Source organism: Magnolia sinica, chromosome 17 (assembly GCF_029962835.1).
Source record: "Magnolia sinica isolate HGM2019 chromosome 17, MsV1, whole genome shotgun sequence".
Classification (NCBI taxonomy): Eukaryota; Viridiplantae; Streptophyta; class Magnoliopsida; order Magnoliales; family Magnoliaceae; genus Magnolia; species Magnolia sinica.
The window spans coordinates 9542502-9614590 of NC_080589.1; the positions used below are offsets into that span (position 1 = coordinate 9542502).

Below are 72089 nucleotides of genomic sequence, written 5' to 3' on the forward strand. Positions count from 1 at the left end.
ATTCCCCCATTTGAAACCTTCCTATGCCAATGTTTATTTGTCATTTGAACTTTTCACAAGGTCACCTGGACCTAGATGAAGGGAAAAACAAATATCACATTGATGGAAAACTTCTGTGGCCCCGGGAAGTTTTCAATTGTAGATGTTCAATCCCCACTGCTTTCTTTGGTGTGGTCTACTTGAGATTCGGATCTGCCATATTTTTAGGCTCATGCTATAAAATGATCTCATAAAATGGATGGCCGGTGTGGATATAACATATACATCATGATAGGTCCAAAAAACTTGGTGACATTAACACACCATGGAGGTCGGTAGTGTGTGACACACCACGCAATCCGTTACCCACTATAGCCAATAGCCTGTATAGCCTCTTTGAATTTTGAAATGAATTCGTTTTAACTCTGTAGCGACTCAGAATCCAGCATGCGTCGCTGCCCACGAGCTGTGGGCTCTGATGATCTGAACCGTTCATGTTATTGACTCTGTGCTAGGGCCACGCACTGAGGGCTCTGATGATATGAACCGTTCATGTTATTGACTTGTGCTATCAGTCTAGTAGGATGATTGTGACCATCAGCATCAATTTCAGACAATGAAAATGGAAAGTGAATTTTATAACATACTACTTAAATTTAGACAATTTTGTAATGATGAAAATGTCGTTGTTCCAAGAATGCTTTTTCAACTAACGTTACAAATCAATTAATTTTATTTTGGAACTTTGGTTTTCCCAATTTAGTGGTTACTATTTGAGTCCATATATGCCATTTGTATAATTTAATATCATAATAGGGCGGCTAATGTAATAGAGAAATGCTCACCCGCGCACCTTCTTACACTAGCACCCATGAGTGCCTTTGCACACGTGTCATGCACACAGAATCTGAACGGTCCACGTGATGCGGCGCCCCTTGAAACTTTACGATCCCAATTTTTAGCCTGATCCAAAACTTTAGTGGGCCATAGGAAAGAGAAATACAAATCAAGGGAGGAAACTGTTTCTTTTTTTCTGACCCACCAGAGTTTTGTATTAAGCTGAAAGTTAAAATGTGAGTTTTCAAACGGTGCCACATCACATTGACGGTTCAGATTCTGTGCCCGTAACACGTGTGCAAAGGTGTGCATGGGTGCCATGTAAGAAGGTACGCAGGTGAGAATTTCCTCCATGTAACAATCATCATACTCTGACAAAGTATCTGGTAATAATAATCATAAACTCTCACACCTACCCTAAGCTGGCCCCACCATTTAGAGTACTTGGTAGAGGTATATTTGGTGTGCCTAATGCTAACCAAGCACCATGTGGATGACCCTTGATGAGATCTACACCGTCCAAATTATGGCTCATCGTGCAGATGCATCATGAGCAAAAATTTATTATCATTTGCCTATAATCAATGTGGATTGTGTCCTACCCTTCTCATTTCCAGCTGCGAATGGGCAGCAACCCTGAATGGCCACTGTGATGTATGGGTTCTATCCACACCGTCCATTCATTTTGCCGTGGCATTTTATATAATAGGCCAAAAGTTAGGTAGATCCAAGGCGCAATTGGACCACACTACAGGAAGCAAAACACTGATAATGATGCTTACCATTGAAACTTTTTTAGGCACTACCGTGATATTTATTTTCCATCCAACCTATTAATGAAGTTACATAATCCGTCTTAATAAAGGTAAGATACAAATTTTAGCATGATACAAAACTTATATGGTCCCCAAGAGTTTAAAGTTAATCCCCATGTCCTGCATCTGCTTCATTTTCAGGCCTATATCCTAAAATGATACAAAAAACTGGATGAACCGTGTGTATAAAACCCATATGTTACGGTGGCCACTTAGGCCTACAATCCGGGTTCATCTAATTAATGGATTGGTGAACATTTATTAGATAGAAGTAAAGATATCCAATGTGCCTAATTCAACAAAACAACTGTCCAAAAATAAAGCATAGGATACATCAACCATCATAACTTGAGGAGTCTGGCTTCATGGCGTTGTGGCGGGCAGACCCGGAGATCATGGAATCGAGTGCCCATAAAATGTATGTGTGTAATAAAAAATAAAGATAAAACTAATATAATTTAGAGTGCTTGTGTAACAAGCATCATATGCAGCCCCATAGTATCAAATACAGCCTGCACTGTTGAAATCTGCATGACATAAACATCCTATAAAATAAGAGATTTTGCTAATAAAATGTGCTAGCGTACCTGCACTAGGTACAAGATTCACGTGTATGGAACTGTAATCAGATCCAGCCTGCCCATATGCTATTTAGCCTCATTGTAACTGTTGCACCCGTCATGAAAAATCCAAAACTCAGTAGGTTGCAACGTAGGAAATTATTAGGATGGAACACCCATTTATTATTTTGTGAAGGGCTAATTAGGGCCTGTTTATATGTAAAATAATCCATTCATCTAATGAGCCTCATCAAGATGAAAGAATTACCTAAAAATTATTATATTTTAAAAGTCTGGTCGGCATATGATGTGAATTTAGGAGTTTAGGGGTTTTTTTTTTTTTTTTTTTTTTTTAATGGTGGTCTACTTGAGAGTTGAATTAGCCAGAGTTTTGGGATCAAGGTCAAATGATGGTGGGTGTACTTGATGGAAGGTGTGGATTTCATTCATGTTTAATCAATTCTCCCATGTTAGAGAAAATAATCCTGGTAGTACCTAGGGAGTAGAGCTGGGCATCCACTTGAGTCAAACTGAGTTAGGGGTGATCTGACTCGATCCGGTTTTGAAATAAGCCTCATCCGACTCGGTAAACATGCTTGACCCGATCTAAGTCTGGGTCTAGCTTGGACTAATCCAGACCAAGTCCAACTCGGTCAAAAGTACCAAGTCAGGTCGAGTTGATACCAAATCATAGAGAGAGAGAGAGAGAGAGAGAGAGAGAGAGAGAGAGGGCTAGAAATACTTACAAATTATAGTTTTTTATTATATATATACTCGAATCCGAGCCGAGTCAAGTTTCATATCGAGTCGAGTATGAGTAGATCGAGTTTCAGATCGAGTTACTAAATAACTCGGACTTAACTCAATTTGAGTTTGGATTGGGCGAACTCTACTCAGTTTGGATGAACTAACCCATTCGGTTTGGATGGAGTTGAGTCTGAACGAGTCAGACGAATCAAGTTAGGCAAGCTGAGTAGTCCTATGCCTTCCAAGTGTTTTTCTTTGAAAACAAGTAATGGATTAATTGTAATTTGTAGGAAGACTGCACCAATGAAAGTTAGAGTTGGTGAAGTATGTTTGATATCAACTTTGTCCATCATTTTTGCCCGCTTATGTTACAAAGGGAGCCCAAAAATAAATCTGAGCCATTACTCAAGTGGGCCACATCAGATAGAACGAGAATAAGATGCCTACCATTGAAATCTTTTTGCTGCACATAAAAGGTTCCATTAAGTTAATATTTTGGATTTCCCATGATCTTGGTGGGCAACTTGCTAACGGATTAAATGTGATATATACATCACGGTAGACCTCAAGATGTTTTCAATGGTGGGCATCCCCATCCTCACTTTTCCTATGTTGTGGCCCATTTGAGTTTTGCCTTGGCCTGATTTTTCCTCTCATATGCTAGCATGACCTTTCCCAAATGATGGATGGATTGGATGTCACACACATATTAAAGTGGGCCTCCTTTTACATTAGTCGTCTTTGCCTTTGGTTAATGGCTACCCAGGTAACTATCATATGTAGCATCTCCTGCCAATAACTTGAAATGACAAGACTATCCCTGTGGAGCAGCTAAAAAGCGAACCTTCCAAAGACATCTGATGGTCAATGGTGGCTTTGTATATTGTTTCGTGAATACAAAGCTTTGTAGTGAATCCTGCTCTTTTGTAATTGTTTTCTATAAGAGGGAAGGCACTTTAATGAAAACATTAAAAAAAGGGTGCAGAAACATTGATTCTATAAACTTTAGGTAGTATTTTATAAAATTTCAAATTAAAACTTTTGATGGCCCACCTTCACCTCTAAAAATCAAATATCATATCATATCGTCTTGGTTGGTATTTGAAATATAGCTTACTTTCCACCTCTCTCTTTATTAACATCATGTAAGCTTCCCATGAGGTTGAGCTGTGTGGCCCCCACCATGATGTGCATCGGACATCCACAGTCTATTTGGTGGGTCCCTCTAGGTTATGAGATATTCTCAGAATCATGCTTAAAATATCTAAAAATATTTGCTGGGCTCACATGAGTTTTGGATATGGCTAAAACTTGGCGCGACCCCTCATTCAAGTGGGACACATATAATAGATGGGCTGGATTTATAAATCACATCTCAATGAGTCCTATAAATGATCATAAAGATTTCAATGGGTGGATATCTACTCTCGATTGTTGTCTATGGTGTGGCCCACCTAAGTCATGGATTGGCCTGATTTTTAGGCTCATGGCCCACCATAAAAGGGTGCATTTTATTAATGGGTTGAATGTTCTTCACACATCAAGGTGGGCCCCACATAGCACAACCTCATGGAAGCTTCCTATCACTTTGACCTCCTAACACCTTTTAAGAGATCACCTCATGAGAGCTTCCCATGAGGTCAAGCTCTAAGCCCCCCACATTGCATGTTGGACTTCCATACCGGGTATTTGATGGGTCCCCTTTAGGTTATGGTATGTTCCAGCCGTATTTGAAACTTAGTGGGCCACAAATTTAAAATCATGTAGAGTAATACTTAAAACATTCAAAAGCTTAGTTGGGCCACCTGAGTTTTGGAATGGCCTGAAATTTGTGTGGCCATCTTAGAACATATATATCATACCATCTTAACATGTGGGGCTTGTGGTTCAATAATCTATAAGGGTGGCATTTCTTTCAACCGTTGATGGAGCATGTAAAAGAGCATCACAGGTTGGGATATCTCTATCTACAGGTTGGGAGATCTCTATCTTCGGATATCTCTATCTTCAGGTTGGGAGATCTCTATCTTCTGTGAAGGATGAACTCATTTTTAAGCATTGCAACTATTAGGATTCAACTACTTGAAAGCAATTCTCTGGATCAAGATGGAAGTTTGAATGTTGGATATTTCCAAATGCATCTGATATCGTAAGAAGAATGTTACACCGCTTTCATTGACATAAAAAGAGATCTAAAGAAACTATGTTTGTTATGACAAATTGTGAGGCAGTGATGGAACCTGACTTCTCTTCCTTTGCATTTGATCTCTTTGCACTTAACAAATTAGTACTTAAAATATATTTGATTGGATTCCTTAATCATGAGTCCTAAGCACATTTTACAAAAAATGTAGCTAAGGCAGTGATGCAGATGAACGTGATGAGGTTGATCACCGTCTTCCTCAAGGGGATAACTACTCTGAATTCATAGAGCTTCTCTAGGCTCCTCACAGAGACTTCTTAAATCCATAAGGAAAAAAGGACGGAAAATATAAACAAATTCTATAAAATTCATAATTTGATTAATGAATGAAATAAACAAATTCACAACCTTTTAAATAGGGATACTAAGCTATGACAAAAGTTTCAGAATCAAACTACAACTAAAACTCATAGAATTTGCAATTTACTATAAACAGTAAATTTTTATTTATAGTAAGTGTCCTATGTGACTTGGCCACATTATTTTCCTAATTTTTTTAAACACTTTTCATGTTGGACGCAACTCCTAAAGCTCAACGGATGAAGAGTTATAATCAAACTAAAAATTACTAAAATAATAAAAGTGAAAATAAACATAGAATTTGACCATCGATATGATGGAATCTCGCAAATTTAGCATGGGCAATTACTAGATATACCTGTTTTTAAAGTTATGATGGTCTTGATGACTTTTGCATCAGGCCTTCTCTGATCCATCTTAGACATGCGAACTGCTCTACATCAGGCAGTTATCAAACCGCAAGAGAAATTATGAAAGTTACGGATACTCAGTTGCCTTGAAACCGCCACGACCCATCTCTCCATCTCCCAGTGAATAAGGCCCACTTAGACACCACATGTTGCAGTTAAACATGCAAAGATAGTCTTATCAACTACACATTTGAGACATTCCACTCATGGTGGGCCACAACCCACAACTTTATCCAGACCATCAAACCATGGGCCCCACTTGTCAATATTAAAAATCCATATATTGTGTGCAAAGATCCATACCAGGTACGGCTAGGAGTGTAAATGTGTTGGTGGGCCCAACATCTAAGACCTGAGGCCTGAGACAATGGTTGGGTCTAGGCTCAATCTGACCCAGTCCGGTCAGGTGAGCTACCCTGCCCATTACCACACTTGCGTTGGTATAATTCCTGAAGAGAATATGGAACCCAGGCACCTGCGTGGGGTCCACATAACCGCACGACAGCATCTGACCATGTCCTGTACCAGACCATGGACCACATTGCACCTAGACGTCTTTATGGCTAGGTTCGGTTAAGCTTCTTTCCGGACGAGTTGTAGGTACAAGGATGGTATGATAGAACTGGAAGAACGGTAAAAATGGTATGGCCATCTGGATGCAATACACGTGGCAGGATTATGTATCAATTTGGACTGTTCATCTAGTGGGACCTGTCATGGATGGCAAGATGTCTAAGTGACACATGGATTGGATGATCCTAGCCTTTGAATGTCGGTATTCAAATCAACGGTAGTGAGAAAAACAGTTATCATTGACAATATAGCGTGAGAGTAACGCGTCCTATATGCAATTGTAAAAAATATGTACAAGATCACCACCGTTCATTTAGTGTGTCTAGTAGTAAATGGTTCGATGCAAATGGGTCAAGCTGGGTAAGCTGGAGGGAGGAATGGACCGGACCCATTTAATAATTGAGTTTGTATTTTTATCTGCACGCAACCCATTAAGACCTGATTGAAATATGGAAAAATGGTCAGGCAATAACTGTGTTGTGACAGAATTCTGGTATTCTGCTGAACAGTATGTAGAAATTTATATATAAAATCTCAATGGGAGGAAAGGTTTAGAGAATTGTATGAAACCCATATATATCATCTCAACGGGAGTAATGGTATAAGAATTGTATGAAATCCTTTCAAAATACCTGACCTAAGACTGAAATTGACTTAATGAGACTAGTCTAAGGTGAATGGTATTTAGGAGCTCCAGTCAAAAAACGAGTTTAGTATGAGTAGTGGGTCACTTGACTCGGCTTGCCTCGAAACTCAACCTCAACTCAACTTGCTGTTATAAATAGTTATAAAATAAAATAAAATCTCTAATTTATCTGGACGATTGCGTCCCTTTTCTCCATTTCTTGATGCTTTTCAAAATCCTAACCTTGCCCGATCCTCATTCCTTATCCCTTCTCTTCCCCTTTCTTTCCTAAGCAAAAATCATAACCCATCTCTCTCTCTCTCTCTCTCTCTCTCTCTCTCTCAATACCATCCTGAGCAACGATTGGCATCTGTGAGCGATAGAGAACCTGAGAACTCTAGAGAGCGTGAGTCTCCTCTCCCAATCCCTCTCATTCTTTATCTTTGCGGGCAACAAGTGACAAAGCAACTCACAGGACTGTTGAGGCTAGCTATGTCCCTAGTGGGGGTGGCTAACAGTGAAGTGTGAACTGACAGTGGGTGTACTAACAAGCTAACACAAAAAAAAAAAAAAGCTACGTCAAAAAGATAAAAACCCTCTCATCGCTGAGGTTCTCTCTCTCTATCTATATGCATATATGTATGTATTTTATTTTAAAATTATCCGTTGTCCAGTGTTTTTTTTTTTTTTTTTTTTTTTTTTAAAAATTTTTTTTTCTATTGAGTTCGATTATTCACAGCTTCAAACCATGGCTCATGTAAGTTGTGAACTTTTAATTTATATTTTGTAGAAAAAATATAATAAATTGAGGTGAGAGTAGGCTTGCCTCGACTCGAGGTAAGCTCGCCTTAACTCAATCCACTAACTTACCTCGAAAGTTTTAACAAACAAGGCAAGCTTTAATGGTGAGCTTGAGGTGAGCATGGACGAGTTAAGGCAAGCTTGGCCAACCTCAACTCAGCACCATCTGCTCGATGTACGGCCCTACTTGGCATAATGTGCAGGGATTTAATTTTTAATTTTGATAAGTGGGACCATAATTCTTTAATCCTAGACAGTTGGTTTGTCAATTGAATTACATTGCGGATGACAACTTCCCCCAAAGTCTCTATAAATCACACCTGTGAGAATTTAAAAGTCGTGCGTGCACCTTTGCTTAGCCTAACAGGTGTGCAAGATGGATTATGTACATGCCACATGTGCTAGCATGACAAATAGGTGTGAGATCCAACCCATCCATCAGGTTGGTCTGGCTTTGTACGTGCACTCCCAAAAATAATTCAGCCCATTGATAATAGGTGAATGGGTTAGAAAACCTCAGCCAAGTTTTTCATAATTATACATTTCTTTGCAAATGGTGGCCCACTTGACTGGTGGATCTACTTAAAAATTAAGTTAGGACACATGTGGGCTGTGTACACAAGTTGTATTGATTGCATAAGCTGAGTGGACTTACCCGAGCTTGTAAGGCCAAAGAGTTTATTTCATCTCCTACTGCAGCTAGAATGCTTCTCCCAAACCTCAGTGGGATGGGGCTGGTGAGTTAATTAAGAAGGTATCGAATAGAGGGTGTTGTTGGTTTTTCATGAAGATGTTAGATTTTTTATTTGCAGAATCACCGAAGAACCTTGCTGTGCATAGAATATGGTGATCAAAGGAGGAAGATAACGTACCTATTTGAGACGCCATTGCTGAAGAATTAGAATGCCGGGATCTTCCTTTCCATACACCTTTGATAGAAATTTTCCTTCTGTCGGGTTAATGTAGGATTGGGGACCCAGCCCTGTTATATACACAGATGTGCATCGGACATCAAAACTCTTTTCCCCAAGGCTCCACATGCATCCAAATCCTAGTTGTGCTAAAACAGCTGTGTGCGTATCACAACTATAGCATTCCACCCGTTACCCAGATATTCTAGAAGCATCACAATGTAGTGGGGCCCACTGGTTTACCCGATCACATTATCCAACCTTTAGGACAATCCAGATCGTTTGATCAATAAGGCCCACCTTATAGAGATCTTACATTAAGATTGTATTGAGTATGAGTTGAATAGAATTGAAAAGGAATGGAATGGTGGAACTCTCTCTCTCTCTCTATCTATACAAACACACATGGTGCGGGAAAAGGTACTATGAGGTCGACTTCATGGGAAGCTTCCAAGACCTATGGGCCCATTGTGATGTTTCAGTGACATCCATCTTACTAATCAGATGTAAGCTTCCATGATGACCAATGGGCCTAAAAATCAGGTTGAACCATTACTTAGATGAGTTACACGACATACAACAATTGAAAGTGCATGTACACCCATTGGGACTTTTCTGATTGTACATAGGGCCTAATGAGATGTGTTTTAGACATCCAGCTCATCCATTGTGTGGGTTCCTTGGATGAGGGGTCATTCCAAATTTCAGGCCATTTCAAAACTCAGGTGGCCCCACCAAATGCTTTTAGATGTTTTAGACATGATTTCTATACTTTCATAGTTTTACATGGTATGGCTCACTTGAGTTTAGGATACAGTTGATTTTTGGCACATCCCACAATCTATAAGAGACCTATCAAATGCACGACATGAATGTCCATCACACATCATGACACATCCCATGCGGGATCGCTGGGGGAAGTACTATCGATTACAAATGTTTTCACTGCAATTATAATGCAAATGGCTGTGGGCTTTGCCATGATGTGTTGATGACATCCACTCCGACAATCATGCATGCCACCTAGGGATGTCAATGGGCTAGGCTCGGGTCAAGCAAAATCAAAATTTTGAATAGAGCTGACCCGTCAGGCCCAAATCCACACCCAAGATAACCCAGGCCCAGCCCGCCCCTAACACTACCTTTCTGGATCAATCAATCAGACCAATCCAAAACTTAGGTGGGCTAAAACAACAAAAATAGTAGGGAAGGAGTTGCCCACCATTGATTCATGAAGGTTCCACTGTGTTGTGTATGTGCCATTCTATGCATTCATGTGAAACACTTAAATGCCCAAATGTTTGAATTGAATGCATTGGATGGCTTATACACAACACAATGAGCCATCCAAAAAATCAATGGTAGGTGTCTCCCTCTCGACTATTCCTGTTGTTGTGGCCCACCTGCATTTCAGATTAGCCTGATTTTTAGGCCTATGCAACATGGATGATAGTCCAAGTGGATGTCATTAACACATGACGGTGGGCCCACAACAACTATTTATACTATAATTATGGTGAAAACATTTGCATTAGATACTATACTTGTATAAATGCATTCAATGTATTGAATAATTCTTCGCAAATAGAAATAATAAACTACAGCATAAACCATACCCAATGGTATTTTTATTGTGTACCATCAAACAATGCTTTCATGAATCAACAACACTAGCCATAAAACACCAACATTTTGGATGAAATGATCAAAACACCAACATTTCCTTAATCACTCTCCAATAACCTTTGCCGACAGCTTGGGGTCCTGTCGTATAAACGAATGGGCCCACGGTGCATAGCTTCGTCTTCTTGTGATCAAGAAGACCGTAAGAACCTAGAAGCGCGCCGCTCATTCCGTTGTTGACATCGGTGGGAACGTTACAGGTCTCCGATGATGAGGATTCAAGGTACGCCTTGCACTCTGAAAGATGGTCCATCCCTGAGGGAGCCAATATTGCCATGAAGAAGTAGCCGTTTTCGTCGGTTGGTTCGCACAAGGTGGTGTAGGGAGCCAGGTCATAGCCATTTTCATCATGGCCCATGCAAGTCACTCTCACCACAGCTCCTACATTGGCACGAAGCATTTGGGTTTTTTTTTTTTTTTTTAAATACAAAATAAGAAAAAGAAATAATTTTGATTTATAAAAGAAAATTTGAAAAAACTCGAGTGGGCTAACCATGTTCTGTATATGCCATCTGATCCATTCAGTGTCTGCGTCCCAGCGGGATGAATGGACATCCGATGATTTCAATCCGTTTCATATTTCAGGTGGACCACACCATGTGATTTTAGGAATGATTTATGGTGTGGCTCACCTAAGTGTTGGATGGGCCTGATTATTGGGGACCACGGAGAACGTGAGGGAGATGGACGGATAGGATGTAATGCCCGAATCACGTTGGGCACCACGCAATGTAGTTTAAGACTGTACTTTATGGGTAATGCCGTGTGAAATGAATATTCTATCAATCTCATCTACTATGTGGCACGTGTAGAAGATCTGGATCGTTCATCCAGTGGACCTCATTGTGGATAAGCATAGCCCAAAGCCCAGATCATCCAAATGGAGGATTTCTGATGGAAGAAAAGATTGATCAATGGTCGAAATTGATCCTAAAGGCCACTAGCCGGATGTTGGGAATTGGGACCATTGGCATTATTTTATGGGCTATCATCCCCCAGAATGAGGCACATAAGATGAAGGGTCCGAATCTCAGACACGTGTGCAGATCTAGGGACAGTGGTGAAAATAATAGAAAAGAGATCTTAAACCAATCTTAGACCATCCAAATCTTTGGCCCATTTGTGATTGAATCACAACACTGATCAGACAATCCTAGCAATTATTAGCGGTCAGTGTGATAGGGCCCGAAATTTGGGCAGTCTAGATCAATACGCACGTGTGCTACACATACAGGAGACGAGTTCCACCCTTCAGTAAATAGTGGCAAACTCACAACATAGGCACAAGCAAATCACCTTGAAGAGGACCGAGCTTGAGGCCTGATCGGCACTGCACGACTCCTCGTACGCCTACGCTCGTGAGATGCTTGTCTTCATCAGCCATTGGATACACAACGTCTGATTGTGGGCCATACCCATAAGAGGTGGGGCCCAGATGGGCACAAACGGCTAGTGATAGGGAGAGGAGAGAGCATGCTAGTAAGAGGTGGTTGAGTGCCATTGAGTATGGTTGGGAGTTGGGCGAGACAAATAGGGATGTGGAATGGAATGGGCTCTTCCTATGTCTTTTATAAAGGGTGTTTGGTAGGGAGCTTTGCAATTTATATTTATTGTGATTTTATGTGATTATGGAGCTAGTGGAGCTACATGCATGCACGATGGCATGGAATCTGTGATATATATGGGTGGCACGCTAGAGAGAGAGAGAGTATAATATTTAAGTAGGGTTGCAATGGGCTGGGCTAGGGGTAGGTCAAGGTTGGCCCAAGCCTGGCCCGGGGGCTGTAAGGCTTGACCCTGGTCTTGGCCATACCGGCCGGCTCTATTAGAAAAGAGTGAATTTTAGATTATTATTATTATTATTATTTTATTTTTTGAATTTTTAAGATATCCTCTACTATCGGCGAGTTCCATCATAAAAATAATTTCTACGGTAGAAATATAATCCCGGATGTAAAAGTGCACATATGTGGGTCCACTTGAGTTTACGTGCCAACCAACGCATTCATAAGGTGAGTTCCACCCGGATTGAGGGAAAAGTCAAATATCAGCAGGCTTATCTGAAACTTGATGTGGTACACTTGAGTTTTGGGGTAGAGTATCAAGCCCGAGGGTTAGGTTCGGGCTTAAAACACAAGCCTGTTTATGAAGTGGGCTGGCCGGGCTTGGACTTTGCTGTCCAGAAGCCCATCACCCCAGCCAGGTAGCATTTCTACTGTCCAAAAGCCCATCAGCCTGCCAGGTAGCATTTCTTATAAAATTTCAAAAATATTTCCTACCTTTCATTATTTCTCAAAAAGTTTTCCTTCCAAAAAATCTCTCATCTCTCTCTCTCTCTGATGTAAGACCTGGCATGGATACATTCCTAACATGACTAGACCAAAAGAAGGTCAAACAGAAGCGAAATTAGTTTGTCAGATCCAAGTCCAATCCTACGTAGTCATGATGTAATTGGGCCTCAGCATGTCCGGTATGAAGAAATTCAATCTAAATAGGGAGAAATTATCTTTTGAAGTGTGACCTGTAAATCGACAATAATTTTTGATTCGGGTATCATTACGGGATGCACAACCTATGAATCTTTATTGTAACATGCCATTCGAGGTCAACAGAAACATGACAGGGGTCGTGTTTGTCCGTTTCGTGAGAAAACATACACTTCTAGTTAAAAATGAAAAAAATTAGAAATTTTTTACTATTTTTAATAATTTTGATTTTTGTCGTATTTCCCTTATAGTTTTACATTTCTATCTTTTTATAGAAATTACTTGTAATTATGCTAAGACTCCAGCATGGTTATTGTAGGACTTTCTGTTTTTCAAAAAAATTTACTATTTCGGGTAAGTTTTATTATAGTTGAATTAAGACTTCTATTAGGGTTAAAATTTTGTTATTTTTAGTAATTACCAATTGGGGTTTTAATTTTTCTTTATTAGTGGTGTAATCAAGAAAAACACATTACACATTATTAAATAAAAATATTTAAGTTCTCTCTCTCTCTCTCTCTCTCTCTCTCTCTCTCTCTCTCTCTCTCTCTTTTCCCTTGTAGATTCAAGAAATTATCTTGTGTATTCAAGGTTTTGGTTGTTTCAACGCCATCTAACAATTGTTCGAACAACAATCCCATAGACAATGCTTTAGGGAGCAATCCAATCATAGTGGCGATGTTTGTAACTTTCCAATGAGAGAATTTGCAAGCTATGCAAGGACTGTAAGCGGTGATTGACCGTTTGATGAAAGCTTTAAGAAATACCTATATTCGTAATGATAGGCAACATGAATTTGACGATAGAGCTTGTGATCATCATGTTCATGATATGACACCGACGATGAATTGGAGGTCACCATCTGATAATGGTGAATTACATGCCTTTAATTGTGAGAAAATTGTTGTACACACCAAAGGAGGTAGATCTATAACAGCATAACATCTTTCAAATAAGGTGCACCGTAAACCAAAGGGTATGTGATCTTATCATCAATAGTGGGAGTAGTGAGAATCTTGTGTTGAAAATTATGCTGAAAAAGCTGTAACTGAAGACAAAAAGACACTCCTCTCCATACACGATTAGATGGATTAAGAGGGTCAGTGAAATAAAGGTAACTGAACGATGTCATATACCCTTTTCCATTGGTAAATATTATAAAGATGAAGTAATGTATGACGTGGTTGATATGGAGATTTGCCACATTCTACTTGGTTGACCATGACAGTAGATGTCGATGCTATGCATAGAGAGACTGGGATAATATTTTTTATTTTTTATTGTTAAAGATGGTAGAAAGATTATCTTCGCCCTTATGAGAACGGAGAACAACCCTCGATACTTGTTCTTTAAGAAACTGGATCTTTGCAAAAAATGCCAAAATTTACCACCTCAAGTTGGTGTTAGGAAAAACTTTTGACCAAGATATCCTTTATAATATGAACATTGGGGGCAATTCAACATTGGGACCGAATAGCCTAGGGAGCAACCTCTTGTGCTCCTCCATTAGTGAACCCCATGACTCAAGAACTACAAGTAGAGTGGTCATGGGGAATTGCCACGTAAAGCTACTAGCATGATTTTTCATCAAAAGAAACAATGTCTTTTCACATTTTTTGAATATGAAGAGATGTGGGGGGCATTGTCTATACTTGATCCGACATAGTCAGATTGTGCAGCTTAGAAGATGTAACATGACAATAATACCTTACTGCATCTTTACGACCAATTTTGGCTATTAACAGCTGACAACCAACCATGGCAAAAATTGTTGGAGTAACAAGAGAAATAGTCGAAATAACAACAAAAATTACCAACGACTAGCAATCGACACGGTTGGTGGAAGAATAATCGTTGGAAATCAGATAAAGATCGAGTTGAAATGGCTGTGGTTATGGAACATGTGTCACAAGATCAAAGTGATAAGACAAAATAACCACCATCTACACAACAAAATATAAGAGGTTACAACCGTTTAGTAGCTTAACCACTCCAATAACCACTTTAATTAAGAACCATACATAATAAAGAAAGTGGTGGAATAGTTACATAACTACCTCACTTCATAGAAGGCTGTAACCATTTTATATATGTGGTAAAGACTAATAGACCATGATCGCTTAGTTGCTTAAATGGTTCATGTAACCTCAGACACGGGGTAGAATTGTTATGAAGATAGCTTTCCACCAACTACTCGAGGAATTTTGTAAATATGAGAAAGAGCGAAGAGCTTCAGGCTCCTGCCAACACAACCAAATCTAACAACACTGCCTATCTTTGTCCCTCGTGGACACTTATTTTTATTTTATTTATTTTAGTTTAACTCCCCCATCGCTCATCAACATGGGTCATAGTCTTAGGTTTAGTGTAATTCTCTTCATCCACGTCACACTGTTGGATATGACAAGGAAGACCTTAGTTTAGGATCCTACCATCAATGTCATGCTATTAGACCGTAAGGAAAGTAGTTAGTTTTTATTGACTGTCTCACCTAGGAAATTTGGCTCCCGCCAGGCTTCTAATAGATTGTTGCTTTGCACCATTCTCCATCAAGATGACATCTCGCTACATGCTTGGCTCATGCTGAGTTTTCGAACAAACGATTACCATCTTTCATCAAGATGATAACTATCTTATTACCCGACAGCTATCCTACTACCAAGGTTAGTCTCTATTGAGCGACAAATAAATTATTCTTGAAGAAGCCGATTGTAAGTGTATGCATTGTAAAATCATTAATGCAATTTCAATTTTTATCTAATTATCTCCTCTCTTTTTTTATCACATTGTTAAACTACTGTTATAATTATGCAAATATTGAAGTCTTTTTGACTGAATCGTAAGAAAAAAAATCTATTTAAAGGGTGAACACTCTTTTTCATAAATCACCTAGTCTCAATAGACAATTGTAGTTGAATAGACAATTGATTTGTAAGCTTCTTAGTTTCATGGTCTATCTCATTGCCTAGGTTCAAAGTAGTTTGGTTCGAATTAAGCCATGTCCTACTCATACATGACGCAATTTGAGCCAAACAATTAATTAGCCCTGCACTCTTACCCTTCTCTCATGAGTGCTTCGCCCTGTCATGGTTCAACATGTTCTATGGTATCATTTCTCTCCCTGAAAGATAAAATACATGTACAGGCACAAGTAGACAATAACTATATGATACATGGTTCACATTGCAAAATATTCATAGATTTTCAATTCTAACAAGTTGGGCCCATGGTCCTGTAATCTATACCTCTGGTCCCCAAAAAAAGTAGGGCATTGTTGCATTGTGGAGGACAAATTCCCAAAAATCTGGGGCAATGAAAGAACCCAGAAACCAATCTAAAGACCTTTCTTCGATTGAAAGTGGACTGCTGTTGTGTTTCCTTTTCTAATAGTCTACCCGGCTCCCTCTTTGGAACATAAACTATCCAGGTTGTAACAAATCAGACTTTTCAAATTGAAAACCTGCAACAAACAACTCATATGATTGCACACATGTACCAGCATGGCACATGAGTATAAGATCCAATCCATCTATCAAACTGGTTGGACCTAATAGATGTTTTCCAAAGAAATAAATCTGGCCCACTTGCATTTTTCAAATAAATAAATCTGGCCCACTCAGCAAGTGGGCCCCAATATTGGAAATAGCTAGGTGGGTGCATTAGAAACCTCTAGCCATAGTTTTCACAACAGTATGTTTCTTTGCAAACTTTGGTCATAATTACCAGGCTATGCCCTTCCAATGCATGGATATGATCTTCAGCCTAATGTCACGTTGGCAGGTGTGGTGTGTATATGAGTTTTATTGCATGTACATGAGGGCTTAGGAATTAAAGCTCCTAATGTGCCCTCTCTTTTTGTGCATCAGATCAATAGGATAAAAAATGGACAAGAAATAAAATAATTCGAATCATCATCATCTTGAAACATCTACTAAATAACCCCACTTCGTATTGTCTATGATTCCGAAGTAGCACTTTTGTTGGATTATTCTAACCATGTGATGCATACATGGCTCGTAAACAAACTACGATCATAACAAATTGGCCCCATTCAAAGGGCTAGGTGTTGGGAGAAGAGATTTCTCTCAACCAAACACAGGAATATTAAAATAAATAAATAAAAACTGAGAAAAAATGCAAACCACAAGAGAGATTTATGGGTCCCTTTTAGGACATCCAAGGATTCGATCTACTATACTAAAAATAATCTCTCAATGCAATGATAACTCTCTTTCTCTCATGATAGAATATATAGTATTCCAAATGAATTAGGGTTTATATAAAACTTTGTTTAAAATTATAAAATTGCCCTCTGAAAAGTGCTTGGCTAGATGAGCAGTGTATCTCTGATGATTAAGGCGTGTGTATCCAAATGCATGCCATGTATTGAAAAATTCTTCAAAGTACAAATGGTATTTTTCTTGTGATACACCCAAACAATAACTATAAAATAAACTATAACCAATGGTATTTTTCTTGTGATACACCCAAACAAAGCTTTCATGGATCAACGACACTAACCACAAAACACTAACATTTTGGATGATAAATAAAACAAATCCGTGCATGCAAAGCTGCAACCATTCAAGACCTCATATAATCAGAACTCCCTTGATCACTCTCTAATAACCTTCACCGATGGTGTGCGGTCCAGATGTATAAACAAACGGCCCTACAATGCATAGCTTCATCTTCTTGTCGGTGAGAAGGCGGGAGGAACTGAGAAGCGCTCCACTCATTCCATTGTTGACGTTGGTGGGAATGTCACAAGTCTCAGATGGAGAGGCATCAACGAACGCCTTGCACTCCGAAAGCTTTCCAAGACGGTCCATTTCCGAATGGGCCAATGTCGCGAACAAGTAGCCATTTTTATCGGTTGGGTCGCATAAGACGGTGTAAGGAGCCAGCTCATAGCCATTTTCATCGTAACCCATGCAAGTCACTCTCACCACAGCTCCTACATTAGCACAGAGCATGTCGTATATGATTTCCTCATGAAATTGCACTCCCCTAAAAGTAGAAACCGCACGTAAGTGCGAGCAAGAGAATATGCCTAACCTCTTCTTGTCTCATAACCAAGACCCCTTTAGCCAATCAACCTGGCTATGCCAGATTGCCCATATCGGATTTGCAAGATTCCATCAAATCGACGGTCGAAAGTCCATTTTAGTTTCATTTTTACTATTTATAGCATAACTCTTGATCCTTTTAGCTCTATGTGTTGTGCCCAACATAAAAAGGGCTTAGAAAAATTAGGAGAATAACATGGTTAGGTCAAATTGGACACTTACCTATGAAGTCCAATAAAAATCATGATCAAGTTTACTATTTATAGCAAGTCACGTTTTTAGGGAGTTTTAGTTGGAGTTTGATTTTGAAACATATTCTTAAATTTGATAGTACCAATTAAAAGATTGTGAACTCATTTTTATCATTAATCAATTTATTTTCAAATTTATTAGAATTTATTTCTATTTTTTATGTTTCCTCGTGAATTCAAGGAATCTCTATGAAGAGTCCAGATAAGCTCCTTGGATTGGGAATAGTTATCCCTCGGGAAGACGATGATATCGACAGTATCACATCCATCCCTGCGTTAATTTGGAAGACAGGCCGAACATGGATCGATGACTCGGGACTCTGATTGACTCATCTAGTCCTAAATCGAGTTGAACTGAGTCAAGGGTGACTCATCTGAGTTGCGCAGTGGGAAGGACACTGGTGAGTTGACTCGGACGAGTGGCAATGGTGGCAAATGGGCCATGTTGCAGCATGTCCAAGTCTAGCCCATGAGTTAAGGGCCTGAGTCCAAGTCCACCGGTGCCCATGGCTAAGTGATCGTGCTATGGCTTGGGTAGGCCCACCATCCAAATACTCAAGCCATGGGTCCCACCGTGATGTGTGAATGATATACAATGTTTCCCTCACGTGAGCCCTCTCAAGTTCTCCCTGTCATTAAAAAATAAGGCTGATCTGGAAACTCAAGTGGGCCGCACCACAGGGAACGGTTGGGATGTAGACACCCGCCATTAAAAACGCCCTAGATTGTATGTTGAGCTGACCATGTTTTCAATATGCCATCCAATCCATTCAGACCCAGTAGGATGAATGGACAAGCCAAGATTCCATCTGTTCTGAAACTCAGGTGGGCCATAACACGTGATTTTAGAGGTTTTAGGCATGGTTCTGCATGCTCTGGCCCACCTAAGTTTTTGATAGGCCTGAGTATTGGGTGCCGAGGAGAACATGTGGGAGATGGACGGGTAGGATATGTAGCACATGCAGAATATCCGGATCGTTCATCCAGTGGGGCCCATGCATCATCCCATTGGAGGACTTTAGATGGCAGAAAAGATTGAGATGTTAAAGGCCACCAGCCAGATGTTGGGAAATGGGACCGTTGGTGTTATTTTCTGGGCTATCATCCCTCCATAACGAGGCACATCAGAAGAAAGGTCCGATTCTCACACACGTGTGCCACGTGTGCAGATCTAGGGATAGCGGTAACAATTAATAGAAAAAGAAAAATAATTGTCAACTGTTACATTGTGGCATATAGGCAGATCAATCTTAGACCATCCAAATCTTGGGCCCTCTTGTGATTGCATCACAACACACTATCAAACAATATTAATCATCCATTACGGTCAGTGTGATAGGGCCCAGAATTTGGGCGGTCTAGATCAAGAAACACGTGTGCCATACATACAGTGGACGAGTTCCACCATTCAGTAAATAGTGGCAAACTCACAACAGTGTCAAACAGATTGTGAGAGGGAGAGACTAGAGACTTTGAAGAGGGGCCGGGCTTGAGGCCTGATCGACACTGCACGACCCCTCGTACGCCAACGCTTGTGATGTGATTGTCTTCATCAGCCTTTGAATAGTCAACGTGTGATTGTGGGCCATACCTATAAGAGGCGGGTCCCACATTGGCACAAACGGCTAGTGATAGGGAGAGGAGAGAGCATGCCAGTAGAAGCTGGTTGAGGGCCATTGAGTATGGTTGGGAGTTGGGGGAGGCAGACAGAGATGTGGAATGGAATAGGGCTCTCCCTATGTCTTTTACAAGGGGTGTTTGGTAGGGAGATCTGCAATTGAGATTTATTGTGATTTTATGTCATTGTGGAATCAATGGGGCTACATGCATGCACGATGGCTTGGGATCTATGATATGGGTAGCAAGAGCGAGAGAGAGAGAGAGAGAGAGAGAGAGAGAGAGAGATCATAGTTAAGGTAACAGTGGGCCAGGCTAGGGTTGGACTAAGCCTGACCCTCGACTAGAGCTGTACACGAACCGAGTCAACTCGATTAACTCGCTCGACTCAGTTCGATAAAGCTCGACTTGACTCGGCTCAAAATTGGGTTCAGGCCGAGTCGAGCTAATTTTTGGGAGCTTGAAAAAATTTGAGCCGAGTCCGAGTTGGACCGAGCTCGACTCAAACCTGACTTGGATCAGATTTGACTCGTTTAACTGGTTGGTCATCTAAAACCCTAATCCCCCTCCCCCCCCCCCCCACTAAATTCTCCTCTTTGTTCACAGCCTGTGTAGAACTCACCCCCTTTCTCCCAAGCACCCAACCGACAGCCAGACCCTAACCCACCACCCCTTCCATTTCTCTCTTCCTCTCACTATCTGAAGTTCCGGACAATTCCTCTTATCTGATGAGCACCTAGCCCTCGCCCTCGCCCTCGTCCGACTCTCTCTCTCTCTCTCTCTCTCTCTCTCTCTCTCTCTCTCTCTCTCTCTCTCTCTATTTGCCCCCTCCACCTCTGAACTTGGCTCAAAAGCTCCAGCTCAAGCTCGGCTTAAGCTTTGACCAAATCGGGCCGAGCTTGGGTTGGCTGTTGGTCAAGCCGAGCTTAGTTGTGCCAAGCTCAACTCAGTTCAACTCATATACAACTCTAACCTTGCCCATAAACTTTTGGCATGGGATTAATCAGGCTAAACAGGCCTTGTCTTAGCCATTGCCCTGGCCCTAGCCCTATTTGCCAAGTAAAAGAGCTAATGATCAAAGGTTTAAAGAACTTTAAATCTAAGATTTATTATTATTATTATTATTATTATTATTATTATTATTATTATTATTATTGAGATATACCCTCTATTCAGGATGGCTCCCTTTGTAGAAATGATTTTGACCGTGAAAACATGACCCTGAATCTAAATGTATTTTTAAAGTCTAAGCTACACACACATACTGAATGGAACCACTCATAGGTGTTCTGATAACATGACATATACTTGTATATAGAATATAAGCTATTGGTTTGCTTTCTTATTAGTCCGCTTTCTCATACATGTTTGGCCCACTTGAGTTTATGTGCCATTGATCAATAGGTTTATAAGGTGAGTCCCACTAAAATTAAGGGAAAAACCAAATATCAGCTCAATCTAAACTTTAGAGCGCCCCCATGCATCCCCACTTTTCATTGCCGCGTGGCCCACTTAACTTCTGGGTTCATCTTATTTGAAGGCCAATGTCCTCACATGAGATGGCTCAAATGATTGACAGCATGGATGTTACACATCTCACAGTAGATCTCATAGATTTTTTTGTTACACAGATCACATCCACTCTAAATGGCCCCTGAAAAAATTGAGAAAGTGGAATAAACATGTTTGGTTTTCCAATTACAAGGTAATGCAAAGTAATTGGGCTATGATTATTATTTCAAACTGTTTATTTAAATAAGACTAGTAAATTGAGAGTCAAATATATATATATATATATATATATAAAGTAAAATGCAATAATTCAATTTTTACATTATAAAATTATCATTTGTATAGTAGTTTTTGGGTGAAACAAACAATGATTGCAATCAAGTGGCTGCATGTTTGTGCAGTATGCACCTTCTTTGTACCTTGCACTTGAGTACTCCTACGGAGTTACTTGGCAATGTAGGAATATCAGGTGGTATGGAATTGAATTTGATCTAATGTAAATTCCATGATAGAAGAAAGTTAATTAATCCAAATATCATATCATCTCATCCTAATAGGGGAACAAGATTTTTGGTGGATTTCAAAATCGGCTATAACTGTGGGCCTCACATTGATGCATGTGCTTTATCTACGCCGTCCATCCATATGTGCCCTCTACATGTAACAATCGAGACACATATGCATACAGGTGACTAATACCAGTTATGAAATCTGGTCAATTGATTATAATTCCATGGTCCACCAAATGTAACTTTCATATTAATATAATGTTTTTCTCAAATGAAGAATTTAATTTGTAAGTATTTCCATACATGTAATCATTGTATAATAATGGCGTTAATTTCACTTAATGCAATTCGATACCATTTAATCTAGTGTTCCAAGCAGCCCCAGATTACATGAAATCCACTCTATCCATCAGATATATTACGCATTTGTTTGGGCTTGATCCCCAAAAATCAGGCGACCCCAAAGAAAATACCTAAAACTCTAAATACACGCAACTTCCTTTTTGGGCGAGTTGTGTACTAAAAACATGGTCTGCCCATCTCCCTGCCGTACACGTGGCAGGTTAATGTGTCAATCTGGATTCTTCATCTAGCGGGTCTTACCATGGATGGGAGGTCCAGCCTATACATAGGTTGGATGATCCAAGACTTTGGATTGTTGGCTTTGAAAGAAATGGAATGCATTTAGGTGCCAAAGGCACGTGAACTAAGACGCGTGCTGTATGCAAACCATGGTTTATTTAGGGCGGGTTTGGATTGTAAATCGTTTTGCTTTAGCTACTTATATACGGGAGTGTCAACGGGCTGGGTTTAAGCTGGCCCAAGCAATGTCCAAGCATGGCCCGTGCCTGTGACGGATCAAAATTCTATAGCCCAAACATTTTTTAATTAATGACATTATTACAAAATACCTATTGCAAACCCTAACATGATGGGTGCGGTGTCAGCCCAAAACACATGGTCTATGCTCGCCGGATCAAGAAATGGGTTTGAATTTTCAGCTTGAGGTTGGCCCTCGGTAGAGCTGGGCATCGAGTCGAGTCGGACCGAGTTAGAGCTGACCTGACTCAATCCAGTATTCAAACAGGCCTGATCTGAACTCAAACCGACTCGGTACCGAGTCCAGTATGCCTAACCCGATTTGAGTTCGCGTCTGGCTTGGACTAATCCGGACCAAGTACGACCCGGTCACAAGTACCAAGTTGGGTTGAGTGCGCAATCGGCACCGAGCTGAGTCGGGTGCAATGGGTATTCACGGGCTGAAATCACCACTCAAAAGTCTAGATTCACTTGCCAGAATTGTAGCCTCTCCATCAGCTACACGAAATCTCAGATTTGACGTCATATCTGAGTTTTTTTTTTTACTATATATGTACAAGTCAAGTTTCCGATCGAGTTGAGTCAGTACCAAGTTGGATTTCAGGTTGAGTCAAGTCGAGTTACTGGGTGACTCAAACTCTACTCAATTTAAGTTCGGATTAGACGAAGTCAACTTGATTTGGATCGACTCACCCACTCGGTTAGGATCGAGTCGGATCTAAACGAGTCAGACGAGTCGAGTTTGCTAAGTCGAGTCATTCCGTGCCTAACTCTAGCCATTGGGCATGGTACCCAACCCAAATCTGGTCTAAGGTGGGCTAGGCTCTGTAGCCAAACGGGCCTGTGCTGCCCACTGACAGCCTTATACCTCAAGTAGCTTATCTCAATTTCCACTTATTAAGAGGTGCATGCCATGTATCATCAGTTGATTCTTCACAAGTAGAAATAATAGCTGCAAAATAAACCATAATCAATGTTATTTTTATTATAATACCATCCAAGCAATGCTTTCATGAATCAATAACACTAAAAATACAAAGTCACAACCATTCAAACCGCCATATAAGTAGCATTTCCTTAATCACTCTCTAATAACCTTCACTGGTAGTGTGGGCTCCGGTCGTATAAACGAATGGCCCGACGGTGCATAGCTTCATCTTCTTGTCATTGAGAAGACCATAAGAACCTAGAAGCGCACCGCTCATTCCATTGTTAACATTGGTGGGAACGTTGCATGTCTCTGACGGTGAGGATTCGAGGTACGCCTTGCACTCTGAAAGACAGTCCATTTCTGAGTGAGCCAACGCCATGAAGAAGTAGCCATTTTTGTCGGTCGCTTCGCATAAGGTAGTGTAGGGAGCCAGCTCATGGCCATTTTCATCATAGCCCATGCAAGTCACTCTCACCACAGCTCCTACATTGGCACATAACATATAGTACATGATTTCTTCGTATGAAATTAAAAGACAGTTGAAAATGAATTGAAGACTCGGGACTCAGTGACTCGTCTGGTCACAAGTCAAGTTGGGACTCAGCTGAGTTGGATTGGACTTGAGTGAGTCTGAGTCGACCAGATGAGTTGCATCTGACTCAGATAAGTCGGCAATCCATGGGTTGAATAGCAAGTAGGGTGGCTAATGAGCCATGCTGCGGCCGAAGCATATCCAAATCTAGTCTTTGAGTTGAGAACCCGAGTCCAAGTCTAGTGTAGCCAAGGCTACGGGATGGGGCTACCTGGGCAGCCCACCACCCTAGGTTCTAGGTCGGGCTCACCATGTTTTGGACATGCCATCCCATCCATTCAGACGCCCTAGAAGGATTATGGACGACCCATACCATATAGGGCTGAAAGTCAGGTTGAACCCACCCGACCCATGACCGGCCCGACATTAGGTTGGGCTCGGGTTTGGGCTATGTAAGCACCAACCCAATAAAACTTGGGTCGGGCTTGGGCTGAGGTACCCTGTTGCTTGATCCAACCTAAACCTGTGTTGAAGGCAGAGGAAATTCCAGTGCCGTTGGGTTTCATTGGTTCACATCGTTTCTGATGACCCAAGCTAATAAGAGACACCGCATTTCTCTCTCTCAAATAAATTGCGTGCTACACAACACAACTTTTAAATGAGTAGTTGTCCTATATTTTTAGCTTGTTTGTTAAAAAAATGAAGTTATTTACAATAAATAACTACATATATAAAATTAATAAAAACATAGGTATAAAAAATAAGACATGCATGCAGTGAAAATATAATAAACTAATGTAATAATGAAAAGACTAGCATGTATCCATCTGGCTAACCGGACTGAGCCTGCTTGATTTGGGCTAGGGTTGAGAATTCCCAACCTGAGGTTGGGTTGGGTCGGAATAGGGTTGAGGTATAGGAACCTCGGGTTGGGCAAGGGTTGAGCACCAACCCGTCCCAAGCCGTCCAACTTTCAACCCTAATACCATATATACCACATGATTTTAGAGGTATTAGGATTGATTTTACATAGCGTGGCCCACCTAAGTTTTGGATCAGCTAATTTTTGGACAACAAGGAGAACATGAGGGTGATGGACGTATTGGATGTCGTGATCCAATTACGGTGGACCCCACACATCATGTTGTAGGTTAAGACTACTGTATTGGTATCTGTCATGTAAAATGAATTTTCTTCTCTTGCTATCAATCTAATATGCTGTGGAGCACATGTAGAATGTCCGGACCGTTTATCCGGTGGGCCCCATTGTGGAAAACATAGCCAAAGCTCCCACCATCTAATTGGAGGAATTTTGATGGTTGGGCCACTAGCCGAATGGTTCGGAATTGGACCGTTTGTGTTTTTTTCGGGGTTATGATCATCCCTCCATAACGAGGCACATGGAATTAAATCTCTCACACGTGTGCCACGTGTGAATATCCGGGGATAATTGTAATAAAAAATAGAAAAGAACAACAAATGTTTCAACTAAGACATTGTGGCATATAGGCAGACCAATCTAGACCATCCAAACCGCGGCCCATTTGTGATTGAATCACAACACATGATCAGAAAATCCTAACCATCCATTAGAGTCAGTGTGATATGGCCCATAATTTGGGCGGTCTAGATCAACACCCACGTGGGCCACAGGCAATGGATAGTTTCCACTGCAGTAAATAGCATGGGTGGAGCACATGTAAATCACCTTGAAGAGGGCCGAGCTTGAGGCCTGATCGACACTGCACAACCCCTCGCACGCCGACGCTCGTGATGTGCTTGTCTTCATCAGCCTTTGGATACCCAACGTCTGATTGTGGGCCATACCCATAAGTGGTGGGTCCCACATGGGCACAAACGGCTAGTGATAGGGAGAGGAGAGAGCATGCCAGTAAGAGGTAGTTGAGGGCCATTGAGAACGGTTGTTTGGAGAGACAAACAGTGATGTGGAATGGAATGGGCTCTCTCTCTCTCTCTCTCTCTCTCTCTCTCTCTCTCTCTCTCTCTCTCTCTCTATCTTTTATAAGGTGTGTTTGGTAGGTATAGCTTTGCAATTTAGATTTATTGTGATTTGATGTGATTGTGGAGGGCCACATGCATGCACGATGGCATGTAATCTATGATATGGGTGGCACGTTGAGAGAGAGAATAATTATATAAGTAGGGTGGCAATGGGCAGAGCAAGGGTTAGCCAAAGCCTAGCCCTAGTCCTGATTGCCTTAATGGGGCTAACGAGGCACCCTGTCCCTACAGGACCAGCCCTAATAAGGAAAAGAATGAATGATTAAAGGTTTAAAAATAGACCAAATTTAAAAATTTTCTTGAGAAATGTCCTCCATCAACAATCAATTCTATTATAAAATTGATTTTTATTGTAAAAACATGATCTCAAATCTAAAAGTGTGTTTAACTTATACATTTATACAAAATACGAACTATACTTACTAATAACTTTTAAACCGTATATTCCTTTTGTATGATGGCAATTTACTTGAGGATTGATTAGACCAATAGGCTAAGTTGGGCCATTTATCATATGAGCTTGGCAGGTACATAGGCCCAGAGTTCAAGCTAATGGCTAGCCCTGTGCCTAGTTTAAAGGCCTAATCTTTGGCCCATCATGGCTAGGCTTAATAGGTGTGGCTATGTGGCATGGTAGAGACTGTCCAAGGTTACCCTTGGCCTAGCTCTAGTCTCCTAAGCCTTGGCCCTAATGGGGCTACAAAGGCCGTGGCCCTAGCCCTATTGGTTTGGGACAGGTGAAGACTAGCTTAGTTAGTAAAAGGGCTAAAAATCATCAAGGGTTTAAAATAGTCCAATCTTATAGTCATTTTTGGGCTATCTCCTCCATCCATAATGAATTTCACTGTACAAAGTTTTGACGGGATTTTAGTTGTTTGGCACCATAAAGTAACCGGGGTTTGAAATCCCCTCAAAGAGGGGTTTGAAATCCACCGTGAAAGCTCGGATTACATCTAAAATCCTTTCAAGAGTTGCATATGTAATATGTGTGTCACTGGACTATTAAATTATTGGGCACATGGCCCACTAATGATATCCCAAAACAACTACATTATCAATTGCATATAATTACTTTAATATGATGATCAGCGCCTTCCAAACATTGTCCATTTAAATCAATGGTTAAAAATCGTTGCTTAGTCACTCAAACATGATCTTGTGCTTGTGGCCAACCTAAAACTAGGAATTTCATTAATTTTGGGCAAAGTATATATTTTAGCGGGCTTATCACAACCATTGTCTCAAACATTACAAACATTCTCTAATTACAGATATTAAAGTTGATTTAGTAATTAAATTCAAACCCATGTAAATATATCATGCATAGCTACTTTTGGATTAAAGTTGATTCCCAATCGTAGATGCCAAACATAATAGGAGGATTTCAAATCCAGAAGGTTCAATCCACGCTCCTAAACAGGTCTCAAAATACAAACTTATAATAGAGTAGATCGGGTTTTGTTTAAATGAGTGTATGCGAGGATCTCTCTAAATCTCTTATATATCTCCTATCTCCTCTATATATTCAATTGTTATCAGAGAAATAATACAAGATTCATTTTCCACAATGTAGTCTAACATGGCATCTGAGTTCCTAATCTGGAGTGTTTGATCCACCCCGCACCACCCGTTGTCGTTATCAACCCAACACATGCGGCAGCCTCCATCATACTCCACCTTGAATCGAATCCGGCTCCGACCCTTGACACCCCTGTCTCAATGCCAGCACAACCCTGTTTGCTTGAAGCAAGTAACTTCGTCACTCCATGCTCGCCCCCATGCTACAGTTGTAGTTTTCCTTTTGTTTTAATAAATATTACTCATTTCGTCACTCCATGTGATCATTTCTGTTTTCAACAAACATAAATCGCATATAGAATTTCCCATCAAATGCCAAAAGGTACATTCAAATGAATCCTAACCGTTAGCGACCTGATCACACGTATAGCTGTCTCTATGCTAACTTGGGGTGCAGCCCATCTTGGAAGTGGATTGCGTGGTGAGTAAGTATGTACGCAGTAAACTCTGTGGGGTCCACCGTGATTTATATATTTTATCCACTCCTTCCATCCATTTTAAAAAATAATTTCAGGGATTGAGCCCAAAAATAAATCATATCCAAAGCTCAACTGGAACACACCACGGGAAACAATGTGAATTGAACGTTTACTGTGAAAATTTCTTGAGGGTCACTAAAGTTTTGGATCAAGCTTATATTTTTGTGTTCCCTTCATCCATGTTTTTTTGATCTTATTAACAGGTTGGATGACAAATAAACATCACTGTGGGACCTGGAAAGGTTTCAACGGTGGAAATCATTATTCCCACTGTTTCCTGTGGTATGGTCCATTTGAGCTTTTCACGTGCTTCAATTTTGGTCTAAACCCCTTAAATGAGCTGGAAAAACGGATGGACAGCGTGGATTAACCACATACATTCATGGTGGGCCCAACAGAGTTTACTCAGTACGATAAGAGCGCACTGAGTAACTCAGTACACAATCCGATTTCGCCCATCTTTTGGTCTTGTGTAGCCACATCCATGCCATCCAAACAGTAAGCCCCATCATGAAAATCACCAGCATTTGATTTTGGGGATGTTGGTTGGACCAAGAAAACCAATGTCACACGGATGATCAATGTCTGGACATTGATCATGCGTGTGGGATAGGTTTCCTGTCCCATATGAAATATGGGAGAAAGAGTAGGGCTGCCAAGGGGCTGAGCCCTACACGCTAGGGCCATTTTATTTAAAATTCAGGACCAGATTGAACCCAAGCCCAGCCCAAAGGACCTAAGGGAAGAAGAGCTCGCTCTCTTTCTATGGCTCTCTCCCTCTTTTTCGTATGTGTGTGGGGGTGAATTTTAGTTTTTCTAAGCTCGTGGTTTCTCTTGTAGTTTATTTAAGAGGAATCGTAAGTAACGAAGATGTATTTTTTTTGTAAGATTTTTCTTAGTGAGAAATTTCTTATATAGTTGGAGTAAGAGATAAGTCTTATAATTTGATTTTTTTTGTTTTTAGTGAAGGAAAAAGTTTTATATATATATATATTGCCAAGTATAAAAATCTTTGTACTTCTTATCTTTTATATTATTATTTGATTTGGCTTTTAATTTATTAATATTAATATTATTTAATTTTTTTACTTCAGATCTTTTATAGGTGGTTGTGTGTTGTTGGCATCAAAAAATTATGGGTGAAGCTGCTCATTGAATGTGGAATGTCAAAAACAACGTGGGTTGTGTTTTTTAATTTAATGGTTCACATTTAAGTGCAAAAATCCAAGGTGGTATCCTTTTATGAAGCTGGAGTGAATTTATTAGGATTCATCGTAACCCAAAGCTTAGAGCGGTACATGAGTCGAGATGTGCCCGGCCACTAGCTAACCCCAGCTCGAACTCGGCTCAGCTTGGTCTTCGAGCTTGTCTGGCTAGCTCGGCTCGATTTGATCAGTAGCTCGGGCCAGTTCGAGCCTTTGCAGCGTTTTCTCAAACACATGGAGTGCAACTGCAATTTCTCACAGTATGCAAAATATCAATAGCAATTTACAGGTATTTCATCAAACACTTAGTAAGTAGCATCAAAATCAAGATACAACGGTAATTTAACCATGTAATGTTTCTTTTTTTGGTAGTGATTTGTTTCATATACATACCAATCCTACGAAGAATGTATGCACCCAAAATAACACTTCGTTGAGTCATTTTATCAAACACTTGGTGAGCAACAAAAATATCAAAATAATCGAGTCACCGAACTGGTTCAATCCGAGTTCAATTCTGAGGTTCGATCCGAGTCGATTTGAGCTTGAAGTCGGCTCTAAATTTATTCGAGCTACAAAATTCAGCTCGACTTGGCTCAAAATCAGTTTCAAACCGAGTCGATCCGAGCTTTTTTGAGTCGAGTCAAGCGAGTTAGCCGAGCTAACTCAGTTCGTGTACAACTCTACCAAAGCTCCATGGGGCTGATGTGACATCTAATACGTCCATCAATCTTGCCAAATGTAACGCCCTGAAAATTGGAGGTCGTGTGTACACTCGACTCCCAAGTTCCCGGGTATCACTTATAACTGATTTTTATTTATTTGCGTTTAATCAGGTTTAAATGCGCAGTATGGAATTACTGGAAACATGAAGCACAACCACAACTAGTCTACTGAAATGAAAGAGGCTAAATGTTTACAAGTCCAAAATAATGTAAATGGGTCGCCCAAGGCGTTGCCTAACAAAATCACAAAATGTGTCCAAAAGAATGGTGAGCTGACTCCAACACCCAACGATCCAAGCTCAGTCTACTAGGCCGATGGAGAACCGCCCATCAGCTGGAAGTAGGACAACTCATCCTCCTCATCAAGACTCGCGTCGTCAGGCTCCTCGTACTCTACGTCACTTACAACCACGGAAGAGTCTGGTTGGTGTTTTAAAACATCATCCCAGAGTGTGAGTGAGTAATCAACTCAGTAGGTGTTATTAATCTTAAGTTACATCAGGCGTCAATTATCTTATGAATTTAATGAAAGACAAACATCCATAAATCCTTGACTAATCTTGTTAATGCATATGCATAATAAATGATATGATGCATGACCTCGCCACAACACTCCTTCGAGCGACTCCGTCTAACGATCACACATAACCAGCACTCCCCCATTGCGACTTCAACCACCGAGTCGCCAAATCCTACCTAATGCAATGCATGAATAATGTTAACCTAGTATTTAGTTAATTTTATTCATCCAGCAGATTAAGGAATCTGGTACACCCCCCGATATCAATGCCCTTAACTAGTTGCGAGGTCAAGGCCCCTCAATGCATGAGGCCAAGACCCCGCGATCCTTGATCCCATCGGATTCCCCATCCCCGATTTCAAGCACATGGGGAGTATTGGGAAAGGGATCGCTTGCGGTCACTACGGGGAAGCTCATCACCCCAGCGTAGGCCGACAACTTGAACACAATGTCCCATTCCACCATGCCCGGCTCTCAAGACAGTGGATCAGTTTCCAACGGTTATCAATGGGCTTCAATGGGCGAATGGTGTCCCAAGTTCCATTCAGGCGTGAGCAGACATGATTAACAAACATGGTTGGTCAGTAAGTAGACTAGATCGCATGAGTTCAGGCGAGTACGTGACAGACGACATCGGGTACAAGCGACCCATGTAGTCTAAATACTGTCGCCCATATGCACCCACCCAAATTCACGAGTTTAGCCTTAGTTTAGTCCTACCAACGGGACCATCGTCTCTCTCCTCAGATTCCTGACCAACCCAAGGGTTTTGATGGTAATCCATAACACTTCAACAATCAGGGTTATCAACTAACATACGCAATATCATGCATTCATATTTTCCAACATAAAATTCAGATTTTTCTACGGCGCAAATGTTAACATTTTGTGAAATGAAGTTGCATATGTGATGTGTGGGTTAGTGAGGAAACCAAGCATTTCATATATTTCCTAATACAAAAATATACATAAGGGTTAATACATCAAACATGTTTGGGGAATCATCATACAAGAATTGAGTAAGAATTATACAAGCAATCATCAATTTTATACCCAATCATGTTAAGAAACATCAAACTTTCCATCATCATTTCATATTGATTTGGGGGAGGATCTAAAGTGTAATGGCTTGTCTAGGTTTTCCTAGATTTTCCAAATACATCACCCAACAAGTAAAATCATTAGATTCATATTAAAATTGGTGCTAGATCACCTAAGAACAATAGTCCACACCTATGAATCATTGATAGCCCTAGGAAACGATCTAGGGTTGCTAAACTTACGATGGATTCATAGAGATCCTGAGTCAAAGGAACTTTGCATATTAGGATTACATGCAACATCTAGCTTAACACAAAGGATCTCAAGAAGATGGGTGTTTACCTCTCCAATCGGTTAGAATTCGAATTTAGAGTGGTGGGTGTGGGATCTCATGAGGAAGAAAGAAAGATTTGCAAGGATCGACTTCTCTTGGGCCCCACCTTCAACTATGACCCACTTTCTCTCCTTTCCTCCCTTCTTCCTTTCTTCTTTCTCCCTTTTCTCTCTTCTCTTTCCTTTCTCTAGGGCAAATTCGTATGGGGAGAGGGGTGTCCAAAAGAAGCCTTTTTATAATGTCAGATTTGGTGTAAATGACCTCAATGGTTGGATTTTTACTATACTAGCCCTATGGGAGGGTCTTTCTAACCTTTAGGGCCTACTACGGGGTGTACATATTGATATACACCGTAAAATAGTTAGCCCTAATGATGATCTACGTATGAACATATTCGGCCCGCCATTTAGATACACCGATTGACAGATATGATTATAAGTCTATTCAACGGTCACCGATGGTCGATCGGGGCCGCAGCTATACGAATATGAGCAGGAAAATATCCTTACTCCACGTGTGAAGTTTGGTCGTAAACCGATGGTCCGAAATTCACAACTTTGCATAAGAGTGAACGACCAAATTCACTTAAGTTTCAGCACTTCTCATGCACTTATCCTTTGGCTCAAGTTGAGCGGTTCTGGACAGTACCCAGATCCAACTCCCGTGATGGATGCCAAGCCCAATAAGACGGACATTATTCTATAGTTTTGGAACTAGTGGCCCACCAACGAACGGTATAGAGCTTGTTCGAAAAATCAGGACATTTCTGGAATGAATTTGGTAATGAGATTTCTCTTGGGCAATGATTATGGTTTGAATTAGCTATGTTTATAGTGTGGACTATTTATAACTACTGAAAGTGGAGATTTGGTCATGATTACTCTAAACTATCGGTTTTAGGCTAAAAGAGTAATGGGGTTGATTTGGTCTATTAGTTAAGATCCGGGCCTTATCTAACTCAGCTTCGATTAGGTCATGGGTTGGTTAGATTTGGGTCCTATATGAGTAAATCATGGGGCTAAAGTTGATGTTCATGTGATCGGGCAGATTCGTTAGCTTCCCACGGTTGATTAATCGAACTTGTGCGGTTCTTTACTAGTTCCACCCATGTATAAACTATCATTTAGTGCCAATGGTCAGTAAGTAATAATATAAGTTAATTACGTTAAAAAAAAATTTAAGGATTTTTGGAAATCCAAAACAATGAAAATCCAGGATGTTACACCAGATAATCATGTTAAGATGTTAACTAAAAAGTTAGATAGATTGAATACTCATGTGGTGTTAGAAATTATACAGATTAATGTACTTCTGTATAATATGGAAACCGAAAAGTATAAAATTAATCAGAAATCAGGACAGGCTGAAGCACGTCTGAAACGCTGTCCTTAAAGCGTTATTTGCCCCTACTCAAGTGAATTGAGTATGCTGGTAGGTTACAGGCAAATAGCTTCTAGGATACGACGAGCCTGGTGTGGGTCTGCGTTCAGCAAACACGAAGGCCCACCAAATGGAACTCAATTACACGCTTCTGGCAGTATTACAATATAAAGGAAAAATTCCAAAAGAATAAGAAAGAAGAGAAAAACTTCTGCACTGGTTAGTTCAAATCTTCAAGACCACACCGCTGGTCTGTTCTTCAAGCTAAGGTTTAAGCCTTGCTATGTTGTTGAAAAACACTAGAATATTTGAGTAGAGAGGGGCTGGCTGTCTCAGTTCGTATGGGTTTGCTGGAGTGAGTTGAGATGGATTGGAAACCCATCCAGGTCCTCCTTTTATAGGATATGGTGGCTAATGGTCCGAGACTTAAATTCCATTAAGCCATTTCTAGTTGGAAAACTAACCGCTTTATGACCTTTTTGATCAGGCATGGACCATCAAGTTCCGCATGTTGATCGTTTTGGAGAAACAATAGCCTTTAGTGGGCTAGCCATGCGCACTTTGGACCCGCACTAATGGCTCACCTTACCAGCAATGACTCTTTTACCCTCTATTTATACTGAGAGATTTCTCTCTCAGTCCTTTAGTCTCTCTACTAACCAGCTACCCGCCCTTACCACTTAGTCGCATCGCGACTCGCACACGTCTCGCTCCGGTTCGCTCAAGGTCGCGAAGGAGCGACCCTCTGCGACACAATGCGGATGTGCGAAGTGCAAAGTGCGCCACTAGCGCCTCTACAACCACACTGCCTCACATGCCCACGCCCTCGCACCGAGCCCGAGCCCGAGCCCGAGCCCGTGCCCGTGACCGAGACCGAGACCGAGCCCGAGCCCGTGCCCGTGCCCGAGCTCGAGCCCGAGCCCGAGCGCGCGCCCGGGTGTTCCAGTGTTACGCACTGGAACACGTAAGGTCCATAGTCCACGGACTAGGTAAGTAAATATTATAATACTCCACTTCCTTCATATAAACCATAGGTTTTTCTTTTCTCTTATCTATGTGGGACTCTTCCAAAAACCCGTAGAAAAGTATTTTTCAAAAAACAACTTTTTATATTATATTATATTTTATTATTAAAATATTTTTATTAAAATCAATATTTTTGCAACAATCCCCCACTTGATTTTTTATTAAAATATTTTCTCGGTTAAACAATACTGCCAGAATAATTTGCTTATATGCATAAAGAAAGATATCTTTCGATTTTAATCTTTCCTTAGTATAAGTATTTCAAAACTCTGTCGAAATGACTGGTAGCCACAGCTTTGAACCAGTTATTCCTAGATAACAGAATTGAAAATACCACACACATATTCGCTATGTGTTTGTTAGAGTTCCCACAATCTTGCTCAGCACAATTAATGGCAATGTGCTTATCTTAATTCATGAACGATTCCGAGAGAAAAACTCCTAACTCTCATGAGATACGGCACCATCTCTACGTTCATATAGGTGAAATCCTTCCAGTATATCCGTTACTATAAGATTCTTGTCCTTATAGACTGAATTTCATTAAGAATTCTAAGACTCAACCCTCTATCGTAATGCTCAGCACTTATCTATTATGGATGAGGTTCTATAATTTTAATGCTGAAAAACTTTCCACATATCAATGACTTGTTCTTACCCATTAAACTTAAAATCAGAGATTTTCTGACTTTAGGTTGGGTTACCATCACTGGTGGAACTTTGGTTGAAGAGTTTCAACCCCATACCTCTAGATGTAACCTTTACTACCTCTCTCGGTAGAGGTTTAGTGAAAGGATCTACCAGGTTATTGCTTGATTTCACATAAGAAATAGCAATGATTCCATCTCGAATCAATTGTCTAACATAATCATGTCGAAGACTAATATGTCTAGACTTACCATTATAAGTCCCGCTATAGACTCTAGCTAATGTGGCTTCACTATCACAATGTAGTGATACAGCCGATATAGGCTTTACACAGAAAGAAATTTCTAATAGAAGATCCCTTAGCCACTCAGCCTCTTTGCCTGTTACAGCTAGGGATATAAATTCAGACTCCATAGTCGAATGTGTTATGCAAGTCTGTTTCTTGGATCTCCAAGATACAGCTGCACCTCCTAGGTTGAATACTCACCCTGTAGTAGACTTGTTGTCCCCTGCACTCGATATCCAGCTCGCATCGGTATATCCTTTCAATACAGCAGGAAACTCTGAATAGAATAGTCCTAAGTCTTTGGTTGCTTTTAAGTAGCCAATGACTCTACTTATTGCATTCCAGTGTTCAGTACTGGGGTTACTAGTAAACCTACTAAGTTTACTTACAGCATATGCGATATCAGGTCTAGTGCATTGCATAGCATACATAAGACTCCCTATAGCATTCGCATATTCTAATTGTGCAACTATTCTTCCAGTATTTTCTTTTAGCTTGATACTTGGATCAAATGGGGTCTTTCCTTCTTTTATATTTAGATGGTTAAACTTGTTTAGTATCTTCTCAATATAATGAGATTGACACAAAGCATAACCCCCACAATGTTTTTTAACTTTGATACCAAGAATGGTATCAACTTGTCCAAGATCCTTCATTTTAAATACGGAAGATAGAAATCTTTTTGTTTCAGTTACAACTTCCATTTTATTACTTATTATTAACATGTCATCAACATACAGAAAAATAATAACGATGTAACTACCATCTACTTTAGAATATATGCATTTGTCAGCTATATTATGCATGAAACCATGAGAAATTATTTTGGAATCAAACTTCTCATGCCACTGTTTTGGTGCTTGTTTTAATCCATACAATGATTTGACTAATCTACATACTTTATTTTCATTTCCTGGTAGAACGAATCCTTCAGTTTGTTCAATGTATACCTCCTCGTTGAGGTCACCATACAGGAATGCAGTCTTTACATCCATTTGGTGGATGTGAAGATGATGTATTGAGGCTAGCGCAAATAATATCCTAATGGATGTTATCCTAACTACAGGAGAGTAGGTGTCAAAGTAATCTATCCCTTCTTTTTGTCTAAAATCCTTAACTACTAGTCGAGCTTTAAAGGTTTGGATAGTTCCATCTGTGTGATATTTCTTTCTAAATACCCATTTACAACCTATGGGTCTAGAACCTGGAGGTAAGTTAACTAATTCCCATGTTTGATTTGATAGTATGGATTCCATTTCATCATTTATACCTTCTTTCCAGAAAGCTGAGTCTCTAGAGGATATGGCCTCTTTATATGTTTTAGGATCATCTTCTATAGTCATTACTATAGGTATTTTTCTTATAACATTTTCTCTATCTCCTTCTACAAGATGAAAAATGACACGTTGTGAGTCTATATAGTCATCTCCAAGACTTTTCTCTATTCTTGTTCTTTGACTCCTACGAAGCTCAATAGGAGCTTCCACTATCTGTGGAGCTGTGCTATCTGGTTCTCTATTAAGAGTTTGGATTTCATTATCCTTTGACTCCAAGGATAGTGAGTTCTCAAAGAACTCAACATCTCTTGATTCTATTATTGTATTAGACTCTATGTCTAGAAGTCTATAAGCTTTACTATTTTGTGCATACCCTACGAAGGCGCACTTAATAGCTCTTGGTCCTAAGTTAGTTCTTTTTGGATCAGGGGTTCTGCAATATGCAAGACACCCCCATACTTTTAGATATCCTATGTTAGGTTTTCTACCTCTCCATGTTTCATATAGAGATATTTTATATTTTTTAGACGAAATTCTGCTTATTATATGGCATGCTGCAAGCAGTACCTCTCCCCATAGACTTAGTGGCAACTTTGCTCTTATCAGCATTGAGTTGACCATTTCTACTAATGTTCTATTCTTTCTTTCAGCTATTCCATTTTGTTGAGGTGTATATGGTGTTATACATTGATGTATCAGTCCATGTTCTTCACAGAAGTTATCAAATTCATTGGAGAAGTATTTTCCTCCTCTATCACTACGGAGAATTTTTATTTTCTTATTCAGTTGATTCTCCACTTCTGCTTTATATATTTTAAACATGTTTAATGCTTCATCTTTACTTTTTAATAGGTACACATACACATACCTAGAGCAATCATCTATAAAAGTTATGAAGTACCGTTTACCTCCACGAGTATGAATGTCGTTTAATTCACAGATGTCACTGTGCACAAGATCCAATATTAGAGACGATCTTTCAACACTTGGAAAAGGTTTCTTTGTCATTTTGGATCTTGTGCACACTTCACATTTTTCGGTTTCATTATCTGTGTATGAGATTAAACCATTCTTAGCCATAAACCTTATTTGGGCTAGTCTATCATGCCACCATCCAACGAATTCAACCATATACGCAGAATTGCTACTTTCATTCAAACTTAACCATTCCACAAGCATATCCCTTTTCGACAAAATTTTCATTTTTGGACAGAATCAGTTTACCTGACTCATACACCACCCGTATGCCTGGTTTTCCTAGAAGATCCCCAGAAACTAAGTTTCGCCTCATGTCTGGGACGTGCAGTACATTAGTTAGAATCACTTTCTTTCCAGAGGTGAATATCAATTCGACAGTTCCTTTGCCGACGACCTTCGATCGGACTTCATTACCCATTTGGACTTCTTGTCTATCGGTCAATTCCTCATAGGTTTTGAAGGCTAATTTGTCGTAGCACACATGTACAGTAGTGACAGTATCATACCACCAATCTGGAACTTTGCCTTGGATGGTATTCACCTCAATGATCATAGCCACAATATCGCCTTCTTCTACTACACTTGCCTCTTTTTTAGATTTGCGATAGCGGCATACTCGAGCATAGTGCCCGGTTTTTCCACAGACATGGCATGGGCCCTTGAACTTTCCGTTCTTCTTTTGGGTGTTCTTCTTGAATTTCTCTTTATTAAGTTTCAGGGAATCGTCCTTCTCGGGATGTTTGTTATTAGTGTTTTCTACAGCATGTACCTTGGACGAGGTATTCCTGTTATCATTTTTTCTATCGCGGTTACGAGATTCTTCCTCAATCCTGAGGTGTTTCTGGATTTGTTCCAGTGTATAGTCCTCGGTTTTATGCAGCAACTTCTTTTTATAGTCTTTCCACATCGGTGGCAATTTAGCGATTATAGCCCCGACTTGGAATGATTCAGGAAGATCGATTTTTATCGCTTTGATTTTGTTTACTATTAGCTGCAATTCTTGGATTTGGGGCAGCAGCAGTTTATTATCTACCATGCTAAAGTCAAAATACCTAGCGATGAGAAACTTGTTGGTGCCTTCTTCTTCAGCCTTATATTTGAATTCCAAAGCGGCCCAGATCTCCTTTGCTGATGATGTCTGTTGGTACAGATCGTACAGGCGGTCGGAGAGAGCGTTCAGAATGTGTCCTCGACACAAGAGTTCGTCTTCGACTCTTTTGATGCGGGAAGCTACTTGTTCAGGTGTGTCGTTGTCAGATGCTTCAGGTAGTGCTTGCAAATTTGGATCTAATATGTAATAGATCTTCGCGCCGTCAGGAGAAATTTCAGTTTGTCTTGCCATCTTGTAAAATTGGTTCCATCGAACCGATCAAGACGTATCAAGTCCTGATTCATCAACTTGATGAATGAAACATTGTCGACTTCCATCAATAAATAACGCTTTAAGATTGTTGGAAATTATACAGATTAATGTACTTCTGTATAATATGGAAACCGAAAAGTGCAAAATTAATCAGAAATCAGGACAGGCTGAAGCACGTCTGAAACGTTGTCCTTAAAGCGTTATTTGCCCCTACTCAAGTGAATTGAGTATGCTAGTAGGTTATAGGCAAATAGCTTCTAAGGAGTGGGTTTGCGTTCATCAAACACGAAGTCACAACAAATGGAACTCAATTACACGCTTTCGTATTACAATATAAAGGAAAAATCCCAAAAGAATAAGAAAGAAGAGAAAACTTCTGCACTGGTCAGTTCAAATCTCGGTTCAGTTGAACCGTTCTAAACCACACCGGTTGGTCTTCAAGCTAAGGTTTAAGCCTTGCTATGTTTCTTGGAAAATACTAGAATATTTGAGTGGAGAGGGGCTGGCTGTGTATGGGTTTGTTGGAGTGAGTTGAGATGGATTGGAAACCCATCCAGGTCCTCCTTTTATGGCCTATGGTGGCTAGGGATGGTCGAGACTTAAATTCCATTAAGTCATTTTTTGGAAAACTAGCCGTTTATGGCCATTTTTTTATTTTGTGCATGGACCATCAAGTTGTTTGATTTTTTTTGTGAGACAACTAGCCATTTTCTAGTTTGGGCTAGCCATGTTATTGGGCCGGCTAGAACTTAAATCCAATCTGTTTATTTTTTTATATATCCCTCTATTTATATTGAGAGATTTCTCTCTCGATCCTTTAGTCTCTACTAACTACCCAATAGTTAGCCCGCACTCGCCACGCTCGCTCCGGTTTAGGGTCAAATTTGCATATCGGACCCTTTTTTACTGGATTTACAAACATGAATCTTTTTGGCCGGTTTAAATCGTGTTTGTGATGCAGTGTACTTACGAGACTGGAAAAGGATGATAAAACCATGGATTTACGCTCAGGAATCATTAATCTAAAGGGACAGACTCTAGGGGACCGAGATCGATGATTTTATACAGCCGAGATTCAAGAAAATCACATGTGTCGCACTAAAGAGGCTCGAAATTGGCTCAGAATGTGAGATCACAGAGTTTCCACCATCCGTTCTGCTCGAAGCTTCATATGCGGTCTTAGGACCATAAATTAACCGTACACGTCAAAAATCAGCCATTGGATCTTTGTGGAAATGTCTCGACAGACGGATCAGCCCACAAATTATCAATCTGGGGCCCGCCTGCTATCTCGAAATACTTCAAGTTTGGTGTCAACCGTTTAAATTGTGTGGCAAACAGGTTGGTCGGAGCTGATCTCTCATATACATCAGCGTGGGACCCACATGTGCATTGCACATGTACAGCATAGGTGCACTAGCCGTGCACGGCATAAAAGCAAGATTCAAATACGTCTCTGACCGAGACTCTTTCCAAAGCGCGATTTCTTCTTCCAGCGTCCGCACACGGACGTGCGGACGAATCTTTGTGGGCCCCACCACGCATCAACGGTCAGATCCGGACCGTTTATAAGATACACGTGCCCCCTATCACTCAGGCCTAGGTGGAGAAACTTTACAATATAATCAGAGACTGTTTTTGATCGTCCAAACAGAGACCCAAAACCGATTCTGATCTACCGGTTTTTCACGAAAAACTCGGTGGACGGAGTGGATTTCTCAAAAGAAAATCAAAGTGGGCCCCACCAACTTCGACAGCGAGCCCCGCGTGCGCGGGCCCTGTTTCCGCGTCCGGTCGAGGCCGGGATTTGCGAGGTATAGTGGGCCACGATCATCAGTAATTTGAGGGATCCATACCGTCCAATATGTCCACAGGGAGGCTAATATTCTAGCCAAGATCTCGGAAATGATGGATGCTTTGATATCCCGCCACAAATACAACCCAAACGCAGGATATTTTGCGTATTCCACTGTGCATGCGGACGCGGCTGCGTAAACGGCCGTCCTTCTCCCCCTCCGCAACAAATTAAACTTCAGCATGGAGTCTTCGGTATTGGACGGACCAGGATATAAAGGAAGGAGGGCTACGGCTGCTGAGGAGGGGAAGATTGGGAGAGAGCTAGAAGAAAAAAAAAAGGAAAAAGTTTGGAAACGGGGACAGGACAGGGACGTGGAGTGCACGGCTGACCTTGGGTTGGAAAAAAAGGGCTGCATGTCAAGGCTTGTTCTGCTGCTGCTGTGCGTAGAAGAGAGGATGCACGTGATCTCAGGAGCAGGCTTGGATGATTGAAGGAGAAAACAGGGAAATTCTTTGGTTTCCTTTTTCTTTTCCTTTTATTGATTTTCTTCCTTTTCTTGTGTTTATTTGTTTATTTTAACCCATTCATGTGTGGCTAAACCCCTTGGCTAGGGCTAAGGGGTGAAGCTTGTAGCGTGATGGGAAGAATTTTATGCCTTTAATTCTATTTTAAACTGAATGGATTTGGTATTGGGTTGATTTTATGGGAATATTTTTAGTTTTTTTAATGGCATGTTGTGACTGAAATTACAATGGGCTTGCAATGGCTTTGAATATTCCTTTCCTTTTTATGTTTATGAAGTCAGGAACCCCTGTTGTTCATCATTGTCCCATGGGCATGGTAGGATGACAGTACCCTTCCTAACCTTCATAATCATGTTGATTGATTGGTAATTAGATTAATTCTGTTGTTTGCCTTGTCCCATGGGCATGGTTTGGTGATGGAATCCATTCTAATTCATCCATTCTTCATCTCTTGAAACCTATATCAATGGCAGTACAGTAAAGTTCCATAATTTGTGATCCTGGCATACGATCTCCCTGATCTCTACAAGTGGATCCTCTGAATCCCTAGTTCCCTTTCTCTGAATTCCTTAAAGTCTTAGATAATTCTTCCACAATTATTTCTTAAATTCTATTTGGTGTAGATCACATCTTAGTCTAGTTCTAGTTCTACTTGGTTTCAGATAACGTACAGGTATCAGTCCCTGTGGATTCGACCTCGGTCTTACCGAGTTTATTACTACATCACAACCCTGCACTTGGGGTGTGAACAAGTTTTTGGCGCCGTTGCCGGGGACTGATAGTTACGATTTTCTGAAATTAATTAGTTTTAGAATTAGGATAAGATTAGGATTTTATTAACTTTAGTTTTAGATTTTTATTTCTATTTGATTTTTAGAACTAACTTGTTTCCTGTTTTGTAGGATCCTGACATAAAATCTCTAAATTGGTAATTCTTTCCTAAATTCTCTACTTTTTCTTTTTATAAAATTAGGGTTTAGATTTTAGAAACTTTCTAATTCTAGTATCCTCTGTTCTGTAGGAAATAGTTTATTTTTAGAATTTAGGTTATTTAGAAATTGACTTTCTATTTTGGTTCTATTAACTTTCTAATTCTAACACTTTTTGAATCTAATTCTGTTTCTTAATTTATTTTTAGGATTTTTGTTTAGAAACTAACCTTCCTATTTTTTTAGGCCTTTAAGATAGAAATCTCTATTTTGGTACACTCCTTCCCTACTCTCTATTTTTCAATTTTTCTTGTAGTAATTTACTTTTTAGTTTAGGCTTTCCTAGTTTCTTTTAGAAATTAATTTACTGTTATTTTTCTTTTAAAGTATCGTTTCTCTCCTTTATAGAATCTAACTTATTTTTGTTTTATTTTGCAGGTCCTTAACTTAGGAGCTTCAATTTGGTAATTCCTTTCCAATTCTCCCTCTCTTTCGTTTTAGATTTTTTTTTTTTTTCCCTTCTTTAGGATTAGGCTTTGAATTGAGGGCTGCGAGTGTTTCATGCCCAAGTGGGCCCGTGACGACACTCGCGTCTCTTTTAAGGAGGAGTGGTTGAGGTTGACTATCCATCGCGGATTAGACAGCTCGAAATCCCGAGTTAAAGGTTATGGGAAGACCAACCTCCCTACTTCCACCCGGGGTGGAGGATACCCAGATGAAAATGAGGTGCAACAGGCACCCCGCCTCGTACTTTACGAGATTTTTTACAACCGGCGGGAGTGAGTACGCCTCATGCATGATTTTTCCGAAAACACGGGACAAATGGACATCAAGGAGTTATCCAACTCCTTCCCAACTTCCATGGACGTGAATCAGAGAGTCCATATTTACATTTGAAAGAGTTCGATGAAATTATAGCTACATTATGTTTTCCTAATGTATCTGAGGATACAATTAGGCTGAAACTCTTTCCTTTTTCCTTGAAAGAGAAAGCTAAGACGTGGTTACATTCACTGCGTCCTAGATCCATTGGCACATGGAACGACATGCAGAGGGAATTCATAAAAAAATTCTTCTCACATCATAAAACGATTACCCTCAGAAAAGCAATCATGAACTTTGCCCAAAAGGAAGATGAAACATTCTTCCAATGTTGGGAAAGGTTCAAAGATTTAGTCAGTTCATGCCCACAACACGGATTTGAAACGTGGCGCATTACAAATTTTTTCTACGATGGACTGACATCTTCCATGCGCCAAATGGTCGAGACAATGTTTTATGGAGAGTTCATTATTAAAGATTTCGACGAGGTATGGGTCTACCTCGTCTGTTTGGCTGAACATTCACAATCTTTGGAATATTACCCAAAGTCGAACTCCACGTCTAGGCCAACTCAATTAAAGGAGAAAGGTGGATTATATTCTTGAAAGAAGAGGATGATCTCAAGTGTAAAGTGACTACGCTCATAAGGAAAGTTGAGGCCATGGAAGGAAAGAAGGATAAGGTAAATGAAATTGTTTGCGGCATCTGTGATTGCAACATTCACACAACTGAAAACTGTCCTACAATACCTGCCTTTCGTGGAGTGTTGAATGAACAAGCCAATCCCGTAAATAATTATCAAAGACCTTTCCAACACATACAATCCTGGCTGGAAAAATCATCCAAACTTTAGTTGGAGGAATGGACAAACGGCGACTCCTCCGGGTTTCTTCAATCAAAATCCAAATCAAGTGAAACCTCAAGAGGAACCGGTTCAAAATCCCATACAAGAGGCTCGGGCAATGCGTGGAACCTATTTATGCCAAAGATAGATTCTCGTATGACGGTTATAGAAAAGGGGATGCTTCGCCAACCTCTCCCCAATCCTAAACCGCATTACGAGAATAATGATCAGCTCTTCAAATCAGATGGGCATGCTAAATCCATCACCACTCTTAGGAGTGGGAAGATCATTGATAAAACTCTTGGTTAGGCCCGAAAAGCCTCAAGAACCAAAAGAGGACAACAATGATGGATCCAGTGATGTCCCACAAAATGTGGAACCGGAACTTCTAGAGAAGCCAGTTGCTCCATTCCCCAACGGTTGGTTTCACCAAAACCTCTCTCTAACTCTCGGGATATCCTAGAGGTGTTGAAACAGTGAAAGTCAACATTCCTCCTTGATGTCGTTAAACAGAACCTTCATATGCCAAATTCCTAAAAGACTTATGCACGACCAAGCGGGAAAAATTATTCAAAAGAAAATCTTCGGAGAAAGTGAGTGCCATCCTAAGCAAGATGTGCAAAATATAAGGATCCGGTAGCCCAACCATATCATTTGTAATCGGGAACCATCGAATTGATCACGCACTTCTTGACTTAGGAGCGAGCGTCAATCTGATTCCCTACTCGGTATACAAACAGTTAGGTTTGGGGGAATTAAAACCCACCCTAACCATACTACAACTTGTCGATCGCTCTGTTCATGTACCAAGAGGGATAATTGAGGATGTGTTGGTCCAAGTTGATAGATTTTACTACCCCGTAGACTTTATCATCCTGGACAACGAACCCATCAATAACATGAGCACTCAAATTCCCGTCATTCTTGGTCGCCCATTCCTTGCTACATCAAATGCAATTATCAATTGCAGGAATGGTATCATGACTATGTCTTTTGGAAATTTGACATTGGAGTCAAACATTTTTTTCAATAACGGGAAACTTGGAGGATGATGACGATTTCCACGACATTAACATGATTGACTCTTTCGTGGAAGATACGAAACCTCTAACCTTATCCTCCGACCATCTAGAGACGTGCCTGGCCCACTCCCATGATTTTGATGATGACATGATTAGGGAGACGCGCACCGGTACTTGAAGTTAACCGATGGAGGCCACAATTTGAAGAATTACCACAAACTGATGTAGTGTCTCTACCGTCTAACCTCAAGCCGCCGAAGCTTGACCTAAAACCTTTGCCCTCCGATTTGAAATATGCCTATTTAGGTCAAGATGATACATACCCGGTGGTGATCTCTGCCCAACTGGAGAAAGAACAGGAGAGTATGCTTATATCTACTCTCATTGAGCATAAAGGAGCCCTGGGATGGACGATAGCGGACCTCAAAGGAATCGATCCCTCGATTTGTACTCACCACATATATCTTGAGGATAATGCAAAAACCGCTCGGCAACCACAACGTAGACTAAATCCAAACATGAAGGAAGTGGTTAAAACCGAGGTTCTTAAACTATCGGACGTGGGTATTATATACCCTATATCGATAGTCGTGGGTGAGTCCAACTCAAGTGGTCCCTAAGAAGTCCGGAATCACCATCGTAGCCAATGATAATAATGAACTCGTGCCAACTAGAGTCACTACTGGTTGGAGAATGTGCATTGACTACAGGAAGTTGAATCTCGTCACGAGGAAAGACCATTTTCCTTTACCATTCATTGATCAGATCCTGGAAAGGTTAGCTGGTCATTCCTATTACAGTTTCCTTGACGGGTATTCGGGCTACAACCAGATAGAGATAGCCCCTGAAGACCAGGAAAAGACCACATTTACATGTCCCTACGGCACCTTTACTTATCGAAGGATGCCATTCGGACTATGTAATGCCCCTGCCACCTTTCAGCGATGTATGCGTAGTATCTTTTCTGATATGGTGGGGCAATATTTAGAGGTCTTCATGGACGATTTCTCTGTTTATGGTCCATCTTTCAGCAAGTGCTTGGAAAGTCTTAAATGTGTGCTGAAAAGATGTGAAGAAAAGAACTTGGTACTTAATTGGGAGAAGTGCCATTTCATGGTTCAGAAGGGAATTGTCCTTGGGCATATCATCTCGTCCAAAGGAATCGAGGTAGATAAGGCAAAAATCGATCTTATCTCTAACCTACCTCTACGCAAGAACATCGAGACGTGCGATCCTTCTTAGGACACGCAGGATTTTACAGAGATTCATAAAGGACTTTAGTCTTCTCTCTCGCCCTTTATGTAATCTTCTTGAAAAGGATGCTTCGTACGAGTGCTGAGCAATGCCCGGAAGCTTTCACCAAGCTTAAAGGCACGTTAACCACTGCACCTATCATGCGACCACCCGATTGGATCCTCCTTTTGAACTTATGTGCGACGCTTGATTATGCTCTTGGGGCGGTCTAGGCCGGAGAAAAGATAAGAAGCCCTACGTCATTCACTACGCAAGTAGGACTCTAAATCTGCCCAAGTGAACTACTCGACTACGGAAAAGGAACTCTTAGCCGTAGTGTTCGCCTTGGACAAATTTAGGTCCTACTGATCGGATCCAAGATCATTATATATACAGATCATGCGGCATTGAAGTATCTTCTTTCTAAGAATGATTCTAAGCCCCGCTTGATAAGATGGATCCTTCTACTCCAAGAATTTGATTTGGAAATTAAAGATAAAAAGGGAGTAGAGAACGTAGTGGTGATCACCTTTCTCGCCTTAATACCTCCGATTCCCTTGAGGCGACCCATATCAATGACATGTTCCCGATGAACAATTGTGAAGTCTCCCATTTACCTTGGTTGGATATTGCTAATTATCTTGCTACGGGTGCTATACCGACACAGTGGACTCGCAAGATAAGAAGAAATTTTTCACCGAGGTGCGCAACTTTTTCGGGGATGATCCTTACTTTATTTAAATATTGCCCGGACCAAATTCTAAGGAGATGTGTACCGGACGATGAGCATCGCGTCATCTCCTTTTGTCACTCTCAGGCCCATGGTAGTCACTTTTCGCTAAAAAGACCACGGCCAAGATTATGCAGTGTGGCTTTTCTTGGCCCACTATGTTAGGGACACTCATGAGTTTTGCAAAGCTTGTGAGCGTTGTCGAAATTGGGAGCGTTGTCCCGTCGAAATATGATGCCTTTGAATCCCATCCTTATCATTGAAGCATTTGATTGCTGGGGCATCGATTTCATGGGACCATTCCCCAATCATTTGGAAATCTGTATATTTTGCTCGCCGTGGATTATGTCACTAAATGGGTTGAAGCGATTCCGTGTCGAAAGAATGACCATCACACGGTCATTAAATTCCTGAAAGAGAACATCCTTTCTCGATTCGGAACGCCTCGAGCCATCATTAGTGATGGGGGCTCACACTTTTGTAATAGACCATTCGAGAGCTTAATGAAGAAATACGGTATCTCTCATAAGGTGAGCACCCCATACCATCCACGGACAAGTGGACAAGCTGAGATTTCTAATAGGGAGATTAAACACATTTTGGAGAAAACGGTTAACCCGGATCGTAAGGATTGGTCAATCCGATTGACCGATGCTTTATGGGCATACCGTCGCATTTAAAACCCCTATTGGAATGTCTCCTTTAGACTTGTCTATGGAAAAGCTTGTCACTTGCCGTGGAGTTGGAACATAAAGCGTCTTGGCGATCAAAAATCTTAATTTCAATCGGGACAACGCATACCGTACGCAAACTTCAATTGAATGAACTTGAAGAAATCCGGAATGATGCGTACGATAATTCGAGAATTTACAAGGACAAGATGAAAGCATTTCATGACCAAAACATTTTGCGAAAATCATTCACGCCCGGTCAGAAGGTCCTTTTGTATAATTCTCGATTACATCTCTTCCCGGGTAAGCTTCGATCTCGTTGGACCGGCCCTTACATTGTTGTTACTGTTTTTCCTCATGGGGCTGTTGAGATAAGAGATCCCGACAATGGCAAGGAATTTAAAGTAAATGGACATCGTTTAAAGCCATTTGTCGAGAAATTTGATTCAGAGGACATGTCCATGCCTCTGACTGATCCTGTTTACCAGGACTGATCTCCTAGTCTGATGGAGGTATAGGTAGGTTTATCGCTTTCATAGGATTATGGTAGTTGCTTTGGTCTGGCTGAAGACGTTAAACTTAGCGCTCCTGGGAGGCAACCCAGCTTTTCAACTTATTTCATTTTCCTAGCAAGTTCAATGTTTGTGGGTAACATTACTGCAAACCCTCACGAGACTACAACTCGTCCACTAGGGGTAACCTAGGGGTTTAAAGGCTTGTTGCATACGCTAAATGCAATCGAGAGCACCTACGAAAGTGGTATAGGTAGGATTTTATTTTGTGTTATTTTTTTCTCTCGTGCTGATTGGTGCCCAGGCTGTGATCTCTTGAAAAGTGTCTCTCTATGTATCATCCAGGTACTATCTTCCCATTACTTCTCATTTACTCTTTTTGTCCCATGTGCATTGCATGACTATTTCTTTCTACATTGAGGACAATGTAGATTTTTGGTTGGGGGTGGGAGATTAGGTTTCCTAATCAGTGTTTTCTTGGTCTTGAACAAAAAATTGTGAAAATTTTTAAATTTTTCTAGAATTTCATATGAATTTGAAGCGATTTTGACGACCATCTTGGACTTAGAACTTCAAGATATGTGATGTTGGTACTTCATGACTCTTGGATTCAGTTATCTATTAAATTTCACAGCTAAGTTTGAAGTATTAATCCATTATTTGTAAACATTGATTGAGTCATGAATGCGCAGGACACATCTCGCTTGTGTATTAAGGTTTTAGTTCGATATTAAAGGATTAACTTGGCAATCACTAAACATGAAAGGAACCAACTTGAGAAATCGAAAGGATTGGGCAAATGATCTTTACCTTAGGTTTGCTCCCTATAGGTGTAGATTTAATTTCCCATGAATGATATGTGAAAAAGTTGGGTGTACAGTCTTTACCTTAGGTTTGCTCCCTATAGGTGAGGTTTGATCCTTCTTCTTGGCGAAAAAAAAAAAAAAGAAAAAAGAAGAAGAAAATTTAAAGAATAAAAAGATAATGTGTAAGCCAAAGAAGAGTTAACATGAATTCGCTCAATTGTTACCAATGATATCCTTAGATATCAAGGTGAATCTTAATGTTGACAAGTCGAGATTAGATTATACATTCATAGATCTCAATGGCTAGAATCGTTCTAATTGATGGATTAATATTTGAGCTTGATTATGAAGTACCGGGAGTTTGATTCTAAGAGAAAGCACTGCCAACATTCATGAATCTTAGAATTCAAATATCTGAATTGTTTTTCATAAATCTCTCGAGTTTGTAGAAATTGGTCTGAATTTCTCAACTTACTTTTCGCATCTTTTGCTCGGGACTAGCAAAATGCTGGTTGGGGGTTGTGTTGAGGGTCAAATATTGCATATCAGACCCCAGTTTTTACCTGGATTTACAAACATGATACTGTTTAACGGCCTGGTTTAAATCGTGTTTGTGATGCAGAGTGTACGTATGAGCTTGGACTGGAAAAGGATGATAAAACCATGGATTTACGCTCAGGAATCATTAATCTAAAGGGACAGACTCTAGGGGACCGAGATCGATGATTTTATACAGCCGAGATTCAAGAAAATCACATGTGTCGCACTAAAGAGGCTCGAAATTGGCTCAGAATGTGAGATCACAGAGTTTCCACCATCCGTTCTGCTCGAAGCTTCATATGCGGTCTTAGGACCATAAATTAACCGTACACGTCAAAAATCAGCCATTGGATCTTTGTGGAAATGTCTCGACAGACGGATCAGCCCACAAATTATCAATCTGGGGCCCGCCTGCTATCTCGAAATACTTCAAGTTTGGTGTCAACCGTTTAAATTGTGTGGCAAACAGGTTGGTCGGAGCTGATCTCTCATATACATCAGCGTGGGACCCACATGTGCATTGCACATGTACAGCATAGGTGCACTAGCCGTGCACGGCATAAAAGCAAGATTCAAATACGTCTCTGACCGAGACTCTTTCCAAAGCGCGATTTCTTCTTCCAGCGTCCGCACACGGACGTGCGGACGAATCTTTGTGGGCCCCACCACGCATCAACGGTCAGATCCGGACCGTTTATAAGATACACGTGCCCCCTATCACTCAGGCCTAGGTGGAGAAACTTTACAATATAATCAGAGACTGTTTTTGATCGTCCAAACAGAAAACGGACGGTGACTTGAAGGATAACGTGGGCCACACTGAAACAGACCCAAAACCGATTCTGATCTACCGGTTTTTCACGAAAAACTCGGTGGACGGAGTGGATTTCTCAAAAGAAAATCAAAGTGGGCCCCACCAACTTCGACAGCGAGCCCCGCGTGCGCATCCGGTCGAGGCCGGGATTTGCGGGGTATAGTGGGCCACGATCATCAGTAATTTGAGGGATCCATACCGTCCAATATGTCCACAGGGAGGCTAATATTCTAGCCAAGATCTCGGAAATGATGGATGCTTTGATATCCCGCCACAAATACAACCCAAACGCAGGATATTTTGCGTATTCCACTGTGCATGCGGACGCGGCTGCGTAAACGGCCGTCCTTCTCCCCCTCCGCAACAAATTAAACTTCAGCATGGAGTCTTCGGTATTGGACGGACCAGGATATAAAGGAAGGAGGGCTACGGCTGCTGAGGAGGGGAAGATTGGGAGAGAGCTAGAAGAAAAAAAAAAGGAAAAAGTTTGGAAACGGGGACAGGACAGGGACGTGGAGGGCTGCTGGATCATGAGAGGCACGGCTGGGACGACTGAGGATTGAATGCAGGTGGCTGCACATGATCTTGGGAGCGAGCTTGGATGATTGAAGGAGAAAACAGGAAATTCTTTGGTTTCCTTTTTCTTTTCCTTTTATTGATTTTCTTCCTTTTCTTGTGTTTATTTGTTTATTTTAACCCATTCATGTGTGGCTAAACCCCTTGGCTAGGGCTAAGGGGTGAAGCTTGTAGCGTGATGGGAAGAATTTTATGCCTTTAATTCTATTTTAAACTGAATGGATTTGGTATTGGGTTGATTTTATGGGAATATTTTTAGTTTTTTTAATGGCATGTTGTGACTGAAATTACAATGGGCTTGCAATGGCTTTGAATATTCCTTTCCTTTTTATGTTTATGAAGTCAGGAACCCCTGTTGTTCATCATTGTCCCATGGGCATGGTAGGATGACAGTACCCTTCCTAACCTTCATAATCATGTTGATTGATTGGTAATTAGATTAATTCTGTTGTTTGCCTTGTCCCATGGGCATGGTTTGGTGATGGAATCCATTCTAATTCATCCATTCTTCATCTCTTGAAACCTATATCAATGGCAGTACAGTAAAGTTCCATAATTTGTGATCCTGGCATACGATCTCCCTGATCTCTACAAGTGGATCCTCTGAATCCCTAGTTCCCTTTCTCAGAATTCCTGAAAGTCTTAGATAATTCTTCCACAATTATTTCTTAAATTCTATTTGGTGTAGATCACATCTTAGTCTAGTTCTAGTTCTACTTGGTTTCAGATAACGTACAGGTATCAGTCCCTGTGGATTCGACCTCGGTCTTACCGAGTTTATTACTACATCACAACCCTGCACTTGGGGTGTGAACAGGTTCGCTCAAGGTCGTGAAGGAGCGACCCTCTGCGACACGATGCGAACGTGTGAAGTGCGCCACTAGCGCCTCTACAGCCACACTGCCTTACATGCCCTCACACCGAGCCCGAGCCCTTGACCGTGACCGAGACCGAGACCGAGTCCGAGTCCGAGACCGAGCCCGAGCCCGTGCCCGTGCCCGAGCCTGAGCGCGCGCGCGGGTGTTCTAGTGCTACGCACTGGAACACGCAAGTTCCATAGTCCACAGACTAGGTAAGTAAATATTATAATACTCCACTTCCTTCATATAAACCACATGTTTTTCTCTTCTCTTTTCCATGTGGGACTATTCCAAAAACCCGTAGAAAAGTATTTTTCAAAAAACAACTTTTTATATTATATTATATTTTATTATTAAAATATTTTTATTAAAATCAATATTTTTGCAACATGTGGGCCACACTGTAGAGAAATAATGGGGATAAAACGCGCACAAGCCTTTTTGTGCTCGGAGAAGGTGTTTTTTTTTTAATTTTTTTATATATATATTTTATTTTTACATGGCTCTACACTAGTGACTGACTATGATGCAGATAAGGGTGTCAAGGGGCCGGGTTAGGCCTTAAAAACCAAAATTTTAAATAGAGCTGGCCCAACAACTCACCCGTCATAATTCAAAAGCTGAGCTGAGACCTACCTGATGTAGAGCGGGTCGCAGACACTTTCATGGAAAAGATGGACTAGAGAAGGCCCGATGGCAGGCAGAAATGATCCGGACTGTCAGAACCTTAAATCAATCATATCCTGCAAATCGGGATGAGTTTTTCAACATATTATATATGATTTTGGGGTAGGAAAACTTACTTAAGCCAACCAAGGTTGCCCACGCAGGATTTGCAAGATTCCATCAGATCAACGGTTTTATTTTTATTTTTAATATAAATAATAAATTTTAGTTAGAGTATAACTTTTGATCCATTGAGTTACAAAAGCAGTGTCCAACATAAAAAGAGCTTAGAAATGTTACAAGAATAATGTGTTTATGCCAAATTGGACACTTACTATTTTTAAAGTTAGGAGAATAGTATTGCCGGACTAAATTGGACACTTATTATTTTTGGCCGAAAACCATGAAATCTTGTAAGAATAGATGTAGTATATAAATAGTAAGTTTACTATTTATAGAAGTCATATTTTTAGAGTGTTTGAGTTGGAGTATAAGTCTAAAATTTTGTTCTAATTTTGAGTTCATTATTTAAAAGGTTATAATTTTATTTTATTTTTATCATTGATCAAATTATTTTAAATTTATTAGGAATTATTACTGAATTAGAAAAAGTGCGGTGAAGAGTCCAGGGAACTCACTGAATTTGCAGTAGTTATTCCCTTAGTAAGACAGTGATCAACCTCATATGTCCCTCCCTGAGCCACTACCCCAGGCCGGCCCGTTGACAGCCCTAGATACAGACATCTTGAAAAGCCATGAAGTTTTTTTGTACGGATACTTCCTCTTTTGAACCGTCGGTGACTATTGTACAAGGCAACTCATTAATACAAGAGATGGCACATTGGTATTAGATCCAATCCGTTCATCAGAGCCATAGTAGATGGACTCACCCAAGATTCAGATTGGTCAAATCTTCAACTGGGCCATAGTTTACAAAACAAATTTATGGCCGAGGCTTTTTTAACCGTCCAACTGAACATTGTGGCCTACCTGATGAATGTACCAGATTTATTTTTGGAAGAGAATATCTACATGGTTAGAGCCAACTTATGGATGGCTGGGATGTTGAACTTTTCAGCTATCCAAGCAAATGTGGTCTCGTGCACATGAGCTGACTTCTACGCGCATGTGGCCTTTGCAAAATGTTAGTCAAAACTTTGATGTTGGTTTTCCACCATTTAAAAAAAAAAAGGGTGATTCTTTAGCTCTAGATTGTGCAGATATTTAAAATTATTTGATCGAGAAATCCAACCATCCAAGTCATGATTGTCGAACGGATGGTTAAAAATAAAATAGCCGGTCAATAGAAGCCAAAGGGAAGAATCTCTAGGGATGTGCCAATGGCCAAGAATTTCTGACTTAGATGATCCTAACCATTTGCCTGTTGAAACATGGTTTCTCCTTCTACTGATTGCGTACTGATAGCGCTCTGTGGGCCCCCAATAATATATATGTATTTTATCGAAGCTGTGCACACACACGCACATGTACAAGAGAGAGAGAGAGAGAGAGAGAGAGAGAGAGAATTTCCTCTTTTATATAATAGATATGCTTCACAGTTACGTAAAGTGACACACGTGCAAAAGATCTAAGCCATTCATCAGTCAAGACCTAATAAAGAGAAATTATGTACCAAAAACTAAGAAACTACACTTTTAAGGAAAGTACACGTGAAAGTACCTATGTTAAATCTTGATCGTTGGACTGTTTTATTAATACATGTATGTAAGATCCACTCGGACCATTAGATGTATAATCAAGTAATAGGCCTAGTATCAATAAATCAAGCTAACCAGTTATTCAAATGGGCCACACCAATGAGAATAATTAGGAAAGAGACATCCACCCTTGATTTTTACAGCGCCAATCACGACGAAACTTTGAAATCTATTCCAACCATTAGATGTCATACCAAAAGTAAGCCCAGGTCCCAAAAATCAGATTTATATATCATTCATGTGAGCCACACTAGAGGAAAGTGTTTGGAGGGTGAACCTTTCCATGTACACTGATTCCAATAGCGTGGTCCTCTTGAATTAGGGATGGAGATGAATTTTGAGAACTTACTCTAAAATGGAGTAACATAGGGGTTGATTTTACATTAACGCCATGATGGCCCACTCAAGCCCCGGCTGCTAAAATGAAATTAGTAGGCAATGCAAGCACTTACATTAATTAAGAAGAAAGTTTTCATTAAATGCAAACCTAGTTGGACGATGTCCAACAAGTTGTGTGTGAGCATTACTCCTATATATATATATATATATATATATATATATATATATAAGAGCATAAATCTAAAAATGGAATTGAACAACCACCCCTGAAAATTACCTAAGGTTCATTGTGATGTTTATTTTTCATCCAAAACTTTTGTAGCCCTTAAAAAGCTTTTAAGTGTGAGTATTCAATCACCACTCTTTACTTATGGCGTGGTCCATATTAGATTTTGATCTTATTTATTTTTGGGATTATGGCATAAAATAGTCTAGAAAAATGGATGGATGGCTTGAATAAGATACATAAATCATGGGGCAGGTAGATACTTGATAGGCAATTCACGTCCAAGAACCATACATCTTTCATGTCCCGAGAACAACTGACAGGAAAAAATTGATTCCATCCTGTGAAAAATCCTAACCGTCTCTATCTGCGATGATGGAATGGTAACTGCCACTTCTTCAAGCTGTGTGGGCCCACCTTGATGTGTTCGTGCCATTCAACCCATGAAACGTCCAGATGGAACGTGGGGTCCACCGAGACAAAGAGATGCCAGAACTAAGGGGTCGTTTCGCACCGTGGATCTGAAGGGGTTTTAAATTGCCTTGGTTGTTTGGCATATAAAGTAACGGGGGTTGCAAATCCAAGGCGTCTGAGGTATGCAATACACTATGAGAGCTTAGATTACACCTAAAATCATTTCAATAGTTACAGGTGTGCTATGTGTGTCACTGTACACTATCATTTTATTGGGCACATGGCCTACTAATGATGATCAGCACTGTCCAAACATTGTCCAACACCATCCAAACACTATCTCTATTAATCAACGATTAAAAGTCATTGGTTAGTCACTCTGACATGATCTTGTGCTTGCGGTCCGTTTGAGACTTGGAATTTCATCGTTTTCAGGCAAAGTGTATATTTCAGCGGGCTTATCACAATCATAATGTCAAAAATTATATATCTCACTAATTAGATATATAAAAGTTGATTTAGTAATTAAATTAAAACCCCTGTAAATACACCATACATGGGTAGTTTTGAATTAAAGTTGATTAACACTCCAAGGTGCCAAACACATTTTGAGGATTGCAAATTCAGGGGGTTTCAATCTTGGAGGTTCCAAATCCACGCTCCCAAATCGGCCCTAAGGGTATTACCAAACTTAGGTGGATCACACCCTGATCGACGGGGTAGACCGAGTGAAGGATATTTCGTTTCAATACAGAGGTCTTCGCATCGATTTCCTAGTGGGGGGTGGCTAACTGTGAACTGGAAGTGAGCTAACCAAAAAACAAAAGAAGCAGAGTTTGGATTCCGTATAAACATGCACAGCACGATCATAACGGGAATGGATAGGATCCATAGATCAGCATTATCTATGAAAGGTGGGCCATCCACATTGATGCCTGCGGACGCCGATTGCATGTTTAAACTGCCCTTTGGCGGTGCGTATGTGGGCCCCACAATAATGTATGTGTTTTATCCACGCCGTCCTTTTATTTTGCCAGCTCATCTTAAGGCACGAGCCCAAAAGCGAGGAAGATCCAAATCCAATCACAGGCGAACCAGACCCCACAAAACAATAGTTAGTGAACGTCCATCATTAAAAACTTCCAGGGGCCACAAAAGTGCTGGATGAAGCTGATATTTGTCTTTTCCCTTCATCAAGGTCCGTGTGAATTTATCAATAAATTGGATGGCCAATAAACATTACAGTGGGCCCTAGGAAGTTTTTAACGGTGGGTGTTCAGTCACAATTGTTTTATTGTGATGTAGTCCATTCAAGACTTGAATTTAAATCATTTTTTGATTAAATACTTAAATCAATTATCCAAAATGAATGAACGGTGTGGATGACACACGCACATCATGGTGTGCCCACAAATCACCGTCTTTGGCGGCGTGGCTACTGCCAAGGTCAGCATGCAATCCGCGTCATGACGCGTAGAAGATGTCCGATAAAAGCGCGGATACGCGGATACGGTACTACCCCCATCAGGACCGAGCTAGAGACGGACGGTTCTTTTAGAGCCATGTGGGGCCCACTTTGATGTATATATTTTATCTAAGCCGTTCAACCATTTTGACATATCATTTTAGGCCTTGAGCTTAAAAAGCTGATATATTGAAAGCTTAAGTGAACCACACCACATGAAACAATTAGATTAAATTCATAAGTTGAAAACTACTTTGGGAAGGGAAATAACCCTAACGGTATGGTACACTTGAGCCTTCAATCTGCCTCTTGTGGTATGGTATACTTGAGCCTTCAATCTGCCTCTTTTTGGAACCATGCTCTAAAATGATCATCAAAATGGGTGGATGGCGTGGATAAAACATATACATCACGGTGGGCCCCACAAATCCCCTTCAGCACCGTCCGTCTCTAATTCGGTCCGGTGGGGTAGTACCCGGCCCTACGTGGTCCGACGATCACGATCATGTTAGCTTTTATGTACACGACGTGTCCACATGGTGACCACTCATTGCGAAGTGTGCAACGTGATATCGTTTCGCCCTTTTCGGCGGATTGGGTACAACCCGGCCTGTACAGAGCTCGGGACAGGATGGGGCTTTGATGGACCACACGATGTATTGATTTTATCCAAACCGTACATCCATTTTTCTATATCATAGAATGGTGTAAGGAAAAATATGAGGAAGATATCATGCTCAAGTGGACCCCACAGTGGGGATCAAATGCCTGCTGTTGAAACCTTATTCGGCTCACGGAAGTTTTGTATCAAGCTTATATTTGATTTTATTCATGATTTTTTTTTTCTTCATCCATGTTTTCTTCATCCATGTTCAACGGTATGCATCATTATAACCTCTACTTCCTGTGGTGTGGTCCTATTAAGATTTATATCTACATAATTTTTAGGCCTACGCTCTAAAATTATATGAAAAAATGAATGGACGGTGTGGATAAAATCATGAATTACGGTGGGCCCCTCAGAGCCGCAGCTCGTCCCGAGATTGGTACAGGCGATGGTAGTACACAATCCGCGTTTTCTAGGCGGTCCAAGTCCATCCCGAAAAGGAAAAAAGAAAATCTCAAAAAAGATTTGCAAATCCCACATGCAGCGCACGTGCCAAATCGGAAATTTTGTCTGACATCTGACCAGTGCATGAGTTGGCCCTCAGCGTAAAGATGGTCATGGTAAAATATCAAGCTGGTTTACTCATCAGTCAGGATGTTTGTCTCCGTTGAATCTGGACGGTTGGAAAGTCATAAATGGGTGTACCACCTTATGGGTGGATCCACATCTTTTTAGTTTCGTCCTCTCCAACGAAGGAGCCAAGCATATGCAGATACGGTTTCTCTTCAAGGATCCAAGACGTTTATATAATGGGCCTCATCGTGGATGGAAGATATATAAAAAATTATCACAACTGAACCATTTATAACCATAGATTTTGGATAAGATAAGAAGACTGTCCATATTAAGAATAAAAGAATCAAAAGATCAAATAGATTAAATATTCATGTAAGAGAGATTTTTCTTTCAACATATCCAAAATTTAAGATAAGGTCTATAATATGAACGGCTTGGATCAGTGAAATATGACTCAAGATCCAACGGCTAAAGTCACGTGTGTCTTGTAGCAAACTTCAAAAAATCATCTTCGAACTTTCATCTTTATCAATTATTCTTGGCGGCCCTGTCGAGGATTCCGAAAGTGGATTAGAATCCTATTCGTAGGTACATGTGCCACAGAGTCACACGTGTAAGGAATATGTTCCGTTCATCACGCAAGCCTCAAATCTTTCTGCCATGGAATAAGACGTGCCATTTCACTAGGTGGGACATGTGTGCAACTGACCCACGATAGATATTCAATGTTAATCACAGCCGATGAACGAACCGGTTCTTTTTGGAGATCATTGTACATAAACGTAAGGGCCATTTTATGAACGGTATAGATATCTCACGTGTAAACATTCTTTCGCATGTGATGACTACCATCATTAAAATCCTACTCGCGTGAGTAGCCTTTCCACATTCCGTGTACAAGGCGTGATTCTCGACTAGGGGTGTACATTGAGTCGAATCGGGTGAGCTGGCCTCTGTTCGACTTGGCTCGGCCACCGGCTGACTTCAGCTGGAACTCAGCTCGGCTCCATCCTCGAGCCTGGCTGGCCAACTCAGCTCAGTTCAGTCAGCAATTTAGGCTGAGTTCAAGCCAAGTTCGTCATTGAGGCATTTCCACAAACACCTGAACTGTAACTTCAAAATTTCATTGTTTTACAATCAAGGCAATAGTTTTATAGATATTTTATTAAATACCTTCTAAGTAACATAAAAATCAAGAAAAACAAAGAGAAAAAGGGTATTTGTTTCATGTACATACCTTCCTTGCCACCAGCTACATTTCGTTGAGTTATTTTATCAAATAGATCGATTCGAGCTGGATTCGATCCGAGTCGAGTCGAACTGGGGTTTGCTCGAACTCATTTTCGAGTTAAAAAAAATCAGCTTGACTCGAACTCATTTTCGAGTTCAAAAAATGAGCTTGACTCGGCTCGAACTCAGCTTCAAACTAAGTCCAATCGAGCTTTTTCGAGTTGAGTCGAGCTAGCTAACCGAGCTAGCTCGGTTAGTGTACACCCCTATTCTGGACTCTTTTTAGCTTAGAGGATTGCCGATTGGCAGCAGGCAAATGCACGAGTAAACACATGCATTATGCGCGTGCTAATCAGGTCACAGGTTAAATCGAATTGCTAATAACCAGGGAAGCATTCAGAGTGATACTGTAAATAAATAAAATTTATTTCTTTTAATACGATTGCTTAAATTAATATATTAATTTAAAATAACTAAAGTAATTAATTCTCATACTTCCAAGTCAATAAATAATCCAATCACATAAATTATAATAAGTATGTCATTCGAGTAAGTAGTCTATATTTGATAGCAAACTTTATATGTTACAAGTTAACTGCCTAATTCAAATCAAGCATTCATAGAATTCTATCAATCAATCTCATAAGTATAAATAAAAATATATGCAATTTACAATTGTAAACACAAGCATACATAGTGGTTCGATTTTCCTACTCCACTTTCGGTGAACGCACTATGTCTTAGAGTGTACTGGTATTCACTATCGAAGGTTTTAAATTAGGTTCACCTCTAATTTTTATAACCCTACATAAGAACCTAATGTACACTTTCACCAGAGACTCTTACAAGAGACTTTAGTTGGTTTTCTATCAGTCAACCAATAGCATTAGTCCTAATCTAATGACTTATGTTTACTCCCATCGAAGACTCCTACGGAGATTAATATGTACATACTCATGTCCGATGAATTCGGACATATACAAGAATTTAGGTCCTACACAAGAACCTATCGAATTTGGGTCACAAACTCTTACCTTTAATCTTACACAAAAAAGATGCTATGGACTCACTAATTGACACTTACTTATCGAGTTTAGTCTATTTGATGCGCCTTTTTGGGTTGCTTGATCGATGCTCTCATACGATTTAATCAACTCCGTTATTGCTCATCCGATCGTTGATGTCGATGCTTTATCAATACTTTAGCAACCAGATCAAACACCTTGCATGTAATGTTCCATTAAGGTGACCAAGGCGATGTGAAGTTGAGTGAATCTTCTACAATATATGGGAATATTGTAATTCATATGTGATTCACCTAAATGAGTGTTCTATAGGATTTAGACAATGATTTTATTATGAGTTCAAGCCTAATCTCTAGAATAAGGTAGATATTAAGTTTATATTCTTCAATGAGGTTAGAATTGTCTTTTAGGTAGTGAATCATAAGAAAGATAAGTTAAATCTCATGGACTTATAGGCTTAAATGTGAGATATAAATATAAAATTACCTAGGCTTATATTACACTAAAAAGTCATCATATTGCTAAAGAACCAAATGTCATTTTTATAAGAAAATTGATTTGCAACAGCCAGTTAACAACTCTATCAATTTGATCGAAGGCTATTCGATGGGATCGAATGTTATTCAATAAGATTGAACAGACTATCGATCCATCGAGAAAATCTAGGATTTTATCTGTCAGGTTGCTAGACTAATTCTTCGATCGGATCAAGTTGTCCTTCGATTCCATTGAGTTTCATCGACAATCTATCTATGGAATCAATGGCTATTCGAAAATTGTTGTTTTGAGTATGTAATTTCACAACAACTTCATACTTTCCTAGCCTTACTTATCATATTTCAATTAGACTTTTAAGGTTAATGGATGATCAAACAAGGTTCACCTATTTAACCATGATCATCTAGAGATCTAGGGTTGTTTTGGGTTAAGGGTTAAGGTCACCAAGGTACCTCATATCCCTGTTTTTTGTTCATTAATCCTCATGTCCACTTATGCCTTTAATATTCAGCTTTCAAGGCTTGATCGACTCCCTAACACAATAACTCACATGATTGAAAACAAGGTGCACAAATAAGTACACTAACAAATGTTATAAACTCATTAAGGGATTTAATTAACATCAATTTGTTGTAGAGATTTGCATTACTACCATTATATAAAGGGATAAATAAATATTTTTCTCTTAAAATGTATCGCAACTTAACCAAGGAATGACATAAAAACTTATTTTTCCCATTGAACCCAATTCTTGAGATCTCCAGTCCTTAGATTGGGTTACCATTTCCAGTAATTCATCTTTATATGCGCTTAAGTCACATCTTTCTCAATGTTTTCCAGACATTTTCTCTAACTAGAGCTTTTATCAAAGGATCTATAATATTTACATTAGACTTAAAAAGTACAAAGTGATTACACCATTTTTTAACAATTGTCTTACACAACTATGTTTCAGACGCGTTTGTCTATATTTTCCATTATAATACTTGTTATTCGTTCTTCTTATGACAGCTAAACTATCACAATGAATGGAAATAAATAGTACTGGTTTTATAAAAAAATGTATATCTATTAATAAATTTTTTATTCATTCAGCCTCTTCACCAATTGTTGTCAAATCAACTAGTTCAAATTCCATCGAGAATGAGTTATACAAGTTTGATCTTTTAATTTTCATGAAACAGCACCACCTGCCATGGTAAAGATATAACCACAGGTAGATTTATCTTACCTCCTCTGGCAAGATTATCTTTAAGATTACAAGTAATAATAGTAATAATAATAAAACAATTCGAAAACACAAGAAGAAAATCGTAGAAAGGCACAAAAGTTTTCGATTTCTACCACTGCGGAATGATCTGAAACCCTAACCCTAATCTCTTATAAAGTAGACCTAATTACAACATTTATAGTAAATGACTCGTTAAGAAGAAATAATCTTAATGTTAAGATATGACCAATAAATGAAAGCACATTATGGAAACGGCCTTATCAAGTGGGCCAAATCCGACAACCAAGATAAAAAAAAAATAATGAACCAAAAAACTTTTTGTAAATACGAGCAAAACTGAGCCTATAGAGGCCAATCCGGATCTGATTGCATCCCATTGTCGAGTTAGCTTTCCCCATCAGATTGGGTTTGCGCACATACGAGCTTAGACATAATTCAACACACTTTATAAGAGTTTATAATGAACAAATTTATATAAATTCTTTTTCTTGTCTCATTCCATATGTGATTAAAGAAAAAACGTCACGTAGCTTTTTCAAATTACCAAAATTTTATTGAAATACATATAATAAAGTTGATTTTTTTTTTTTTTCCATCATCCTAGTCTTTGTGACCTTATCAACGAGTTGGATGGTAAAGAAATATTATTACGGGCCTTATTAAGCTTTTATGACGGGTCCGATCACCACTGTTTCCTATAGGGCGGTCCACTTGATATTTGTATCCGACTCATTTTCAGGCTCCTGACGTAAAATGAGCTGCCAAAATGATGTAGCAGCATGGATATGCAATACATACATCAAGGTGGGCCCTGTGATCAGGGCCGCACCGTGTAGGGTGAGACTGGGTCACACCTCATCTGGCCCATTCCATTGGCAAGCTATCTGGGCAATTGGATCGGATAAGGTTTGACCCAAGCCCGACCGGTTTAGTCAAATGAGCCATATTTGGTAATAAGTCAAACCCTATGCACGTTTAGGTTGGCCTAAAACAGGGGTCGTATAAGGGAAGAAGTCGGTTGTCCACTTACAAATTAAAAAATCGATGATGTGGTACTGATGTTGACGATGATGTGGTACTGATGCCGACGGAGACCGTCGCCGTCACGCTTTGATAAAGCTGTCTCTCGTCTCTCAACCTACACGTGTCACCCGCGAGCACTGCCTGCGGAACGCGGATTCGGTGAGATAGGGAAGCACGGAATTTGGTGAGGCCGTGACCGTGGGACCCACCTAGATGTATGTGTTGTATATCCAAGCCGTTCATCCGTTTTTCCAGATAATTTTAGAGTAGTAGAAAAAAAAGGCAGATCCAAATCCTAAATGGAACACACCACATAAAACAATAGTGATTGAACGCCTAATGTTAAAAATCTTTGTAAGGCCCACCGTAATACTTATCAGTAAGGTCACAAATACATAAAAGAAAGGAAAATAAAAATATCATGGGTCCAAACTTTTCTAACCCACGAAATCACAAGAAGTTTTTAATGTTCAATCACAACAAATACTAGCCATCCAAAACTTTCGAATCGGGCCTCTAAAATGAGTTGGAAAAACGGATATACGGCGTGGGTATACAACGCATGGAAACGGATTGGCTACTCCCCTGCCACCAGCCAATGGCTGATGGTCATAAAATAGCTCAAATTAAAAAGGCGGTCACTTGAAATAGCTCATAATCACGCGTACTGTTTCCGGCTGCCTATGATGCTTGATACGCGGGCACTTGAAACAGTACGCGTGGCATAAAATAGCTCAAATTAAAAAGGCAAAATAGATCTAAAAATCAGATTAGCTGAATAATCCTAACCTTTGATTCGTGGATTAAGGCCATTGGATATTTTTCGTTTAACCGTCCAACAAATATCCATCCATCTAAGTGGTCAATTCATTTCAAAAAATTGGCTTTGGTTTACCATAGTAGCTAACCGGGTACTGTTTTGGACAGCCTGAATAATTCGAATGCCACGTGTGCATTTTCTAAGAAATTTCTAACTGCCTGTGTATCATCCATCATAGTCTGCCAGAGTATTGAACTATTTCTCTTATAAAAGATCTTTGGATCTTTGCCCCCTCCCGTCGTGAAAAACGAAACGAGGGACATCTCCAGAAAGAGAGAGAGACGAAGGGAGAGAGAGATGGACGGCATCGAGCATCGTACGGTATCAGTGAACGGCATAAACATGCACCTGGCGGAGAAAGGCGCGGGCCCCACCGTTCTCCTCATCCACGGCTTCCCCCAGCTCTGGTACACGTGGCGCCACCAGATCCACGGCCTGGCAGCGCGCGGCTACCGAGCCGTGGCTCCAGACCTACGCGGCTTCGGCGACACCGACGCACCACCGTCCGCTGCAAGCTACACCGTCTATCATATCGTAGGCGACCTCATTGCCCTCATCGATCTCCTCGGCCAAGATCAGGTATCAAGGACGGATCAGGACCGTCCGTTTCCCTCCCCATGCTTCCTGCTTTTCTTTCTAGGCCGTTATCCCATTCAGACATAGTACTGCACCACCTTTCCCACCAAAATGGCACTTGTATAGTACATCAGTCGCATTAAAGAATAGGCCCCACCAGAAACATCGCATTCGGAAAAAAATAAGAGCGGTTCTTTCGTTAGTCGAGCCACACCGTTGGCATCAATGGACAACTGACGATTTGACTCGACATATATACGTTGCAATCTAATGAGTGAATCAGCTTGATTTTAGAGAAGGACGGTTTTCATGGTTGGACGTATCGTTTCCACGGTTCTGATTTCCTAGAAAAAGTGCCACGCTGGGGGAATAGATGCTGTGGTTCCATTGCCTGTAGGTGTTCAGCTATCTATCAAGAATACATCCTGATTCAAATTATCACTGTAGACGCTACCTTTTATCCAGCTTCTTTTCTCAACGGCCCAAAACTTATCTTCCCAACTTAGACCTTTCACGTACGGACAGAGTATTTGAGGACGAAAATACCCCTGCTTTTCAGCAAAAAGCAGCTGAAAGTAGGAGTATTTTCGTCCTTAAATGCTCTGTGAGTAAGTGAAAGGTCTAAGTTGGGAAGGTAGGTTTTGGACGGCTCAAAAAAAGCTGGATAAAAGGTGGCGTCTATAGTGATAATTTTCACCATCACGTAAAGACCTTGCCATTTGAACCGGAGTGATCTTGGAATGATCTAAACCGTTTAAAAGGAGTTTCTCACTTTGTACGGTGGATGGAAAAATTAAAGCTATCCATTGTGTTATTTCGACTTTTGATAATTTGGATTTTTTTTTTTTTTGAACTTCGAATATGAACGGTCACGATAATCTCTGTGTAATGAAAGGTTTGAAATATTTAATCTAATAGTAATCCAAACTGGGAAGCGGATTCCAGCCACGGGCAGATCTGTGTGGAGGGCCCAATGTGATGTATCTGTTGATCCATGCCGTCCATTCCTTTTCTCAGATTATTTTAAGGCATGAGCCCAAAAATGAGTCAGATCCAACGCTCAAGTAGACTGTTAGTGCTTTTCACTTTTATTATTTTTGTCTATTTTCTTGCTCCTTTGGACATGTTAATACCTTTTCTTTGGTGGTTCAGACTTTCGATTATCTTGAACTTTTTGGTTACTCTCAACAAGATGGGCCTTTGTTATAAATTCTTATTCTAGAAAATGTCTATCACAATTTCTTGCTTCTTTCTCAATCTGTAGATATATGAAGGATGTTGTCATCCAAGCTCATGTTTTTTCTCTAATGCTTTACAGAATTTTAAGATGATGAAAATTTCTCAATGATTACAATAGCTTTGGAATGTCTTTTTGATAACCATACCTTCGGATGATATTTCATGGGCGATCTTTTGTAGATCATGCACTTGATCTAATATAGATTTATCATCTATCATTTTAAAATCAATATAGCGATTGATGACATATTTCTTACTTCTAGCATCCTCAGCTTTGATTTTTTTTTTTCGACGTGATCCCATAGTTCTTTGGCCGAACAGTAATGACAGTAGATATCATAGTTAGCATTTTTATCGTGTTGAGAATATAATTTCAACATAGATAGTCATTGTTCTTCCATTTAGAATGTTCAAAAGATGTCGTTGGTTCATTTGCCTCAAGTGATGGAGCAAGATCTTTGATGACATAAATAAGCTTGAGGGTAGTGAGATAGAACTCCATTTTTTATTGTTACCTCTTAAAGTTCGAGATTTTGAGAGAACGTCTTTAAATTGTTAGTTCTAATAAAGAGATACAGTAGAAAATTAATATATCACAAATAAGAAATAATAAAAGATTTATCTGGAGAACTTAAGCACATTATAATCGACCTAAAGATAGATTTGCCTTCACAAGAAAGATCCCCCATGCATTAGGTCTCAGCAACTTTACATCCGAGATACAACAACTCTCTTCCATGATGAACGACTTGAATCAGGTGCACACACGATTTAACTCACACAAACTCAAGCTAGCTCTTTCTGATTTGCCCAAAAGAAATTGCAAAGAGAAAAACTCAGAAGAGAAAAAAAAGTGAAGGAGAAGAAGATAGATTTTTTGTGTATGGAATATGAAGATGAGAAGCCTTTATGAATTAATGACATGTTTGTTTATGACGGCTCATTTCTATATAGAGAAAAACAAAAGTGCCCAAGTCAAATAAAATACATTATACCACATTGCGATCATAGCCACGACCCCCACGCGTGCCTGTGCGAGGTTGCTCCCATGACGTACTATTGGTTCCCAACACAAACAGTAAGAGAGATTTTAATATAAGTGCTTTCTCTTCCGAGAAAGATTTTAATATAAGTGCTTTCTCTTCCAACTTCCTTTCTGATGTGGGACTAAAACAACATTAGGAACTAAAGAGGGATAACCAACACTAGAAGACAAAATATGGAAAAATAAAAGTTGAAAGAACCAAGTTTTTCCTAATTATTAAATCCAATTTTTCTAACAGACCCAACTCCCTTGACTTAGAGTAGGTGGAATTTGATTGAATGGAAGGTTGTTGCAATAGGCCAGGTTTAGTGGGGGCCACATACTGAAGGCTAGAAGGTTGTTCAGTACCCAACCGGGCTTATCTCTAACAGCCTGTTATCCAATCGAATTCTGCCAAGTGAGGGGAAAGGGAGCTTGATTAGGTGTGAGTGGTACCCAATTCACCGAGTGGTTACCCCAACACAAAGAATATCCTTAATGACTGGACTCCGTGGGGTCCACCATGATGCATGCATTTTCTCTACACCATCCATCCATTTTAGCAGCTCATTTTAGGGCATGAGCCCAAAATTGAAGCATATCTAAAGCTTAAGTGGACCATGCTACAAAAATGATAGGACATATCCAGAGGGCCACTCCTGAATCCAAGCCCCTCTCGTATCAATTCCATGTACTTGATCTCCGTGGGTATGAAACATAACTCATATGTTGCTCGCAACGAGTAGTCATCCAAATCATACTCTCTCCACATGTGCCAATGTGGATGTGAGTTCAAGATCGATGTTGTTCATCGGATGCTCTCCACTGTTTATGCTATGTGGCATTTTACTTTTAAATCAAACTATCCCTCTGCGTTTCATGCACTATTGCTCAACTTATACTGGCTGGTTGTTTCTACCACACATGATTAACGACTGAGTCTTTATTGTTGGGGTCCCTCTTCATGTGGAGGCGGGACCTACATGTGTAGGCTTAAGTAGTCTTTTATTGCCACATGTGTGTGGGGGTATTTTGGTCTTTTGGCCAAGCAAAGGAAATTGGAAAAAAAAAAAAGGGGCTTTTGCCTAGAGTTCTAGTAGTAACATTGGGGTTTTTCTTTCTTGGAGAAAGAGAGGAGAGAGAAGAAGAGAAAATGGGTTTTTTTAAGAGAAGAAGAACAAGAGCCTTCTACCACCGAAATCTCTGCATAATGGTTCGTGAGGGTCCATCCACAATGCCGATTTATTTGATTGTCTTCTCCAAGGGTTGTATTGGGGGTTTCTACAATCCTTAGTTGATGAGAAATCACTTTATTTCATTGTTGCTTGTAATCCGCCTTTTGGTGAAGTAGTTTGGGTATCTAAGAGAGATCTCTTGATGATATTGTACTTCCATTATTTCTATTATGGTGAATTTGTGCCGGACTAGGTCTCATGTTTTTTCCCTTCGCATCGAAGGGTTTTCCATATAAAAATTCTTGGTGTCTCTTGCATCCTACATGTTTGATGATTTGTTTGTTTGTATTAGAAGTGATTTTCATCCTTTAAAATCTTTTATATTATTAATCCCATTGATTTGCACATAGAAGGGAAAGGTGTATGGTTTCCCAACATTTATCACACGTGCCAGAGTAGGATTCTGGTGGCAACTCCCAATTGACATCAAATTTCTTGAAAGAGCAGGTGAAGACTCGTGATAATTCACCACCATATTTAAAATGGTATACATGGTAGAGTCGTACAACAATCCAGACCATCCAATCGCTGACCCAATCATGGATGGAGCATAACACAGTCATTCCCACCATAAACATGGTAGTAACCATCTGATACTTTCCCTTGGGAGCTCTGGCCATTTCACTTCTAACCATCAATTTCATAGGAATCAATTTAATGGCTACAGTTGGCTGATCCACGCTCTTTTAGAAATATGCTCCATCGACGATATACCCCAGGATTTGGATGGTCTGACTAGAGGTACATGAGTGCCATATGTGAGAAGGACGAGCTACTGCTATTTTCAAAATGGTGGCAAATTAGCATAAGAGTCAATATGATGGCATGATGTTGTGGTTGTGGTTGTGGTTGTTGTTGCTGTTGATTTTTTAGAGTATTGGTTACAGGTGTTCGTTGTTGGGCATGATTGGGGCGCAATAATGGCATGGTATCTGTGCTTATTCCGGCCAGATCGGGTTAAGGCTCTAGTCAACCTTAGTGTTGCTTTCTCTCGGCGCACTCCCATCAAAACCGTTGATGTGCTGCGGTCCATCTATGGAGACAACTATTACATATGTAGATTCCAGGTTCTTCTCCTTCTCTTCTTTTCTTTACTCCAACTGTACAATGCACATCTAAGTATATCTAAGTGCTTTACAATGCATCTTATTGTGGTTTAAGTGTTTCTAAGCATATTGCACTTAGACACATTTACAAATGCACTCAGGCACACTTAAATGCATTTAGATACACTTAAAACAAGCTTAGATGCATTTACATGCACTGGTACTCATGTACATTGTACACATGCAAACCTTTGTATTGAATGCTGGAATTTTCTTTCCTGCCTTATTCTTTCAATGCAATTGATATAATGAAAGGTGGTGTCTGGTGTTGCTGCTGCTGCTGCTGCTGCTGCTGCTGTTGTTGTTGTGATCATTGTCTTTGTTGACTCGAAATCCTCTACAAATATTTGTTGTAAACAGAGGGTACAACACCCGATGCTCGATGGGCCCACAGCTTAGGTGGGGCACACTATAGGGAACAATGAGAAGGGGTCGCCAACCATAGGTTTGTGTATGAGGCCTGCTACGTTATGTATATTCTATCCAACCCGTTTGTCGAGGGAGACTCACCAAGATAAAGAGACGCTGCAACATTCAACCCGACTCAAAACTCAGGCTGTCTACATCACATGGACTTGGGCATAATTTTCCATTGTTCCCTGTAGCATGGCTCACCTGAATTTTTGAAGGGTTTGGGATGGCTCACCAGATGGACAGAGTGGATTTTACACACACAATGAGCCCTATAGACAGATTATTGTACATGGTGCCTACAACAGCTGGACATGGACATGGTCCACTGAAAAGGCTTCATGTGTGCTATTAGATGTGTCCCTGTAGTGAAAAGGACAAAAGCGTTATTTCACCGCTAGAAATTTTTGTTTTTCATTGCAGGGCCTGCATCTGACAACCGCACATGTCGCTTTTTCATTGGGTCATGTTAGGGTTGCAGAAAAATTCTTACAACCTGCAACCCCAGTTTCAAGCAATCTGCATCCACAGCAAGAGTTGGAGGCAATTTTAATCCTGTTGTTGTTGTGGTGCCTTTATAAGATGAAGAGAAAGGATCAGCTAACGCCCTGGTACCATAAGCTTACTGTACTGCACACTTTTTCTTTCCTCCTGCAAATGAGTCGAATATATAGGAAATCAGAGCTGTTAAAAAGGTTTTCCTCGTCACGAGCATCTCATAAGGCTAGAAAAAATAAATAAAAATACTGGTGGGCCATACCATCAACATTAACAAGCAACAGACTATTTGTCTCTGCCTCGACATACACATTTGGCTTATGTCGTGAATGGACCATCTTGATTTTGATGTTAGGAAATGTTAATGATAAGTCTAATTGTTTCTACGCCTTGAATGCTCTCTCGGAAAAATATTGACTATGTTGTTAACAAGTTCCTCTTGAAATGAATATAATTTGATTCAATATCATGCAAGGCCGACAATATTAGAACTTAAAAGTGTTATTTTCATACGGACAAATGATGTGTTCAACCAACATTTTGAACCTTGGTTTTTATATTTCATTGACATAAACACTGCTTTTGTTATGTCGTAGGAACCTGGAGCGGCAGAAGCTGTCTTTGCTCGTGTTGGTGCTGAGAGAATGCTCAAGATATTTTTTACATATCGGCATCCAGGTCCGCTCATGGTCCCGAAAGATGGGTTTGGAGCTTGGCCTGATAAGGAACTTATCTTGCCTTCTTGGATGTCAGAAGCGGATTTTGGTTACTACACTGAAAAATTCAACAAGAAGGGCTTTACTGGCGGATTAAACTACTACCGAGCTTTAAATCTGTAAGTGATCTTCTAAGTTTGATTTAGTTGAATAAAAAACAAATCTGAAACATGTGCTCATATGGTACTGATACCACCACAACTTTTGGTGGCACAGGCTATTGTGGTCCATTGTGTTCTCCCTCTCATCATGTTGATCCAAACCTAAGGTGGGCCCAAACCTCAATTATATAAATTCACATGGTGTGGCTCACCTGAGTTTTATAATTGCCTGATGTTTTGGTGTGCCCATCCATCTTATTGGAGCGAGTTGTGGTGTTCATAGGCCCCACCCCATCTCCATCGGATCTATTCCCAGGTGTACCCTAAACAAGGACCTTTACTCTCCTCCAGCCATTTCGGGTTAAGATGTTAAATCATTCTCTTTATGAGAACAGTGCATTCCAAATTGTGAAGTGCCAGAGAAGGGATGTTACCATTTTACTGGAAAAATGGGTGTCTCACCTTCCTCTTTTTTTCTTTTTTTTTTTTTAAATTTTATTTTTTTTAATTCAATACTGAATTGAAGACGTGTATAAAATGAGGAGACTTTGACTCTCTCTTTTTTTTTTTTTTCCCCGGATTTGAAGAAAGAAAGAAAAAAAAAAAACTTTCTAACAATTACAAATTTTTTTGGTTTGGTCAAAAGGGTCCTCTAAATTTTCTGGTCTTCTCACACGAGTCCAGTCCAGAGTCTCAAACACGAGACCTCCCACTTTAGTACTACTTTATGCGGGACAATTAACCACTTGCTCAGAAAGCTCAAACTTAGAGATCATGGTGAATTAATCCCTTTATCTCAGAACCAAGGCTTTACATCACAGGGGTTAGGAACTCAGCCAAACTCTCCTCGTGGGCCCCACATCACATGGGTACCACCTCACACGGGCCGCCCACCCCGAGTGTATCCCTACATCCCACAGGCTACCCCACTCGAGTCCGGTATGATAATGCCCCTGCATTAACACGATGGATTAAACACAATTACGTGGCTGGCTCCCATAACAGAATGTTACCACAACAAGTTGTGGCAGTACCGGTGCCAGTACCATACGAGTGTCTCTCGAGGATTTCTCTGTTTGGAGGAAATTTGTTTATGGTTTTTATTTTTATTTTTATTTTTTAAAAAAACATGTTGTATGTGTACCATTACTTTCCTCACATTCTTTTGAAAACGATTTATGCATTATTCCTGACCTGCCATCATTCTGATTCACTGTAGATGTATGGCTTGCTTGATAAGTGGACCAGCTTGATTTTGCACTAAGTGATCCTTAAGTTGGCCTACCTTTTACATTGCCTGGATGCCCCACGCATGTCGTACCACATGTGGTGGGTTGCAAGTGAAAGTCACATACAATGGCTGAAGGTGACCTTTGGGTGTCCAAGCAAAGCTTGTGAAACAACAATAACAACAACAACAACAACAACAGAAATCTCATTTAGACTCGATCTCTTTTTATCTTTTAAATCAAGTTCATAATGCAAGATTTAATCAGTTTGAATCACCACCCAGTTGCATTCAGTTGGCCAAGTCAGTGAGCTGACTAAACGAATCTCGCCCAGTTTGGATTGAATCATGCTCATGAGCAAGTTTCTAAGAGACTCAGCTTGAAATCTCACAAAGTTGAGTCC

At 40.2% G+C, this 72089-nt stretch overlaps 4 protein-coding genes and 1 non-coding gene across 6 annotated transcripts in view; 1 reads left to right on the forward strand and 4 right to left on the reverse strand.

Annotated features, from left to right (window-relative positions):
• Nucleotides 1–10466: 10466 nt before the first annotated feature.
• LOC131231835 (protein SEED AND ROOT HAIR PROTECTIVE PROTEIN-like) lies at nt 10467–10844 on the reverse strand. Its single transcript, XM_058228140.1, has one exon. It carries the CDS (start codon nt 10842–10844, stop codon nt 10467–10469), a length of 378 nt encoding a protein of 125 aa, XP_058084123.1.
• Nucleotides 10845–17552: 6708 nt separating this feature from the next.
• On the reverse strand, nt 17553–17906 carry LOC131231836 (protein SEED AND ROOT HAIR PROTECTIVE PROTEIN-like). The gene has a single exon (XM_058228141.1). It carries the CDS (start codon nt 17904–17906, stop codon nt 17553–17555), a length of 354 nt encoding a protein of 117 aa, XP_058084124.1.
• Nucleotides 17907–23660: 5754 nt separating this feature from the next.
• On the reverse strand, nt 23661–26145 carry LOC131231454 (protein SEED AND ROOT HAIR PROTECTIVE PROTEIN-like). The gene is made up of 2 exons (XM_058227644.1): nt 25879–26145; nt 23661–24121 (listed from the first exon to the last, which is right to left on the reverse strand). The coding sequence occupies exons 1-2, from the start codon at nt 26081–26083 to the stop codon at nt 23796–23798; spliced, it is 531 nt and encodes a 176-aa protein (XP_058083627.1). The 5' UTR covers nt 26084–26145; the 3' UTR covers nt 23661–23795.
• A 17232-nt stretch (nt 26146–43377) lies between these two features.
• Nucleotides 43378–43484, reverse strand: LOC131232190 (small nucleolar RNA R71). The gene has a single exon (XR_009164807.1). It is a non-coding gene; the product is annotated as a small nucleolar RNA R71 (small nucleolar RNA).
• Nucleotides 43485–63783: 20299 nt separating this feature from the next.
• LOC131231776 (uncharacterized) overlaps nt 63784–72089 on the forward strand; it is an 8718-nt gene continuing 412 nt past the window's right edge. Inside the window, exons 1-3 of one of the 2 annotated variants that reach the window (XM_058228078.1) lie at nt 63785–64130; nt 68513–68692; nt 70237–70475. In XM_058228078.1, the coding sequence (XP_058084061.1) occupies nt 63849–64130; nt 68513–68692; nt 70237–70475 (701 nt within the window). In that variant the 5' untranslated portion in view covers nt 63785–63848. Of the gene's footprint in view, nt 64131–68512; nt 68693–70236; nt 70476–72089 lie in introns of both variants that reach the window. The other variant, XM_058228079.1, reaches the window with a different exon arrangement.

Bases quoted from the DNA above. Each gene is read 5' to 3' on its own strand.
- LOC131231835 (XM_058228140.1), bottom strand. From the start codon at position 10,844: ATGCTTCGTGCCAATGTAGGAGCTGTGGTGAGAGTGACTTGCATGGGC.
- LOC131231836 (XM_058228141.1), bottom strand. From the start codon at position 17,906: ATGCTCTGTGCTAATGTAGGAGCTGTGGTGAGAGTGACTTGCATGGGT.
- LOC131231454 (XM_058227644.1), bottom strand. From the start codon at position 26,083: ATGGCCCTCAACTACCTCTTACTGGCATGCTCTCTCCTCTCCCTATCA. The intron at 24,122-25,878 runs GTGATTTACATG...GTGCCAATGTAG, and splicing joins CAAGCTCGGCCCTCTTCAAG to GAGCTGTGGTGAGAGTGACT.